Source organism: Ictidomys tridecemlineatus, unplaced genomic scaffold (assembly GCF_052094955.1).
Source record: "Ictidomys tridecemlineatus isolate mIctTri1 unplaced genomic scaffold, mIctTri1.hap1 Scaffold_329, whole genome shotgun sequence".
In the NCBI taxonomy this organism is placed as follows: Eukaryota; Metazoa; Chordata; class Mammalia; order Rodentia; family Sciuridae; genus Ictidomys; species Ictidomys tridecemlineatus.
The window spans coordinates 14804-86892 of record NW_027522393.1 but is presented as its reverse complement, the minus strand read 5'-3'; the positions used below and the strand labels follow the sequence as shown (position 1 = coordinate 86892).

Below are 72089 nucleotides of genomic sequence, written 5' to 3'. Positions count from 1 at the left end.
GTTTTTAAGTTGGTTTATTGCTTCCTGCATTTCTAGGATTTCTGTTTGTTTGTTTTTTATTACCTCTATCTCCCTGTATAGTTGATCTTTTGCTTCTTGGATTTGTTTATGTAATTCATTGTCAAAGTGATCTTTCATTGTCTGATTTTGCTGTCTAATGTCTTCCTTGGGACTCCAGATCATCCGAAGCATGTATATCCTGAATTCTTTATCTGACATTCCATCTGCTGCAGCTATTATCTCTTCTCAAGTTGAGTTGACCTGCATTGTTTGTGGTTCTTTCTTTCCTTGTCTTTTCATACTGCTCGCGTTTCTTTCTGCTTGGTGAAACTGTTGTGTTTTTGAAAATTTCCCCCTATATATTTATATTGCTCTTGTATAGTTGAAAAGTCTCCCTTGAAGGGGTGGGCGGCGGCTGTGTTCTTCCTCCAATTGGGGTGATCTGTCTACCACGCTGGCAAGCCGATGGGTCTGTTCTGCCAGTCGGTCACAGGTCTGCCTACCTTGCAGGCGCAGTCGGTGGCTCTGCTGTGCCCCTCCTCCAATTGGTATGATGTGTCTACCATGCCCACGGACCCTTGGTCCTGTTCTGCCGGTCGGTCGCAGGTCTGCCTACCTTGTAGGCATGGGCAGTGGCTCTGCTCTGCCCTTACTCCAATTGGGGTGACGTATCTACCACGCCAGTGGGTCGCTAGGCCTGTTCCGGGTGTGGGTGGTGGCTCTGCTCTACCCCTACTCCAATTGGGGTGATGTGACTACCACACCGGCGGGCCGCTGGGCCTGTTCAGGGTGTGGGCGGCGGCTCTGCTCTGCCCCTACTCCAAATGGGATGGCGTGTCTGCCACGCCAGCAGGCCGCTGGGCCTGTTCCACCGGTCGGTCACAGGCCTTCCTACCTTGCGGGCACAGGTGGCGGTTCTGCTCTGTACCTACTCCAATTGGGGTGTCGTCACTACCACGCCGGCAGGTCTCTGGGCCTGTTCCCGGTGCGGGTGGCGGCTCTGCTCTGCCCCTACTCCAATTGGGGTGATGTGACTACCATGCTGTCGGGCTGCTGGGTCTGTTCCCGGCACAGGCAAAGGCTCTGCTCTGCCCCTACTACAATTGGGATGACGTGTCTACCACGCTGGCAGGACACTAGGCCTGATCCACCGGTTGGTCGCAGGTCTGCCTACCTTGCGGGCGTGGGCAGCGGCTCTGCTCTGCCCCTACTCCAATTGGGGTGATGTGACTACCATGCCAGCAGGCCGCTGGGCCTGTTCTGGGCGCGGGAGGTGGCTCTGCTCTGCCCCTCCTCCAATTGGTGTGATGTGACTACCATGCCAGTGGGTCGTTGGGCCTGTTCCAGATGCGGGTGGTGGCTCTGCTTGGCCCCTACTCCAAATGGGGTGACGTGACTGCCATGCCGGCGGGTCGCTGGGCCTGTTCTGGGCGCGGGCGACGGCTCTGCTCTGCCCCTCTAGCCTCCACAGTATTCAGCAGGACCCGGACCGAGAAGCAGTTTCCGCGGGTTCTTTAGCCCTGGGCCAGAGCAGTTCCGGGAGCCAGAATTCGGCCGCTCTGGATTCAAAAACATATCAAAAAAATTGTGCACCATGATCAAGTAGGATTCATCCCTGGGATGCAAGGCTGGTTCAATATACAGAAATCAATAAATGTTATTCACCACATCAATAGACTTAAAAATAAGAACCATATGATCATCTCGATAGATGCAGAAAAAGTATTTGACAAAGTACAGCATCCCTTTATGTTCAAAACTCTAAAAAAACTAGGGATAACAGAAACATACCTCAACATTGTAAAGCAATCTATGCTAAGCCTCAGGCTAGCATCATTCTGAATGGAGAAAAATTGAAGGCATTCCCTCTAAAATCTGGAACAAGACAGGAATGCCCTCTCTCACCACTTTTGTTCAACATAGTTCTCGAAACACTGGCCAGAGCAATTAGACAGATGAACGAAAGGCATAAAAATAGGAAAAGAAGAACTTAAATTATCACTATTTGCAGATGACATGATTCTATACCTAGCAGACCAAAAAGGGTCTACAAAGAAACTATTAGAGCTAATAAATGAATTCAGCAAACTGGAAGGATATAAAATCAATACGCATAAATCAAAGGCATTTCTGTATATCAGTGACAAATCCTCTGAAATGGAAATGAGGAAAAACACTCCATTCACAATATCCTCAAAAAAAATAAAATAAAATAAAATACTTGGGAATCAAACCTAACAAAAGAGGTGAAAGATTTATACAATGAAAAGTACAGAACCCTAAAGAGAGAGATAGAAGAAGATCTTAGAAGATGGAAAAATATACCCTGTTCATGGATAGACAGAACTAACATCATCAAAATGGTGATATTACCAAAAGTTCTCTATAGGTTTAATGCAATGCCAATCAAAATCCCAATGGCATTTCTTGTAGAAATAGAGAAAGCAATCATGAAATTCATATGAAAAAATAAAAGACCCAGAATAGCAAAAACAATGCTAAGCAGGAAGTGTGAATCAGGCGGTATAGCGATACCAGACTTCAAACTGTACTACAGAGCAATAGTAACAAAAACAGCATGGTACTGGTACCAAAACAGGCGGGTGTACCAATGGTACAGAATAGAGGACACAGAAATCAATCCACAAAACTACAACTATCTTATATTTGATAAAGGGGCTAAAAGCATGCAATGGAGGAAGGATAGCATCTTCAACAAATGGTGCTGGGAAAACTGAAAATCCATATGCAACAAAATGAAACTGAATCCCTTTCTCTCACCATGCACAAAAGTTAACTTAAAATGGACCAAGGAGCTTGATATCAAATCAGAGACACGGCGTCTGATAGAAGAAAAAGTTGGCTACGATCTACATTCTGTGGGGTCAGGCTCCAAATTCCTCAATAGGACACCCATAGCACAAGAGTTAATAACTAGAATCAACAAATGGGACTTACTCAAACCAAAAAGTTTTTTCTCAGCAAAAGAAACAATAAGAGAGGTAAATAGGGAGCCTACATCCTGGGAACAAATCTTTACTCCTCACACTTCAGATAGAGCCCTAATATCCAGAGTATACAAAGAACTCAAAAAAAATTAGACAATAAGATAACAAATAACCCAATTAGCAAATGGGCCAAGGACCTGAACAGACACTTCTCAGAGGAGGACATACAATCAATCAACAAGTACATGAAAAAATGCTCACTATCGCTAGCAGTCAGAGAAATGCAAATCAAAACCACCCTAAGATACCATCTCACTCCAGTAAGATTGGCAGCCATTCTGAAGTCAAACAACAACAAGTGCTGGTGAGAATGTGGGGAAAGGGGTACACTTGTTCATTGTTGGTGGGACTGCAAATTGGTGCAGCCAATTTTGAAAGCAGTATGGAGATTTCTTGGAAAGCTGGGTATGGAACCACCATTTGACCCAGCTATTCCCCTTTTTGGTCTATTTCCTAAAGACCTAAAAAGAGCATGCTACAGGGACACTGCTACAACGATGTTCATAGCAGCACAATTCACAATAGCAAGACTGTGGAACCAACCTAGATGCCCTTCAATAGATGAATGGATAAAAAAAAATGTGGCATTTATACACAATGGAGTATTACTCTGCATTTAAAAATGACAAAATCATAGAATTTGGAGGGAAATGGATGGCATTAGAGCAGATTATGCTAAGTGAAGCCAGCCAATCCCTAAAACACAAATGACAAATATCTTCTTTGATATAAGGAGAGTAACTAAGAACAAAGTAGGGACGAAGAGCATGAGAAGAAGATTAACAGTAAACAGGGATGAGAGGTGGGAGGGAAAGGGAGAGTGAAGGGAAATTGCATGGAAATGGAAGGAGACCCTCATGGTTATACAAAATTACATACAAGAGGAAGTGAGGGGAAAGGGAAAAATAATACAAGGGGGAGAAATTAATTACAGTAGAGGGGGTAGAGAGAGAAGAGGGGAGGGGAGGGGAGGGGGGATAGTAGAGGATAGGAAAGGCAGCAGAATACAACAGACACTAGTATGGCAATATGTAAATCAATGGAAGTGTAACTGATGTGATTCAGCAATCTGTATGCGGGGTAAAAATGGGAGTTCATAACCCACTTGAATCAAAGTGTGAAATATGATATATAAAGAACTATGTAATGTTTTGAACAACCAACAATAAATAAATAAATAATAAAGAGGAAAAAAAATATTTTTTTCCATTTCCTTCTGGTAGTGTTATACAGCTTTTATAAAAAAAAAAATTCAGATCCTGAATGCATTTGGAATTCACTTTTTGTATAGTGTAAATTATCTAACTTTATTTTTTTCTCCCCCAAAGGACAGTAAATGGTGTCAGCACAGATTATTGATTCATCCACTTTTCCCTCCAGGGTTCTCAGATGCTACTATTACCAAGCCCTGCAGTTTCACTCCTGAGAGTTTGTTCTGGTCTTTTCTCTGTTGCTTTCATTTACTTGAAGATTTCCATGCCAGTTTCAGGCTGTTAGTATTTGAATATTTGGTAGACCAGAGAGTTAAAGACTTTAAATTAATTTTCTCTAGTTTTCAATCTTGATCATTTTTAGAATTCATTGAGAATCAAGTTAAAAACAAAACTGAAATTTAAAAAAATCCTGTTGGGTTTTGGTTGGTTTGCATGAATTTATAAATTATTTTTGGATAAATTGTAATTTTGACAGCATCAAGTTATTCTGTTTAGGAAAATGGCATGACTATTGATTTAGCTTTTTATGTACTTTGCTAAAATGTTATAGCCTTTCCTCAAATAGATCTACAGCATTTCTTGTAAGATTTACTCACAGATATTTTTATTATTGTTATTTTCCTAATACTGGCATAGGAACTATTCACCAGTATCCATTTCCATTTATTATTCTTAGAATATGGATAGTTACTCATTTTTAAATGTTAACCTTATATCTGGCCATTTTACCAAATCATTTTTATTAATTATCATAATTATCCAGCTCATTCTTCTGAGTATTTTTTTAGGAAGACAGTTACATTTACTACAGATTTTCCTCACTGCAGTCAGTAGGATTTTCCAGTAAATTTTCAATTTCTGTTCATGTTCCTGGTTATTGAAAATAATGTATATGGAATCCTTGCATTGTTCCTTACCCATTTCTTACAAAATTTTTTAGCAAGCTTGTAAGAAAGATGACAGACAACCTGTCAATTTTCTTTATGAACATGCACATGTGAACACTTTTTTTTTTCTTCTGGAAACTATATTTTGTCTTTTTCCTTAGGATTCTGTTGAGTTTTAGGTTCATGAGTGTTGAATTGTCAGTATACAATAGATTGCAAATAAACAGAAGGCAAAACAATGTATTTTACTACTTAGACTCACATGGTTATATGCACTCATCTGAGTACCTTTTACCATTACTCATCCTGGGAGAAGAATAGTCTCTCTAAGCCAACCTCTGTGCTGGGCACCAGGCCATCTGTCATCATTAATGAACAGTCATTGGCAGGAGTTCACTTTTCTTGCTCTGAGTGGCATGTTTGGAGGAAAAAATGCTGAGAATGTTCAAAGCCAGCTGGCTGGCTGGCTGGCTGTAGAATGGCTGTGTGGCTTTGCCAGGTCTCACCCTCTGCTTCTTGATTACAGATGGTGGGAGATGAGACTAAAGGGCATTCTGGTTCCAATCATGCCTCTGCTCACCCTCTTGTCTTACTGTGCTCTCAGTAAGTTCAAATGGCAATGTGTAGGTATGCTGCCCATGAGAGTTTCAATGACTAGCTTACAGTGTCCTTTTGTAAGCAAAGGAAAAAAAGAAGGAAAATAAAAATAAAAACCTTCATTTCAAAAAAAAAAAAAAAAGATTCATCTCACTCCAGTCAGAATGGCAGCAATTAAGAATACTAACAACAATAAGCGTCATCGAGGATGTAGGAAAAAGGCACATTCATACATTATTCATGGGACTCCGATTAGGTGTAGACAATATGAAAAGCAATATGGAAAATCCTTGGAAAACTAGGAATGGAATCACTATTTGACCCAGCTCTCCCACTCCTTGTCTATGCCCAAAGGACTTAAAAGCATCATACTACAGGGATAGAGCCACATTAATGTTTCTAGCAGCACAATTCACAGTAGCTAAACTGTGGAACCAAACTCATTGCCCTTCCGTAGATAAATGGATACAGAAAATGTGGAATATGTACACAATGGAATACTACTCAGCAATAAAAGAGAACATAATAATGGCATTTGCAGGTGAATGGGTGGAGTTGTAGAATATAATGATAAGTGAAGTAAGCCAATCCACAAAATACCAAATGTGAAATATATTCTCTGATATGAGGAGACTGATTCATAGTTGGGTTTGGAGGGGGAGCATGGGAGTATTAGATGAACTCAAGACTGGGTAGAGGGGTGGGAGGGGAAGAGAGGGAGCCTAGAAAATGATGGTGGAATGAGATGGATATCATTACCCTAAGTACATGTGTGAAGACACGAATGTTGTGGATATACTTTGTATACAACCAGAGTTATGAAAAAATGTGTTCTCTATATATGTGCAAAATGAACTGTAATGGACACTACTATCATGTATAAAAAAATAGAATAAAAATAAAACCTGAAAAGTAATCAAACAAAAATTATCTTCAATTGATCCTAAGTTTATTCAGAACAAGGTCAATGGCATTATGGCAGGCATTTACATAGTGACCTCTTTCTACTCCTTGTTTATGTTTCTATCCTTAGTTTTGCTTTTTCCTCCTCTTTTAACATATGTTATCAAATTGTATTTTATATTATTTTTTAAGCAACCTGAAATATTAGGGTGATGAGATGAGAGATAAATACCATTCATATGTTCATAAAACTAGGTTATCATTTAGGATTTTATTTTTACTAAGAGCACTGACTTTCCAATTAGCTTTCCACCTGAAGAAATATGAGCATTTTTAATTTAGAATGTTGGCTGCTGAGAGGGCAGAGAGGATGCTTTATAGTACCTGGCAAATAGCAAACCACACAATCATCACTAGTCAGGAACTTTTAATGACCAATTTGGTGCACAATGCATAGAACAATGTACCAGTGTGACCATTCTTCCTGGTTTCGTCTGTCAGAAATTATTCACATCTCTCAGTTTCAACTGCTTCATTGATAACCATTTTTTTCTTGTAATATTTTACTTAATCCTACTTAAATTTTCCAATTTTTTGTGGATATTTTTTTCTAAGACTCATATGAGGTCTAGGCTCGGTGTGTAAACTAATAGTAATTGTCCCTACTCCTGAGAAAAACATGATCAGGTCAGTTAAATTCACTGAAGTAAGTCCATGTGAATTATTTAACTATTTTTTTAGTGGATAATGAAGGCTTGACCTGTATGAAAGTCCCCAGAACTCTAAGTACAGTTAAACAATACCTTCTTGGAGAAGCATCATGTCAGAGGAAGGAAATGGAGTAGCAATAAAAAGTAGTGAGTGTTGGGTGGTGGTGATATCTGCACAGTGGGAATGTACCTGAGGAACTTTGATACCAGACAGTTGAGCTAAATAGAGTCCTAAACCTATAACCAATAAAAAGCAGGTAGGGTACAACTTTTTCTGAACATCATCCCTAACACATTTAGAAGATATATAAAAGTGAAAAATGTGAAAGTGTAGGTGAATTGGGAGTGGTTCAGAAGTAACACAAAATAAAACCATTCTATGAGCATCTTCAACTCTTGTCATAGTCCAAAGATCCCTGTGATTGTCTCGTCTGTTAGTTTCTCACATATGACATATTAAGAGTGAAAGACCACTCTTTCACTCTTTCACAGAGGTCGGCTACCTCTGTGCCAAAATCCTGAGGCACATGGATTGTGCTGCTCAGCCTGATGATCCGTGCTGCTCTGCCTGTAACATACAATAGCACCCAACTCTAGTTGTCTTGTACAGAGTTTGCCCAGCATCGTAGGTGCTGGAAACCTTCACTCCTCCATTGCAGAGTTGGCAGGGTGCGTAGCATGAATCTGCAGTGCATGACAGCTCTTAATCTCAAATGAGCAGTGACTGTCAGTTGACCTCTGAGGACATTTGGGTTCAGTACCTGCAGTTCTCATCATTGTCCTCAGTCTAGTGTACATCTGCAACTTGAAGGTGTAGCCCATTTACCTACAGGGTGATCTGGTTTAAAAACGATGATGGCACTGTCACTGAGCTGACAGAAGCACTTGTTGTAGTAATTTAAAATAATTATGAGGAAAAGAGTTCATCCTTCTCTTTTCATCTTCCCCCATAATTAACCAACAACAAAAAACTACAAATTTACTTAAGAAGTGATTTTTACCGCTTGTTTGATGGGTGCTTGCAGAGGTGGATGGTATAGCTGGACAGTCAGGAGGGACTCTGGGGAGGTCCCTTTGTGTGTAGAATCTGCTCTCACCAGGTCCACCTCAACACTCCTTTGCCCTCTGCAGGCCATTTAATCCACCTCTCCTCTAAGTGGTGCTAACATTGTGAAAATGGTGCCTGGATCCCTCCAAATTGAGCACACACTTCACTGATGGTAGCTATTCTTTTATTCATTTCTATTAACACCTTCCCACATCATCAATAAAAACTGGTCTAATTTTTTAAATGCTCCACAGAGTTCTCACTCTTCCCTGTTCCTACTTCAGTGAGGACCCGAGATCCCTGTTTGTAATCTCTGGGAACTTGGATTATTTCCATTGTATAGATATGGAAACTGACATTCAGAGAAGTTAAGTAACTTACCCAAGGGCAAAAAGGTAGAAAGAAAGGATTTAAACCAAGACATTCTGTATTCTCAGTGTGTGGCTGACCATTGTCCCCTGATCTATGTGTGTTGCTGACTAGTTTTTATGTGCTCCCTCCTCCTCCTCCTCTTCATCTCCCCAACAAGAAGCAAAGTGATGCTGGCCCCAGAACTGCAAAAAAGTTTAGAGATTGGAAGCACCAAGTACCACTGAAGGTAGAGGCTAAAGAATAAAACTAAAAATAAGAGAATTGGTTGCAAGTTAATTTCAGAAGCAGTTAGAACCTCAGATATTTCTTTTATAGCCACGAACTGCAAGGCAGGCATTGCAAGCGATTGAATGGAGATTTACCATTTGAGGAAACTGAACCAGAGTATGCGAGAACTCAAAGCAAGCTGAAGGCTGAAGTCAAGTTCAGTGCTGGAGACAGGGGTACACAGTCAAATAGTGTTAGTGTCCCAACCCCCTTTTCCTTCCCACTCCCCAACACAAGCAGCCAGGAAAGAATACTCCAGCTTTCTTACCACTAGGTAAAAATGAAGGAAAACCAAACTACTCAAAAGAATAGTAATCAAGACTCACATGTATGTGCACAGAGGTTCCAATCAGTTTCAAATCAACCTCATATTTAAATATACATGTATATATACATATGTGTATATGCATATACAATAAATTAAAAATGTGTGTATATATGTGTGTGTTTATATACATATTCATTTTTTGCTTTTCTCTGTAAAGTATATCATATTTCTGTTATGAAGTGCAGAAAGTTTAATGATTCTGTCCCACTGATAGATTAATAGTACTTAGATCAGTGCCAAGTATATAACACATATTTGATAAATACTTGCTGAAGGAATTACCATGTGTTTAAACTGTTACACTCTCACAGAGACCCAAGCACCTCAAAAATGTTCTTTTTATATTTGAAAAGTATTACTTAATGATTTATTGACAAAGTAAGTCTCCCTAGCATCACCACACTTAACAACTAAATTCCACTTCACTGCACCTCAATTTTAAACATAAAATTTCCAACAGCCAACTTCTAAAAACTGGCTGAATTAATTTTTCTTTTATTAAAAAAACAGATGTATCATATCACATTCATATCATTGTCTATTCTTAAATGAAAGCACAAAAGATTTCAGAAGGAGACTGATTACAGACTTCTGGAGGAATAAGCTACACTGTCCCTCCCATAGTCCCGAAGAGTTAACATTTCCCTTCAAAGACCATACCAGTCCTGGAGAATCAGCATCTGGTAAATACAGTCCATCAAAAGCTGTGGAGCAAAGGAGGAAAACCCCTTCTAACTGTATATGTACCACTGAAATGAATATTCCATGTGGCTATGTAGAAAAGTCAGAACAAAGAACAAAGCAATATAACAGAATGTGATGTGACACATTATTTTGTGACAATAAATGAATAACCAGAGAAATAAAATCCTGTACTTCCCCTCTTCCCCTCACCTTTTCCCACAAACACACATGCCCCCTGGGTACCCTGGCATTGCACAGACACATGCACACACCACGCTGACTGCAACACCTCTCACTTACTGAGTCTGGAGCAGGGGTATTAAGGAATCTCATGTCATCTGTCTAAATACTTAAGTTATAATCAAGCTGCAAAATTGTTAAATGCAACCATGAGAACAAATTTTTTAAATTGTGTAAAGCTATCATTTTTATATGACTAATCAAAGACAAAATACCAAAGACCACTAAATGTAACATTCTTGCACAAAGACTCTTCTGTGATGGGCCAAATTGTTTGGCTGCATAATAAAATAATGACATCCCTAAAAAAATTAAAAAATATAAAATAAACAATTATGAGGGAGATACCAGAAGAATTCCTATGATTAGTTAACAATTGAAATATTTTTGTCTGCTTAAAAAAAAATAAGTAAAGGAGAAATATTTTCACATGAGCTACTAAATTTTAGGAACTGGGATAGAGATTCTACGTGGCATATTCCATCAAGTAAGAGAAGTCTGGCCTGCCAATGGCATTGTAGGAAAGCCTTTGCCCAACTGACATATTTTGTCTTTCAAAATTAAAGCTTAATGGTAGATGTCATCCAACTTTGTGACATGGAACTAACTCGTGCATCAATGCTTGATTGAACAAAAGTCAGAACAAGGTTGTGTGGAAATCCAGTCTGGCTCTTGAAAGTTCAGTCACCTTCTAGGTCATGGTAATGGAAGCTGTCCTAAGGGTTAGAAACTCCAAACCCACACTCCATTTCCTGAGCAGGGATGGTCTTTATTTATTGGACAAGAAGGAAACAGCTGAGATGCAGAGATTGCCTAGCCTTACTAACAGCAGACTAGTAGGTGACTAGCACCACCATGAGAGGAAATGCAGCCATGTTGCGTTCTCCTCTTCCCATTCACAGAAACCACACAGGGAAGCACATGTATCTGGCTTGTTTAGTTCTTGATCTCAGATGGAGAGAGATTCTCTTTCACAGTGGTCAGCCACTGCAGGACCTGAATGGTCTCCATATGGAACACATCTCCACCTTGAATCCTTTGTTACTTTGGGGAAGTTTGAGTTCCCTGATGGGCCAGTCCAGGTGGTGAGTTCATTGCTGTGGCAAAGGATGTGGGGCCTGCAAATGGGAAGGAGTAGAAAAATCAGAGTAAGAAAGACACTTCCAGGGAAAAGAACATTGGTTCATAGTATTCTCTATTGGATGCTTCCATCTTGCCCTCTGTCAGAGGTAGCTGCTCAAGTATATTTATTCTTAGTTCAAAGCTAGTTGAGGGCAAGTATCAACAAAATTCAACAAGCCTTAGCCTAATTCACCAATGGTTAGCTGACTTGGTGCTGCAGAGCTCTGCTTTCAACCTGTGATGGGCTGAGTTCTCTGCTCCTTGGTACTGACCCTGAATACTGATTCTCCCCAAGGACAAACACCCCACCTGAGGATCACAAGGCCAGAACCAATGTGACTCCTCATGTCCCACATGTTAGAAAGGTCTTCCTTCTATTGAGATTAAATTTAATGTTTTTGAGAAATAGAAAGCTGCTCTACTCCAGCTCAATATAGAGAATGTAAAGCAAAGCAAAGCATAGAGTACAGAGTCATGGAAATGGGCACCTCAGGGTTCTCATTAGGGCACGCATCATGGAACAGTTTCATGGTCAAAGTCATGGTTCTATAAAACTGTTGATAACTTACATAACTTCATTGTTGCCCTGTTTCTGGCCTGATCACATTTCCTCCTGTAAAGCCCAATCCTGCTTTCAATGTAAATCACAAAATGCATTCATTCTTACATCAGTTCCAATCCACTGTTATACACTCTTTATATTCATTTTAGATGTTTTCTTTTCATTCTTCAGGATTTTCAAACTTTAGAAATATCATAAGACTGTTAATAAAATTTTTATAAGGCCTTTTCTAATTGATATAACAAATATTGTTGAATCAATCTTGATGAGCAACAGCTTTTAAAGATTTTAACATATCATTAATGGGGGAGACAGGTCTATATAATAATAGTTGAAATATTCATATATACATGTGAATTATTGAAGTCAGTGTATTTGAAAATGAATGCAAAAGTTTTCTTCCTAGTGGGGGAGGGAAGAACACTGAAACTGCCTGTACATGAGAGTTATTTGGAATTTCTAGGAGGAGTCACAGACTTTTCTCATTTTGCCATATGTACTTTATCTTGCCTCTTTCCCTAATTCAACATTTCTAAACAGTTTGAGAAGAGTATTTGTGTCTCATACCCCTGGACACTTAATGCCTTTACTCTGCTGTGAATTGTCCAGGACAGCACATTCTCTCCCATAACCCTGGAAAATTTCTGAATTCAGGAAACTAACATTGACACAATACTTTCCTCTAGTCTACAGCCCAATTTGGTAGTTGCCTGTTGTCATTTTCCATGCTTGATTTGAGTCCAGGCTCCCACAGTTCACACACTTGTCATATCTCTTTAGTCTCCTTTATAGTTGTAGAAAATTTTCAATTTGCTTACTTCTGAAATTTAGAGACAAAGACTGTGGCATTTCTGTGTGTGTGTGTGTGTGTGTGTGTGTGTGTGTGTGTGTGTGTACACATATGTGCTGCTTCAATGGTGATTACATCTTCAGCTATTATGTCTAAAGCCAACATTTGTAAAGTGCATTTTACCTCAACAGTAACATTGGGAAGACATAGCAAGCAGAAATCAAACCCCAAATATGTGGCACCAGACCTACAATATAGAAATAGCTGTCAACGTGTCTGCCATGCTTACCAAATTGAGTCAGTCTAAGAACTTGGCAGGCAGGAGGTGACTAGAACATGACAGCCTTCAAAGGAGGGGTTGTATCCATGGGCTCTTCACTGGCAGCCTGGGAGGTTGGTGGTACAGAGGTCCTCTGTGCCAGGATGGAGGCTGGTGAGTGGTCCTTCACTGGCAGCATGGTAACCATGGGGGCATTGGGAAGAGAGGCTCTTTGCTGTCCAGCAGGGTTCCCAGATGCAGGCTGAGGGGTGGGTGGTGGGACAATGGATGGGACAGATTGGGGTTGGGTTGGGAGAACTGAAGATTTGGGGGGCCTGGGAGGACTGGCCCCATTGCTGGCTGCCTGTGCTGCCTATAACCATGGACTTTGCTGTGTGGGCCAGAGCTGCCACTAGATGCAGAAGATGAGAAAATGATAGCCATGGAAGAGGAAGTAGTGTCCATGCCATATCCTCAGGCAGCACAGCGGGATTCTGGAAAAGGTGAGCCGATGACATGGGCTATGAGGGTTGGAGGGACACTCCTAGTGGAGAGCTGGCCCTAGGTATTGGGGTTGTGGATAAAAGGGACAGGAGTGGGTCTTGGGAAGGAATGAGGAGGAGGAGGAAGAGGAACAGCAGGAGGAGGATCCAAAGGAGAGGGAACATTAGGAAGAGGAGGAGGAGCAGGAAAAGGAGTTGTTGGAGAAGGAATAGGAGGAGGATGAGGAAGAAGAGGGGGAGGAGGGGAGGATAAGAAGAAGAAAGAGGAGGAAAAGGAGGAGGAGGGGGAGGAGGAGGAGAAGGATGAGAAAATTGAGAAGGCAAGGAGGAAAAGGAGGAAGAGGCAGAGGAAGTGGAGAAAAAGGGAAGGGGAGGAGGAGGAATACAGGAAAGAGGAAGAGGAGAAAAAGTAAGAGTAGGAGGAAAAGGAGGAGGAGAGGGAGGGGAGGAAGAGGAGGAGGGGGAAGAGGGAGAGGAGGAAGAAGAATAGGGTGGGGAATGGGAGGGGGAGGGAGAGGAGGGGTAGAAGGGGAAGAAGGAGGAAGAGGAGGAAGAGAGGCAGGAGGAGGAGGAGGGGGAAGAGGGGGAGGTGGATGAGGAGGAAATGGAGAAAGAGGAGGATAAAAAGGAGGAGGAGGAGGATCAATACACATGGGGGTTGGGGATTCCGTTCTGGAAGAGGTAGGATTGGAGGGGAAAGGAACCTGGGTATTAGGTGTGAGGAGGTGTGAACTTGGAGGTATCACAGGTCTTGATAGTTGTGTGGTTGGGTGACACACATTAGGGGTAACTCCAACATGGGGATTGGGGCTGAAGGGAGAAGGAGGTGTAGTGGGAAGAGGCAGAGGAATGGAAGTTGGGATTTCCCCCTCATCTTTATTAGCTGAAGGGGAAGGTGGAGGGATGGATAGGTTCAGGGGCCCAGCAGGCTGGAATTCCAACTGCCTGTTGGCAAGGATGGTTGGGATGGGGGGGGTTCTGTGTGTGGTGTCATTGTGTTAGTAGTCTCACTATGGGCCCCAGGTCAGGCACAAGAATAAACAGGCAGTCTGGTGGTAGAGTCCTCCATAGCTTCTTTTCTACCCTCCAAGTTCTTCATTTTACCTCAGACTTCTTTTTTGCACCTGGAACCTCTGTCAGCAGGGTGCCTGTGTCTTTCCTCTAGGCACTAGAGAGGCCTCTTTGCAGGTGGCAGCAGACCATCTTGATAGCAGGGCAGCCACATTGGCAGGGCCATAGACATTGGCTTCTTCTTTTTGGACCTCCAGGCAGAAGCTCTGGCTGGAGGACAGCTCTCTGATGGACCACAGAAATGCTTCTGTCCATGTATTACCTTGCTTTGAGCCCTGGGAGCCTGGAGAGCTGGGCAGATGGTGTTTCTCCAGCCTTACTTTGGGCCCCTTGTCTGGAAGTGAGGAGCAGCTGGGGTCTGGCTCTGGCAGCACTGCTGCCTCTGCATTAGCCTGAGCCATGGGCAGCCCTCCTGCAGCAGGTCTGTGGGAGCTGCAGATGACAGGTCCCCCACATGGAAGATCTTGGAAATGTCCTGGGTCTTCTCTTGAAAGGTGTTTCCTTCCCCAGGCACAGGTTGGGTTCCAGAGAACTGAGTTCTCCCTGGGTCTCCTGAGGCCTTACTAATATTTCTTCCTCTATTCTCAGGGCACCCAGTTCCAGATCCTCCTGCCTTTCTCTTCTTTCAGGAAATCTCCTCCTCCTCCTGGTGGACCACTAATTCTTCAGGCTGCTCTTTGATTGTCAGCTCTGTTTCCTCTGAATGAGGGATAGGGGGTTGGGTGGATATCATGGTCTGCACAGCCTGATGGACTTGCTCAACTGGTAAAGGTGGGTGTACTGGTCTGCAGCAAGCAGGAAGGGACCCTTACTGTTCTGGGTGGTCCAAACATCTGCGAGTTGGTGTAGGACAGCACTGGCTTTATGAGGGAGGTACCCCAGGACACCAGCGGCAGGATCCCAAGAGGAGGGCAGCACCTGCAGGAGAAGGCCTGTGAGGCAGCTGAACCAGGCCTGGGAGGATGGTGATCGTGGTGGAACAGCCTGGGGACAGCTATGATGGCAGCTCCTGGAGCAGCTTGGTGATCCTGCCATGGAGCCAAAGCATTGTGTGTCAGGAATGCTTGATGGTCCAAAAGGGCCAGATGGCCTGGCCCTAATCATGCTTGCTAAGAAGACTGACCATTCAGGTCAGCTGGTGAGATCTGACTGGACACTAGTGACAAGACCAAAGGAGCTCAGCTGGGACAACTACTCCTCTGGAGACCAAAGGTGCACTATTGAGTTCACCTATTGTGACTTCTGGCTGGAAAGTATGATGAAGAAAGGGCTTGGGGACAAGTCTGGTTGGTCAGAGGAAGGCCCCCAGGAAAGGGAGCAAGACCCAATGTCCACTGCTAGTCTGAGTGTAGAGCTCCTCGGGACTCTGCAATGCTTCTTTTTCCACCAAATGATTCTCATCTCTTCAGAGTGTTATTCTGGGGCTGCTTTCTTATTGGTTATTTAGATGTTTATACCACATGACTCCAAATAATATCTGTATGGCTTCTGTTTGACATGAGATAGTCATCTGGATTTATCAATTACCCAATCAAAACAGACACCGATTACTCCTGAACTGCTCAACTCAGGTTTTCTCAATAATTTCCAGCATATTATAATTTTAGAAAACCAATAGAATGGTGTGTGGAAGGAACAGTCCAACAGAAATCAGGACCAGTCATGGTGCCTAACTTTTTGATATTAGCTTCAGGCAAAATAAGGACATTTTGATTGGGATGAAGTCCCTTTTATTCTAAAAAATAATACATATATCTTTATTTCTGAATCATATTTAGGGGACCCAATATTCTTGCTGTTGCCTAGGACCACATTTCTCAGAGATCTCAGTCTGTGTTGGGCTGGATGCTGTGCTGTGACCCAAGGTGATGCAGTACACCTCATGTTTCAGAGGTCTCAACTATGGGAAGCCAGCTCCATTGCTCCGGTCATGAGGTGAGTCTGAACATCATGGAAAAAGGGAATTTTTTAGGAAGCCTCTAAACTCATGGCTGCTATGAAGCAGAAAGAAAGGAGGACCAAGTGACAAAACATAATCTCTAAGGACATGCCCCCAGTGACCTACTTCTTCCAGACATGCCCAAATTTCTCCATTTACTACCCAGTACTTTCAAATTATTAATCCACCCAATGGATTTGTTCATAGATTGTTACCCATCTCATAATGTAATAATTTCACCTCTGAACATTCCTGCATTACCTCACTTCAGCTTTTGAGATACTCCAAATGCTAAAATTTCACATGCCCAGCATGATCCCCAAAAGTCTATGAACATCTCACCATGGAAAATACATTCAGTGTATCTCCAGGACACACTGGAGATACAAATCTGAACAGTTCCAACGTTTCCCCAAACTTCAAGTCCAAAGTCTCTTCTGGGACTCAAACTCTTTTTTGTCAGCCTTTGTGGAAATCAAAATCAACTTATGTATATCCATTATTCAGTGGCAGAGAGTAAGTATTTTTATTCCAAAGGGAGAAATAGACACACAGAAAGAAAAGGTTGCTATAAACCAAGACACCTCTCAGAAAATTATACACAATCAACAAATATATGAAAAATGCTCAACATCTCTACCAATTAGAGAAATGCAAATCAAAACTACTCTATGATTTCACCTGACTCCAGTCAGAATGGCAACTATTAAGAACAAAATCAATAACTGTTGGCAAGGATGTGGGGGGAAAAGGCACACTTATACACTGCTGATGGGTCTCTCAAATGTACAGTCTCTACAGTGCATAAAACAATCTAGCATTCTGACCTTTCTACCTGGTTTAGTGCCTGGCAAAAATAATTCATGTCTCTCGGTTTCAGAGGCTTCATTGATAACCAGTCATTTTTTTTCTTGTAGAGAAATTATTTTAATTCTATTTAAATTTTCCAATTTGTGTGTGGATATTTCTTTCTAAGACTCATACGAGGTCTAGGCTCAGTATGTAAATTCATAGTATTTGTCCCTACTCCTGAGTAGAACATGATGAAGTCAGTTAAATTCACTGAAGAAAGTCCATGTGAATTATTAAATTATTTCTTTAGTGGATAATGAAGGCTTGACCTGTGTGCAAGTCCCCAGAACTCTAAGTACAGTTGAACACCACCTCCTGGGAGAAGCATCATGTCACAGGAAGGAAATAGAGTAGTAATAAAAAGTAGTGCGTGGTAGGTGGTGGTGATGTTTGCACAGTGGGAATTGCCTGAGGAACTTTGATACAAGAGAGTTGAGCTAAATAAGAGTCTTAAACCTAAAACCAAGGTTCATGCCAATAAAAAGAGGTAGGGTACAACTTTATCTGAACATCATCCCTAACACATTGAGAAGCTGTCCTAAAGTGAAAAATGTAATTGCAGAAGAATTGGGAGTGGTTCAGATGTGGAGTAGTAGTAATGCAAAATGAAACCATTCCATGAGCACCTTCAACTCTTTGTCATTGTCCAAAGATCCCTGTGATTGTTGCATCTGTCAGTTCTTCACATATGACACACACATTTAAAAAAATAGTAAAACAATGATGGACCAACTCTGTGCATAAATAGTGAAGCACATAAATTGTGCTGCTCATCCTGATGATCCGTGCTGTTCAGCCTGTATCATAAAATAATCACCCAACTCTGGCTAAGTCTTGTACAGAGGTTGCCCAGCATTGTAGGAACTAGAAACCTTGACTCCTCCATTGCAGAGTTGGCAGGATGTATAGCATGGATCTGCAGTGCATGAAAGCTCTTATTCACAAATGAGCAATGAGTGTCAGTTGATGACTCAGAGGATATTTGGGTTCAGTACCTGCAGTTTTCATCATTGTCCTCAGTCTACTTTGTGCATCTGCAACTTGAAGGCATAGCCCACTCACCTACAGGGTGATCTGGTTTAAAAGCTATGATCGTACTGTCACTGAGTTGACAGAAGCACCTATTGTAGAAATTTAAAGTAATTACAGGGAGAAATCAGAAGAATTCCTATAAATAGTTAACAATTGAAATATTTTGTATGCTTAAAAAATTAAGTAAAGGAGAAATATTTTCCTATGAGTACTAAATTTCAGGAATTGGGATAGAGATGCTAAGCGGTATATTCCATCAAGTAAGAAAAAATCTGGCCTGCCAATGGTATTGTAGGAAAGCCGTTGCCCAACTGACACATTTTATCTTTCAAAAATAATTCTTAATGGTAGATGTCATCCAACTTTGTGACATGGAACTAACTTGTGCATCAGTACTTGATACAACAAAAGAACAAGGTTGTGTGGAAATCCAGTCTGGCTCTTGAATGTTCAGTCACCTTCTTGGTCGAGGTAATGGAGGCTGTAACAAGAGTTGGATCAGAGTGAAAACTCCAAACCCACCCTCCATTCCCTGAGCAGGCATGGTCTTTGTTTACTGAACAAGAAGGAAGCAGCTGAGGTGGAGAGATTGTCTGGCCTTACAAACAGCAGTCTAGAAGGTGACTAACATCACCATGAGAGGAAAATGCAACCATGTTGCATCCTCGTGTTCCCATTCATAGAAGCAACACAGGGCGGCACATATATCTGGCTTGTTTAGTTCTTGATCTCAGAGGAGAGAGATTCTCTTTCACAGCAGTCAGTCACTGCAGGACCTGAATGGTCTCCATATGGAACACATCTCCACCTTGAATTCGTTATTACTTTGGGGAAGAGTTTGAGTTCTCTGATGGGCCAGTCCAGGTGGTGATTTCATTGCTGTGGCAAAAAAGGTGGGGCCTGCAAATGAGAAGGAGAAGAAAAATCAGAGTAAGAAAGACACTTACAGTGAAAAGAACATTTTGTTCCTAATATTTTCTATTTAGTGATTCCATCTTGTCCTCTGTCAGAGCTAGCTGCTCAGGTGTATTTATTCATAGTTCAAAGCTAGTTGACGGCAAGTATCAACAAATACTCACAAGCCTTAGCCTACTTAAAAATGGTTAGCTGAGTCAAGATCCTTGAAGAAGATGATGAGAGGAACAGAAACCAAGGTCAGCATCTTATTAAACCCTTGTTTCTTTCAAACATTTTCAAAAATTGAATTTGATATTTTTCAGTAATTTAGGGGGAATTGAACTTCACTGAACTTCCTTTAAATGAAGGGACAGGGTTAGTGCTGAAGATGAAATCAGAAATGGAAGGCACAGGGTTAGTGTTTAAGAGGAAATCAGATATTTTGAAATATCTAATGCCTAATGGAGCTATAGTTTGAATAACATTCACAATAATAAATTTAAATTTATCCTCAGAAAAGTCATAGAATTTGGAAAGAACGTATTCATATAGTTTTTTCAGCATTGCTAAGCACAAACAGGACTCAAATCCTGCATTTTGAATTGTATTATAATTTGTTAGTTCCTTTTAAAATGTACTTTTCATACTAATTTTAAATACTCAGTGAAAATATCTCTTTTTGCCTTTTTTGCTCTGTATTAATTCCATGATTAATTTCAACAAGTTATTTCATTGTCATGGTCCTACAAGATAGTTGGCACACATGGTTACTGAATGGATGGTAGCATATTTTGAATGCCTAATTACAAACTCTGCATAAAGCAGTTTATAAGCCTCTTTTCAGCAAGTCCATATTGTAAAGTTTGTTGATTATACAGGTTAATCATTATTGATTTGGAATCAGATTTGAAATCACCTCTGCTCTTTCTTACCACTGAGTGTTGGAAGAAAAGTAACGAAGCTTCCCTCCCTAAAGCTCATTTTATGAACCTGTAAAATGGGACTTATAATATCTAGTTCAGAGAATTGTGAAATTTATATGAAATGATGTGATGTTTTGCACAGAGTGTGTGACACTATAAAGGCTCAATGTAATAGAAAAACTCTAAGCAAAATATTTTATGCTACAATTGGTACACATTGCTCTTGAGAGAACAAAGAACTGGACATTACCATTGGAAGAACAATCAATCCTTCTTAAGTACTCTGATTGAAAATGAAAACTGTTGGAGAGTGGATGTAAAAGAGCAGCGTCCTTATTCCCTTGGTGCTGCAGTGCTCTACTTTCAACCTGTGATGGGCTGAGTTCTCTGCTGCTTGGTACTGACCCTGAATACTGATCCTCTCCAAGGACAACTGCTATATTTGATAACAAACACCCCAATAAGGATCAGAAGGCCAAACCCAATGTGACTACTCATGCCCCACATGTTAGAAAGGTCTTCCTTCCAATTGAAATTAAATGAAATGTTTTTGAGAAATAGAAAGCTGCTCTTCTCCAGATTCTTCAATATAGAGAATGTGAAGCAAAGCAAAGCATAGTGTACAGAGTCATGGAAACGGGCACCTCAGGGTTCTCATTAGGACACGCATCATGGTACAGTTTCATGGTCAAAGTCATGGTGCTATCAAACTCTTGACAACTTACATAACTTCATTGCTGCTCTGTTTCTGGACTGGTCACATTTCCTCCTGTAAAGCCCAATTCTACTTTCATTCATTCTTACATTAGTTTGAATCCACAGTTATTTACTCTTTATAATAAATTTAGATGTTTTTTTATTCTGCAGGATTTTTAAACTTTAGAAATGTCATAAGACTGTTAAGAGAATCCCAATATGGCCTTTCTAATTGATCTAACAAATCTTGTTGACCAATTTTGTTGAGCAAACAGCTTTTAAAGATTTTAACACGCCATTAATGAGGGAGAGAGATCTATATTACAATAGTTGAACTATTCATAGACACATGTGAAATATTGAAGTCAGTGTATTTGCAAATGAATGCAAAACTTTTCTTCCTAGTGGGGGAGGGAAGACCACTGAAACTGCCTGGACAAACTTTATTTCCTGTCTCTCCATGAGAGTTATTTGGAATGTCTAGGAGAAGTCACAGACTTTTCACATTTTGCCACATGTACTTTATCTTGCCTCTTTCCCTAATTCAACCTTTCTGAACAGTTTGAGAAGAGTATTTGTGTCTCACACCCCTGGACACTTAATGCCTTTTCTCTGCTGTGAATTGTTCAGGATAGCACATTCTCTCCCATAACCCTGAAAAATTCCTACATTCAGGACACTAACATTGACACAATACATTCCTCTAGTCTATAGCCCAATTTGTTAGTTGTCCTGTTGTCATCCTCCATGCTTGATTTAAGTCCAGGCTCCCACAGTTCACACACTTATCACATCTCTTTAGTCTCCTTTATAGTTTTAGAAACTTTTCAAATTTGCCTACTTCTGAAATTTAGAGACAAAGACTGTGGCATTTCTGGTGTGTGTGTGTGTGTGTGTGTGTGTGTGTGTGTGTGTGTGTGCATATACACACATATGCTGCTTCATTGGTGATTATGTCTTCAGTTATTATGTCAAAAGCCAACATTTGCAAAGCACATTTTACCTCAAAAGTAAAATTGGGAAGAAATAGCAAGCAGAAATCAAACCCCAAATATGTGGCACCAGGCCTACAATATAGAAATAGCTGTCGACGTGTCTGCCCTGCTTACCAAATTGAGTCAGTCTAAGAACTTGGCAGGCAGGAGGTGACTAGAACATGACAGCCTTCGAAGGAGGGGTCGTATCCATGGGCTCTTCACTGGCAGCCTGGGAGGTTGGTGGTGCTGATGCCCTCTGTGCCAGGGTGGAGGCCGGTGAGTGGACCTTCACTGGCAGCATGGTAACCATGGGGGCATTGGGAAGAGAGGCTCTTTGCTGTCCAGCAGGGTTCCCAAATGCAGGCTGAGGGGTGGGTGGTGGGACAATGGGATGGGACAGATTGGGGTTGGATTGGGAGAACTGAAGGGTTGGGGGGCCGGGGAAGACTGGTCCCTTTGCTGGCTGCCTGTGCTGCCTATGGCCATGGACACTGCGGTGTGGACCAGAGCTGTCACTGGACGCAGAAGATGGGAAAATGACCACCATAGAAGGGGGGGGGGTAGTGTCCATGGCCATGTCCTCAGGCAGCACAGCAGGATGCTGGGAAAGGTGAGCCGATGACATGGCTATGAGAGTTGGAGGAACGGAGTGCTGGCCCTGGGTATTGGGGTTGCGGGGGGAAGGGACAGGAGTGGGTCTTGGGAAAGAATGAGGAGGAGGAGGAAGAGGAGCAGCAGGAGGAGCAGCCAAAGGATAGGGAACATTAGGAGGAGAAAAAGGAGAAGGAGCAGAAAAAGGAGTTGGAGGAGGAGGAATGGAAGGAGGAGGAAGAGGAAATGGAGAAGGGGAGGAGGAAAAGGAGGAGGAAGAGGAAGAGGAGGAAGAGGAAAAGGAGGAGGAGGAAGAAGAGGAGGAGGAAGAGAAAATGAAGAAGGATTAGAAGAAAAAGGAGGCAGAGGAAAAGCAGGAGGTAGATGGGGAGGAGGAGGAGGGGGAGGAGAAGGAGGGGGAGGAGGAGGAGGAGGAAAAGAAGAAGGAAGGGGAGTAGGAGGGGAGGAGGATCAGGAGGAGGAGGTAAAGAAGGATGGGGATGAGGAGGAGAAAAAGGAGGGGGAGGAGGAGGAGGAGGAGGAAAAGAAGAAGAAAGGGGAGGAGGTGGTTGCAATGGAGGAGGAGGAGGAGGAGAAGGAGGAGGGGAGGGGGAGGGAGAGGAATTGGAGAAGGAGGAAGATAAAAAGGAGGAGGAGGATCAATACACATGGGGGTTGGGGATTCCGTCCTGGAAGAGGTAGGATTGGAGGGGAAAGGGACCTGGATAGGAGGTGTGGAAAGGTGAAACACATTAGGGATAACTCCAACATGGGGACTGTGGCTGAAGGGAGAAGGAGGTTTCCTGGAAAGAGGCAGAGGAATATTAGATGAGGGGGAAGGTGGAGGAATGGATAGGTTCAGGGGCCCAGCAGTCTGGAATTCCATCTGCCTGCTGGCAAGGTTGGTTGGGATGGGGGAGGGGTCAGTGGGTGGGGGAAGGGGGCCTGCATTCCATTTAGGGCCTGCAGGTGAGGAGGATGAATGGACAGTGGTGGTGCAGTCCTCCAGAGCCTCTCTTCCGCCCTGGGCGACCTCTGCCTCAGGCTCCATGTTGTTACTTCTGGCACTCTGAACCCTCCTCAGGGTGCCTTTTGTACGTAAAAGTGGCTGCTTTGCAGGTGGGGGCAGCCCGTTCTGATGCCAGGAAATCAGTGATGGCAGGGCCACTGGCATGAGCTGTTTTCTTTTATTTGGCCTCCTGGAAGCAGCAGTTAGTGGGGGCCAACTCTGGGATAGAACACAGGTGGGCTTTAGGCCCTGCTCTCCCTGGATGGCATCTTGGGAGGCTGGAGAGATGGGCAGATCCAGTTCACCTACATGCTCCTGGGCCCACTTGTGGAGCATTGAGTGGCCCTCGGCTTGAAGCAGGAGGAGCACTCCCTGAGCAGGGCCATGGGAGCTGCAAGTGGCGGGACTCCCATATGACAGCTTCTTCAGAGACACCTGGGCCCTCTCTGGAAGGATGTTTCCCTCTGGGGGCCAAGAACTGGGCTCCAGGGCTCTGAGATCTCCCTGAGTGTCCTCCTCCTCCTTTTCCTCCTCCTCCTTTTCCTCCTCCTCCTCCTCTTCCTCATCCTTCTCCTCTTCCTTCTCTTCCTTCTCCTCCTCCAGCTTTTCTTCTTTCTCCTCCTTCAGCTTCTCCTCCTCCCCCTCCTCCTCCTTCTCCTCCTCCTGGGCCCTGAGCTCAGCTTCCTTAGAGGCACCAAGAGGGCAGCGAGCAGGTGTCATGGGCCCCTCAGCTTGGTGGATGAGCTGAGGAACTGAAGACAGGAGGAGTGGCCTGCGCCCAGGAGGGGGGATCCTTACTGCTGTCAAGGGTCCCAACATGTGCGAGTTGTTTCGGGATAGCACTGGCTTTTTGCGGAAGTACCCCCATGACAGGGCAGCAGGATCCCCTGACAGAGGAGCTGGCCTCTGTCCCTGCCAGCAGCAGGAGGCCCCCCAGGTCGGGGATCCTGGAGGAAGTGCCTGCTGGCAGGGCTGGGGGGAGCGGCAGGTGCAGCGGGGTGGTCCCTGTGAGGAGAGGGAGCCTCCTGGGTGAGGCAGAGGGGAGTTTGATGGGTCACCAGGGCCCTGCGTTGCGGCCTGCGACTGCACTTGGTCAAAAGACTGCCCATGGAGGGCACCTGGGGCTCGTCACTAGGCAGAAGTCCACACTAGTCCAACGCTGGTCAGCACAGAGCAGCTTGACTGAGAAGCCAGCTCCTCCTTGGACCAAAGGCTGAACTGGATTTAGCCCTTGTGACATGTGGATGGAACCTGTGACACAGAAAGGACTTGAGCGAGGATGGTTGGTCAAAGGAAGGCTCCAGGGTAAAGAGACCCCCACCCCCACTTAGTCTGAGCTCAGGCTCCTCCTGACTCTGTGCTGATTCTTCTCCCACACCCACCACACAGTTATCCTCACCCTCCAGAGGGTCATTCTGAGGCTGCTTTCCTCTGGGTTACTTAGGCAGTCATTCCACTTGGCTCCAAATATATCTCCACGGTTCTGCTGGACATGACTGTAGCCATCCAGAGTCTAACCACCATCCGTTGCCCTCAGATAACTACAGCTATAGTTCCCACCATACTATCAATTTAGAAAACCATTACAGTGGTCCCTGAAACTGTCCCACAGCTTCCTTGAGCCAGTAATGGTGCCTGACTCTGATATTACTTCACATAAAATATTTACAGTTTGTTTGGGAAGAGTTCCCTTTTATCCTGACCAAAGCACATACACATCCTTCTCTCTACACCACATTGAAGGTGTGCAATGTTCTTCCTATTGCCTAGCATTGCATTTTCCAGAGATCTCAGTCCATGTTTGGCTGATTGCATTGCTTTGGGGCTAAGGTAATGCAGAACATTTCATGTCTCAGAGGTGTCAGTCCACCGGCAGCCAGCTCCATTGCTGTGGGTTAGAGATGAAGCAGAACATTAGGGCACAAAAACATTTTGAAGGGCAGCTGCTCACCTCATGCAAGCACAAAGCAGAGAGTAAGAAGGAACAAATGGCAAAATATTATCTCCAAGGGCATGCTAATAGTGGCCTCCATCTTTCAGCCATGCCCCACCTTTCCACAGCTACAATCCAGTATAGTGGTCCTTTGGTTCATTGGGATTGGCTTACTTAGCTTAGCATGATATTCTCCAGCTCCATCCATTTTGGACAAATGTCATAGTTTCCATCTCTTTTATGACTGAGTAATATTCCATTGTGGTCTATACACCACATTTTCTTTATCCATTTCATCTGATGAAGGGCAACTAGGTTGGTTCCATAGTTTAACTATTTTTGAGTTGAGCTGCTGTAAACATTGAAGTGGCTGTGTCACTGTAGTATGCTGATTTTAAGTCCTTTGGACATAACTCGAGGAGTCGGATAGGTATGTTTCATTTTGCAACTGATGGTTTTGTGTTTGCTTTTCTCTCCTGGTCACTCCATATCCAAACATAAAGTGAATCCCACATCCTTGTGTTTTCTAATTAAGAAACACTGGAAAAGGCACAATTCTGACTTTAACACTCACATTGGCTGCTTCCACTATGGACCAGTGTAGGGACATGCTCTTCTAGGTGCCTGATAGTGCATGGTAGTCTGGTGTCCCTGCTGCCTACTGCATCACTGTGACCACCACCCAGCTGTGACCTCTGCTTGACCTTGCACTGCAAAGACCAATGTTGCTTTCACCTTGGGATCAGGAAATGGAGAAGGCAGGCTAAGGATCAGAGGTGGGGCCACAGCACCTGCTCCAGGAGGCACAAACCCATTCCCTCTGGACAGGTGGGAAACAAAGGGAAAGGTGTCTGTTTGTCACTGCCACAACATGCTCCCCATCTTCTCCTATCCAGTACAGTGGTCAACATGATGGACTTACAATTGCCAACACCCTGTCACTCAGCCAGGTAGCCAGCTGCTATCATACTGTGGAACCTTGACACGGCTTAGATGTGGCAGCTGCCACCATCCCTGCATCCTTGCTGGGACACTGTCCACACCTTTGGGACTATTGGAAGTAAGATTATCTGTGGAAACCATGTCTCACCCCACCACCCAATGCTGCTTCTATCACCCCCTGATTCGGTCTCTCCAGGTGTCTTGGTTGCCCAGAAGACTCTGCTTGACCACTGCAACAGTCCCTGGCACCAAGGAGGTTTTTTAGGACACTGTTACTCCATATGTCCCCACCCACAGTGGAAGTACTTCTGATGCCCCCACTCTTTATTGAGGAACAACTCTCCCATTCGTTACAGCTAGGAGAGATGAGCCCAATAAGCTTGTGCAGACTGGCATGGCAGTGCAAAATGGAGTCCAGCAGGCAAGCAACTGACTATGTGCACAGACCCCCCTCCTGTCATGGACAACACAATTCCTCCTATGCTCATTGAGCCATTCTGACACCGCTCTTCCATGTACTGCCCACCTTATGATCCAGAATAGGCCCCAGTAAAGCCTCTAGCAGATGAATTTTAAAATGTTTTTTTTTAGTTATATGTGACAGTAGAATGCGTTTTGACACATTATACATACATGGAGTATAACTTCCCATATTTTGGGTTGTGCATGATGTGGATTAACATTGGTCATGTATTCATATGTGAACATAGGAAAGGTATGCCTGATACATTCTACTCTTTCCTTTTCCCAATTTTTCTCCCTTACCTTCATTACCCTTTGTCTAATCCAATGATCTTCTATTTTTTTCCTAACCCCCTTATTGTGTATCAGCACTTGCATATCAGAGAACATTCAACCTTTGTTTTTTGGGAATTGGCTTATCTCATTTTGTTTGATAGTCTCCAGTTGCATCCATTTACCAGTAAAGGTCATAATTTCACTCTTTATGGATGAGTAATATTCGTGTGTGTATAAAAATTTTTCTTTATTTATCTGTTGAATAGCACCTAGGTTGATTCCATGGCCTAGCTATTGTGAATTGAGCTGCTATAAATATGGATGTGACTGCATCAGTATGATATGCCAATTTTAAGTACTTTGGGTATATGTCAAAGAGTGGGATAACTAGGTGAAATGTTGCTTCCATTCCAAGTCTTCTGAAGAATTTCTATACTGCTTTCCAGAGCTTTGCAGTTTGAAGTAGGAGGATTGTAAGTTCAACGCCAGTATCATCAATTTAGCAAGTCCCTAAACAACTTAGGAAGACCCTGTCTCAAAATAAAAATAAATAAATAAACAAACAAAAAGGGCTGGGATAGGGCTCAGTAGTAACCAACGCTGAGTTTAATCTTTGTACTAAAATAAATAAATGTAATGTTGTTTTGTAAATCACTTCTGAAAAAAAATCTCATTAATTTTCTTAACTGGTGTTTGAGGATTATGTCCACGTACAAAACATGCCAACCATTTGACACTCAGAGCATTATTCAGCCTTCAAAATGCAGGCAATCTTGTCATTTGAAACCCTAATGAGATTAGGAGACAATGTTCTAAGTGCAGTATGCAAATGTAGAAGGTAGTGCTATATGACATTAATTGTGGGATCAAAGCCAGTTGCTCTCTAGAAGGAGAGAGCAGGATGGTGTTTGCCAGGTGCTTGGGGTTTAGGAAAACAGGAGTTGTTACCCAAAGAGTACAAATTTCAGTGATGCAGGATGAGTTAATTCTGGACATCTAACCTACAGCCAAGCTCTACAGTGAGTAACACTCTGTTGTAACACTCTGTTGTATGCTTAGAATGTGGTGCTCCTAAGTGTTCTCACCACACACAGAGACACATACACACACACACACACACACACACACACACACACACACACATGAGTGTATATGTTAATTAGCTTGATTACAATAATCATCATTATACAAGATATGTGTACATCAAAACATCACTTGGTACTTTATTACATGGTACTTTGATTTTATATTTCACCAGTTTTTATTATATACAATGAATTAAGACAAGGCAATATAACCTTGTAATCAGGATACTGTATCAGTCGATACAAAAGGAGAAACCACTATAGTATAAAGAGATATACAAATGACTAAAGTATATATCTCTGATAGTTAACAGACACTTGAAAGGAGGAAGCTAGTTTCTTTTACAAATGACATAGAATATACAGTGCTCTAAGTATGCATAATCATGCAAACAAAGAAAAGCAGTCTTAACACTTATACTATTAGCATAAGAGACTCCAATGCTTGTACTTAACAGCCTTAGCAAAAACATGCCTACTCTTTTTCCTAGATTTAAGGACAATTTCCTCTAAGGAATACTGGTGCAGCATAACCTTAAATAATTTATTTTTAAAATTACAACCTACAGAGTAATTAACACCTTGCCAATCTAGATATAACAGTGGCCACCATCTTCACATGCACTTCTCAGAATAAATCCCCTGGGTTAGAAGGATAAGGTAGTGCTTAGAACCTTCTCCCCATAGCCACAGATGTCCTTCAATGACCTGTCTGTCCCTGCTGCCCTCATCCCCTCTTCCCCACACTAATATTCACCGACCCCCCAAAACAGTGCAGTTCACGAAGCTTTCCTAGAAAATGGTTTTGATGAATGTCCCAGCATACATGGTTTTTAAAAGCTACCTCTGAACACCAAAGGCAATGGAAATGAATTGTATCTTTACATTTCACTTTAAGCCTTCACTAGGTCACTAGGTAATATAAAAGTTATATTCTGAGTATTTGAGGTTTTGTGGTATGTGCAGGTTAAAAAAAATAGATGTTCTGGAAAACAAGAGAGAACATCTATTTCCCCAAACAAACTGAGATTTAGAAGGGAAAGAGTCAAAAGCTCAGGACTTCAGTTCTGCTGGCTTGCGGTCTTCTTCTTGACTGTTTTTTTTTTTTCAGAGGAACTAATTATTGCTTCCTCAGTGTGGTTACAGGGACTGCTCTGCAAAGGCTGTGACCCTGGTCAAAATCCAAGGCTAGTACTCTAGGACCAGCCAACCATACAGAGATGAAAGAACAGGGCAAGCATGTGATCATTTTCAGGATGAGTTACTCTATGCACACTTGGGCCTTAAAATATGGCCAAAGGTGTACTTTTTTGTTGTGGTCATATTTCTACAATAAATTCAGATAAACAGCAAGTAAATGAAGTGCAAGTTCAATTAGATTCCAACTACAAATATATTATCCATGTGTGTAGTGATACTAGAAAAACAAAGGAAATTGGAAAAAATACTCTGTAAGTATTGAAAGGAAAGAGCAATGGATCCAGGATACCAGCTGCAGCACAGACACCCTGAAGGAATGAGAGAAATACCAATTCGGGGCTAGAAGATGGCGGGCCAGAGGGAGGCAGCATTCTGTGTTTCTCCATATCCAGATCTTACCTAGTCAGAATACTGCATCTCTGAGAGGGTTAGAGGACCCTTGTAGAGCTGCTTTCCACAGAAGTCCCCAGCCCCCTGTGCAGGGCTCCTGGGCTCAGCGTTCAAGTAGGACTCTGGACTCCTGGCTCCCTACACCCAAAGCCCAAAGTTCTAACCCATGCAGGGCTCACAAGCACCTTAACAGAATCACTCATCAAACCTCTGCAAAACTCCCACACTTCACTCTGCTCCTATGCAGGTTACTCAGCTGCTACCTACCCACAGCACAACACAATCCCCTGGCTCCCCCAATTTCACCAGACTCCCCAGTGCTGGAAACCAGACTGTATCCATCTTAGCTCACCTTTCCCGCCATCTTCATCTGGCCAGGTACCAGGTTTCCAACTCCCTCTCTCCCCAGAGGTGGTAACAGTACTTTTCCAACATAAAACAGCTGTCAGTTGGACAGGTGTGCAAGTGACCATAGCACTGCCCATGGGAGCCCTGGTGTGAGAGGTCCCACAACTGGGAACTGCTAAAGGAGAGGGAGATGGGGCTAAAGTTTGGAACCTAACAGAGAGAAGAGGAACTGGGAAAGCTCCAGGCAAGATAGGGTGCTCAAGTCACATGAGTAGACTCAAAAAGAGACCCATGAGGGAGCCTACATCCTGAAAGCAAATTTTTACCCATCACACATCAGATAGAGCACTAATCTCCAGGGTATATAAGGAACTCAAAAAGTCAAAGACATGAACAGACACTTCTCAGAAAAGAATATTCATTCAGTCAACAAATATATGAAAAAGTGTTCATCATCTCTACCAATTGGAGAAACGCAAATCAAGACTACTCCAAGATATCATCTCACTCCATTCAGAATGGCAGCTATTATGAAGACAAACAACAATAAATGTTGGCGAGCATGTAAGAAAAAAGGCACACTCATACATTGCTGATGGATGCAAAATGGTGCAGCCAATGTGGAAGGCAGTATGGAGATTCCTTGGAAATCTGCGAATGGAACCATCATTTGACCCAGCTATCTCTCTCCTTGTTCTATACTCACAGGACTTAAAAAGAGCATACTACAGGGACACAGCCACATCAATGTTTATGACAGCACAATTCACAATAGCTAAACTGTTGGAACGAACCTAGATGCTCTTCAGCAGATGAATGGATAAAAAATGTGGCATATGGCATATATACACAATGGAATTTTACTCAGCAATAAAAGAGAATAAAATCATGGCATTTGCAACTAAATGGATGGAGTTAGAGAAGATAATGTTAAATGAAGTTAGCCAATTAAAAAAAAAAGTACCAAATGTTTTCTCTGATATAAGGAGACTGATTCATAGTGGGGTAGGGAGGGAAACCATGGGAGGAATAGATGAACTCTAGATAGGGTAGAGGGGTGGGAGGAGAAGGGAGGGGGCAGGGAGTTAGCAAAGATGTTGGAATGTGATGGACTTCATTATCCAAAGAATATGTATGAAGACACGAATTGGTGTGAATATTCATTGTATACAACCACAGATATGAAAATTGTGCACTATAGGTGTATTAAAAATTATAATGCATTCCGCTGTCATGTATTCTTTTAAAAAATCAAGTAAAATTTTTTTAAAGCAATAAATGAAGGATTTTAAAAGAAAAAAAAACATACCAATTCATAGGCTGGTGAAGAGAGAAGGAAACTAGGAGAAGTGGGAACCAGATCCCACAAAGAGACACCACAAAAAACGGTGAATGGAAATTATCAGGCTGTTTTGGAATGGGAAGACGGTCTTCAGAAGTAAAAGAAGAGCAACTAAAATGGTAATTATCTGGGGAAAGGTGATAACTGTATTTTCTCCTCTTTGATTGTCTGATATGCATTTGACATCAAATTCAAAAATTATATCTTGGTTTAAGAATGTGGTTTCAAATTACACTTATGTAACACCATAGTGAAACTATAATATAAAAACTATAGGGGGAAAGGTTCTGTATGGTTTGTAAGGCTTCTGATTTTTCCCTTTGTTGATGCAAAGTCAAACTTGGAGTGGACAAGTGAAAAAGACAAGGAATAGAAGTGAATAAAGACTATTGCCATAGGGGACTAGGCTAGAGTCCAGTCTGTGCTCCTCTGCACTGAAACCAAGCAGGAGTGTTCACACGCACAAATGGGAGCCAGTGCAGAAGCAACAGAGGATGTGTGGACAGAAGTGAGTCCATGCTGTGTGTGTCTAGCACATTGATCTCTTCCTGAATTGGCAAGTGTTTCTCTCTGTGATCAGGCCATGGCCATCTGTTCACTAACTGGTGCCACTGAAGTTAGTCTCTCATGGACCATAGTCACTGGGAGACAGGACTACTGATTTCCTCCATGAGTGTACTTCCAAGGGACGTCCCCCGGAGCTTTTAGAAAGATATTTCTGGCTTTCAGACTTGAAAGTTTACATTGTTTAGGAGCAGAAAAAGGATTTATATTTTTGAGTTTTTTAACTTAATACTCTAAGAAAGTGAATGACAGGACCCTAGGGTAAAGTTAAGGGGAAATTTCAGGTTTCCTTGAGCATTTGTGCTGTGGAAAATACTAACTCTATTTAGGCTGTGAAATGGTTTGGGGCCTTTATTATTATTCCCAGAACAACCAAAACTAATGACAAGGTTCATTCAAGAAATACTCAAAGACTATGGGATTGTCACTGAGCAAACTTCGTGATTCACCTTGGCCCCAGCTCTAAAGGCCACAGAAGTGTCAGAAGAGCTAAACTGCCATAAGCCCAATCACTGTGCCTGCCTAATTCCCTTGGCTTCCTGGGAACACACAGCTTTCAACTGGTCTGGGATCCACATGCAGGTCATCCTACAGGTATACGGAAAGTTTACATGAACTTTGACACTAGTCAAAGTGTCTCCAGTGGCTGATTTCCAGAACCTGCCGACACTGTCCTCCATTCTGGGGGTTCTTGCCTCCATCTGCTAATCTCATCAGATGAAGCTGGTATTGTCTGCTCAGAACTCTAAGATGTCGTGCAGATCAGCCAGTTTTAGGAGAAAATTGACTGACCCAAGAGCAGGCAGTTAACTTTTGCATACTGTATCATCCAGCTGTACCAAAGATACCTGCATGGGGAACATTATGTTCCGAGCCACCAGAAACAGGAGGAAAGGAATGTCTGAGTACAAGCAGCCCGGTAGTCATGGAGAAGCAGGACTATCAGAGCAAGGACTCCAGTGCATCTAAGGGAGCACAGTCCCTTTTTAAACCCCAGTGGCCCATGGAGAATTATTTTCCTCCATGCCCAAGCCTGGGAGTCTGCAGAGAAACCTTACCCCTAAACCTCTAAAAACAGATCTGACCAGAAGACGTAGACCAACTGAATGAGCTCCTGCCCCAACCAAAATGCCATAATGAGCTCACACTCAGCACTGGAGGTCTAGCCTCTGGCAGAAAATGGGTCCAATCTCAGCCCAGTGGAGATCAACCATCAGATCTACAAACAGTGTCAGGAGGGTCCAAGGTCTTCCTGTTTGGCTTCAAAACTTTTGCAGAAAGTGACCACATATGACCAGGTAAAAGAAAAATAAGGCAGAAAGTAACCTTGAGATATTGTGCCTGCACACCCAAGAATTGTAGACTACCAAAATGCATGACTTCACTACTGTCGCTTAGGTGAGGAAGTCCCTGACATTGAAATTGCCCCTGGAGCAGGAGTTTCACTAGCTGCACAGGACCTGGGCCTGGAGGACCAGAGCTGTGTTGTGGCGCATGAGCAGTTCATTGAGAAGTGAGGCCAAGGCCTTCTGGGGCTGAGGCACATGTAGCCATCCTGCTCACTCCCAAAGCTTGACACAGGGATGGTTCTCAGACTGGTGCCCTCCAATGCCCAGCAAGCATACCCAGCAGAGGAGTTGAGGGAGGAAACAGGACTCCCCGGGCCCAGAGCCTCTCCTCTCCTGGAATATGTTACAGTGACAGCCTCTGTGCCTCCTGAGTGTGAGAAAAAGCATGGGGCTCCTCAGGCCCCTCTTCCCCCCTTAACCTGTGTACTAAACAAGCTCTACAACATGGTCATGATGAAAACAAGCTTAGAGACTGCTTTATTAAGAGGTTTCTGAAGGAAAAATCACTAATTGACTGGTCTCAATATGTACCATCCATGTGCTGTCCACACATGCCAACTGGTTGTGAGCACCGTGCCAATGAAATAACTAGCAGAAATAAATCATGTCAACTATTTAGCGCAAAAAAGGCAAAGCAGGGATTTTTCTCACAGAAAATCTAAAGTTACTAAGAAAAGAAAAGGAACTACATGTTAATAATTTCTTTTGAGGATTTTGAAACTCTTGGCAAGGCCCATGAAGCTCCAATGGTGCAGTGGGTTAGCACATGGTACTTATTTGGCCCATACTTCTTAAAGCCTATAGAAGAAACTTCACTGACAACTTGTGACAAATTTGAAAATGCAAGCTTTAAGTTCTGTTTGTGTTCAGCAATAGCAAAATAGTACACCAACATTTTCTTACTAAATAATTTTTTCTGAGTAAAATTTTTAATTCATAATTGTTGTTATTCAAATTAAAACTGCATTTTGGTTCTGCTATTTCAAAGAAGTTGATTGCATGTTGAATACTCACACTGTCCCTTCTTTTCTGATCCCATCATAAGCACTGACCTTGTCTATCATTTTAGAGAACTTCAATTTTCCTAAGTTACTGAAAAATATCAAGGTTCATTAGTGAACCTGTGAAAGGGTCTAAAAGAATTTAAGTTTAATAATGCTGGCCTTGGTTGCTGTTTCACTCATCATCTCCTGAAGGTTCTTCAATCAGCTCACCATTGTTGAATTCAGACAAGGTTTGTTGAACATTTGTTAATATTTGCTCTCAACAAGCTTAGAATTAAAGCACAGAATATCCATGAATAGTTAGCTCCAACGGGGCAAGAACCCAATAGAGAATACAATGAACAAAAATTACTTTACTCCTTTGACATAAGAATGAGCTTACCACCTAAACTGGCCAATCAGAGAACTCAAACTTCCCCAAAATAACTAGGGGCTCAAGGTGGAGACATATTCCAAACCCAAACATTGCAAGTCCTGCTATGGCTGAAGGCTATGAAAGAGAATTTCTTTCTTTCTGAGATCAAGAACTAAACACACTGTGAAAATCTGGGGCTCCTGAGAATTAGTTTTCCACCATGCATTAGTGGAGGGGTTGCTTGAAAGTAAAATTAATATGGAGGAAATCAGAACCAAGAAATAACTGAGAGGTAGATCCCTAAGGACATCAGCTTCATACTGTATACAGGCAGCTCAGGTACTGAGTTTTCAATTGCATAAGCCAATAGACATTTCTTTACCCTATATAGTTGTTTGAAGACTAAATTACATCTCTGAATGGACTTTGACTGGAGGGTAATCCTTTGTCCATCTCGTGGAGTAAGTGTGCACTTACACGTGGAAGATAGAGAAAAGGACAATTACCTTTAGCTGGGAACACACCCAAAATGTCATAGAGGGGAATTTGTAGTGAGGTAGTGTTTCCAGTAAATCTTATTCCAAATGCATAATGCTTAACCTGTCTACTAAACAACAGTTGTGACATGTTCTTAATGAAAACAAACTTAGAAACTTAGTAGGGACTTTTCATAGGAGGAAGGAACAAGAACAATGGTAAAGAAATGTGACAGCCCTGGTGCATCCTGTAGAACACAATGGTACAGAAATATAATGCACAGTGGGTGTGCAGGAGAAGTCGAGGCTTGGAAGGTGTTGGAGAGGGACTGATAAAAGAGCTTGGATGTTTTCCAGGTGGTATAAAGTGCATTATGAAAAGAAATTATACCATGAAATGTTATGGAAGAAAAAAAGTCATGATTTATCACCATTTTCACATAGTCCTCATAACAGCTAAAGAAATAATTAGGAGAGATGGGGACAGAAAGTAATTCAGGATCTAGCAGCAGGCCTGGTGAGATGTGTTAAGGATGGTAATATAGTAAGTGCCTAGGAGAAGGGATAAAAAGAGGCACTTTAGAAACAGATAACAGGACGAGGTGACTCATGTTGAATCTATTGAGTAGGAAAAATTCGAATAGAGAACTTTTTCAAATACAATCGTGATCTAATCAAGTTTTGATTAAGCAGATTTTGATGGTTGAAAACAAGATCTTTCAAAGTAGAAATAACCTTTGAGAATTGCTTATAAATGATTCAAAAGTGGCACATGTACTACACTCACTTTCCTACCAGAAAGTGAAACAAATTCATCTCTACATTTTTCTTTGTAACATGTTTTAAATGACAAAAGAGTTGGCATATGAGAAAAGTCACCAAATGAATGGAGGGTTGATGATTAGATGCTGCTGCCCACTTTGAGTTTTCATATGGCCAGGCTCAATCTCAGAACAGCAAGCTAATGTTGATGCAAATTATTTTCATTCCCTTCCTTCCTCCATCTTCTGTGGTTTTGTTGGAATTTTTTTTGTGTGTGTGTGAGTATGTTGGTATTGAAACTCAGTGTGATTTATTACTGAGCTACATCCCCATTCCCAGCGCTTTTCATCGTTTGACACTAGGATGCTCAGATCCTCTCTAAATTGCTGAGGTAGGCCTAGAACATGTGATCCTCCTGCCTCAGTCTCAAAGATTGCTGGGATTACAGGTACCCACTGCTATACCAGCCTTCTCCCTCCATTTCCTTCCACTCTTTCCTCTTCCCACCTGTCCTATCCATAGTACAGCTGTGCCAGAGCTATGGGAAATCTTATGAGAAAGCCAAATAAAGTGCACAGAGACAGTGTTGCAGACGTATGATTTATTGGGGGAAGCTTACAAGAGACCAGGGACTGCACCAAGAAGAATTCAGTGGTGATAGGCTGACAGGTAGCACCTCCTTTCCTCCCAGTGCTTTGCCAAGCAGCACCTCCATCCCTCATGGGGCTGTCTGTGTCTAGTGGCAGCTGGCTAGACAAGTGGCAAGTACCTTTTCCTCAGTGCCCTCAGTTCCCTTCCCATCACCACTCAGGGGGAGGCTTACATCTTAGGCCATAGAAGCAATGACATCATTGGCATTAGCTTACTTAGTTTGCTTGTATGGCCAACACCCCAAGGAGCAACTGTCCCAGCATCTGTAAAAGAAAGTAGCTTTCAACAGTAACTGAAACTTGCCCTCGTCCTAGTGTGCATAAGAGAAAGCCAGTGTCCTTCAAGACATGTATCTGGATTTTCTGTCCCAGGCCTGATCTCACTGTGTCCTTAACATGGTTATGTCATTGGGAATGAAAAGGGGAAATTTGGGGACAAGGTATTTTATTGTCCCACTAGTTTTTAGGGAAGATGGCATATACTCCACACCCCATGTGCTTGTATGCCCTTACAATCTTATCCCGCCTATCTTACGCAATGTCCCTCAGGCAGCACATTAGGATGCACCATGTAACCAAATGCCACAAGAGCAATTCATAGAGCAGCAGAATGTGATAAGAGCAGGAAGACTGAATACAATACAACATATATCCAGATGCAGGGAAACATTGTAAGCAAGTAGAAACAGGACCAATACCAAGTTTACCAATGGCATTAACATGGGTTCACAGCTTTGTGGAGCCAAAGACACTTAATGCTACTCATCAGAGAAACATGCCAACATTCTGCATTGATGAGGCACAGGTGCCTGCCATGCTGCAGTGAGCATTATTCTACTCTGAAGTCCTGCCTTCCACATTTGCATAGTTTCTTTATTAAGCAATCTTGGTTTGGATTATGGAAGACGGCAACCAGATGCTTGAACACTGACCTGGAACTCATTGTCAATCCTTGCTCGATGAGTAGAAGGCATACCATTTAGGTAAAGCCAGCAGGCCAGCTTAGGTCACTTTGTGCCAAGCATTTGTCACATTGCAACTAGTGGGTGTTGGAGACATGGTGGGAGTGTTCATATGAATTTAAGTTGTTTTCAAGGGCATCACACAATCCCACAGATACTGTTGACTTTGCCATGCTAAGTAGTCAGTGTCTGTGAGGACAGTGGTTAAATTACATTGTTGAACAAGGCTAGAGTCCACTCTTACAGAGGATAGAGAGGTGTGACTGCATTATTTCTTTCTATACATGGAGGAACTTTCCTTCTCATTTGGAACTTTCCTTCTCATTTGTACCAGAGTTGCACCCAGTCACCCCAAGATGTCAAACATGGTATATCCCAGCAAAGGTGTTGTAGTTATAGTTATTAATTTCCACATTAAATGGAAGCCATGTTGTTTGGGTTTCTTTAAAGGAAGGTAAGTTTACATTCTAGTCCATAAGGTAGCTGTCCAGCTAGGTGTCCATGGGCTGCAGCTCTTGCTCTCCCTTCAACATTTGCTTCCATTGTGCCAAGGTGGCTGAGAGAAGGTGCCAAAGCATTTGAGTGGAGGAATAGAGAGGGGCAGCTCCCTGCATAACCAGGAATCATTTTATTCTGCACCTCTGTGATATTCCTTGTCTATTATGCAAGCAGATGAGTTCTAAAGATAAAATATAACAGGTGTTAAGACATACAAATTGGATTATTCAGCAATACATAAGTAACCTGTTCATCTGGACTTGATAGTATCAGCCTGTGTCCCATCACCAGGTTTACAATCCCATATTTGTGGTACTAGTGGTCCCTGTGGATTTGGCAAAGAAATGTATGACAACAGTGAGATTCTTACAGAACATAATGAAATGAGACATTCTCACTCAGAGATGAAATTTCCTGTGTGGTACTTTTTTCTATTTCTATATCGTGGTCTACTCCTTTTGACCTTGAACCTAGGAACCCACACCATCAAGGCCCTTTTGCCATTCCCATGACCAACAGAGTCTACGGGGCCCTGTGGCAGGTCCTGTGTCAGCATCAACAGCAATTGGCCCTGTGTTCCCTTGTGTGCAATGCAGGTGTTCTTTTCAAGCATGCACCTTTGAATCCACATCTCCTCAGGTTCTTGTGTGAATATCAGACAGGCACTGGGGCTTGTGCTACAGTCATATTCATTCATGGATATCCTCAGAGCCATCCTTAGGCACTTGGTTCACCCTGCCAAACATCTTCCATGTTTAGCTGATATTTTGGTGGGCATTCACTCATGAAATTAATGTACTGAAGATGAGTTATAAGGTCAGTGAAGATGCCAATGTAGGTCTGAATTCTCAGCTCCTTACTGAACCATGAAGCCTGTAGAGTCCCTTGTCCATTTCTGTTAGACTAACTCACACAATGTCTATGTCCACAGGAGCAACATAAACAATGCCAAGCAAGTAAATGCTTGTATGTTAGCCTACTGTTAGGCCCTTCAGCAAGTACTTGACTATGGCAGCTCAGTGTGTGTATCCACAAAACTTAGAGCAAACTTTGTTTTTCTTCATAGCAAGGATTGAACTCAGGGGCACTGGACCACTGAGCCACATCCCCACCCATTTTTGAATTTCATTTAGAGACAGAGTCTCACTGAGTTGCTTAGGGCCTCACTAAGTTGCTGAGGCTGGCTTTGAACTCGTGATCCTCCTGTCTCAGCTTCCTGAGCCACAGGGATTACAGAAGTGCTCCACCACACCTGGCTAAACTTAAAAGTTTTGATAAGGGAAAGGTCTGGGTAAAGTCCACCTGCCACTGTTGGACAGGTTGCCTCCCTTGACTTGCCCTCCCATCATGTGAGGCCAGGTCATGGCTGCCTTTAGCAACAGGCAGAGGAAGCCTCAAACACGTATATATTGTTTGGCTATCAAGTGAGCTCTTTATTCTTTGTTTTCTGGGTGGAGACTTTTTCTTATGACCTGTCTTTCTATAGAGTTCAACAGCCACATCTCTAGCTAGCACATTTCCAGCCATCTAACTTCACTTAGGTTGTCTGCTTCCTGATTACCTGATGGAAGAGCTTGGTTGTGGGCCGCCACATGATACATAGTCAGTTGCAAATGTGGCAGTTAATTCTGCAACTCACTTATATAGCTCTGACCAAGGCACTAAAGAGCTCATTTATTGCCCTGTTTTTTTGCCATAGGGCCCACTCAAACCCATCAGGCCACCTGAAAACACTCAATTCATAGGGCTATTCTTGGGCTAATATGTCCAAAGTTTGTAGTTACTCTCCAATGCTTTCTACTTTGGAAAAATGGCTTGAGATATTCAAGTTCCCAGTTCCGCCAACCAAGCACTTACCAAATTATACAATGGTTTTAATATTAGTCCTAAGTGTTGAATGGAGTGATGCCAACATCTCAACATTTTGCGACTGGGAGTTGGGAAACCTTGGAATCTATGTACAACATAGGGCCCACCCAGAACACCCACATACACTTGCCAGACAGTCCAGGTATTTGCAACTTGTAGGAGTTGATATCCATCCTCTATCTTGGAACTGTGCCAAAACTGCTTGAGCTGCTATATCTAGGTAAAAAACATACTCACAAGTTAATGCCACATCATTGATATAATCAAACATTTGCACTGGTTTGGATTTGTTCTCAGGTCAGAATTGCCCCCACCATGCCATAACATAGGATCAGGCTACATAAATTCACTTGTGGAAGAACAAAATCCATTGTTCCCTTCACATATGAAAGAAAATTGTCCTTGCTTTTCCTCACTAGACCTGTTGAATTTCCTTAGCCCTCTACTTCTTCCACCTTCTAAGATATATTCTGTATAACCTCACTTCCTCATCTTTTCAGTGGATCCCATACAGCCACAGCATGTGTGGCTTGAGAAACAAGGAGTCCCACTCAAGTGTTCAGAATTGGCCCTAGACCTCCATAACCCTGCCTCGGTGCTGCTTAGAGAAAGGTCCTTCATTTCAGCTGGGAACTGTTCATTATCAGGACCAGTGTAGATTGCTGCGTGAAGGGACTGATTCATCCCTAACTTCCTTAGGAATTTTTAAAGTTCTTCCATGAATTGTCATCACATGGGTGCTATGCATTGTTATAGTCATCTCACAGCCAGGACAATAAAGAGGGCAGTGTCCTCTTTCACAGCTGAATATAAACATTGCTGTAGAGTAGGGTGTGTGATGACTGATGTGATATTATACATTTCATTCCTTTAAAAGAGTACATCTTCAGCACCAGTGTCTCAAATCCATAATACCCATTCTATTACACTTCCCATAGCTTTCTGACTAATTCCCCAAAGCAGAGTGTGATCTCTCATGGAGATACGCATGTGTTGGTGGGGAGGAGGCAGATCCTCAACCACCACTCCCAGTCCTTGGCTAATCTGTCTTTCCCTTTTCAGTCATGATCAATATGCCCTTTGGGACTGACACCTTATTTGACTCATTCAGTCCATGTCCACTTCTTCAGAGGTATGGGGTTCACAAGTATCCCATTTATGGAGGTCCAGTCCTGAACAGGTTGACCAGGCTGTGGAGTCCATGACACTTGGTCAACTTCCATTTTCCTCATCTTAAGGAGACAGAGGTGAGGTTCTAAGAGCAGCAGGAGCAACTGATGCTGTGTGAGGTTCAGAGGAGTGTCACAAAAAGACAGGCAGGTGGATCAGTAAAGAGCTGCCCCCAAGCAATTGATAACTAGTACCTCCAAAGCTCTGGAGACCCAGGGAGACTCAATTACCACGGAGCCATCACCTGAGTCTCAGAAACAAAATACCTTGCAAGATTGGACCTAGGTGTCTCCCATGAACTTCTCCTCTGTGGGCCCTACCATCCACAGCTAGCACAGCCCTGCTGCAGGTGGGCTGACTCTGGCTCAGCCTGATAAATAGGAACCTATGCTCCCTGAGCCAGGCCCAGTTTGCTCCAAGCTGCCAGAAATGTGAACCAAGGAAGGACTGGACAAACACCATCATCCCAGTTCTACACTCTCCTAGGAGTCAAGAGAGGGGGGACAGAGTGAAAGTCTATCATCTGCCCATCATGGAATTGTCCTCCACCTATAGCTACTAGAAGGAGGCACCCAAAAAGAAAGAGGCCCTTGCCAATGACACTCCTGCTGCTGTGGCACAGAGGAGAGCTGCCTCCACCATTTAAGCATCCTCTTGTTTCTAAGAATGAAGACTTAGGCACTCTGCCAAAAACGGTTCTAACTCTGAAGAAGAGCAGGGCCTTGGAGAATGATACAAAGGCCTTGGAGGGTAAAACAGAGAATGCAGTGGCCTTCTCCATCACTCAGCTTGACCTATCTTTCCCCCCGCAACCCTAAGTGTCTGTAGAGTCACTGACCCCACCCATTGACACCTCCAAGATCCCAGCTATTCCTGCAACCACAAAATTTGTGAACCAGATGGCTGGGTCCCTCTACCTTTCCCACACCAAATAGTGATGAAGTGGGAATCCCTAGATGTCATCCTCCACCTCCGGCCACTAGCCTAGTCATGATACAGGGGCTCTTGTTAGTGCATATCAACACTCTACTTACTTGGCAAGAACCACAGCACCTCCCACTTCCTACCTCCCCACTCCTCCTATCCTACAGCCTTTTCCTTTCATGTCTGACTCCACAGAATTAAATCCCAAAAACATAAGTGAAGAGATTCTCCTCTTCCTCTCCTCTTTCTTGTACCAGCCCTCTCATTGTCACTTCTACCAGCAACCCCAGTAGTATATCATCCAGCCAATAATCTGGCAAGTTTCTCTCCCACCATTAGAGACAATGTATCTGGGCACTTGGCCCAGCAGCCAACTGTCCAGCTGAGGTTACTACCATGGACACTATTTCCCTTTCTAGAGTTGTGATTTTCAGATCTTCCTTGGGCTATAATGGCAGCTCCTGCTCATTGCCCCAGGTCCAGAGCCCCAGGCAGGACAGGCAGCTGGTAAAGGGAAGAGTCTCTACTGGCCCAACTACATCAAGCTCTCCCTACCCAACCACATCTTTTTGTCTCAGAAAACACTCTTCGGCCCACATCTGAGAACCCTTGTGAGGAACTAAGGAGAGCCTGTCTGCAACACCTTTCTGCTCATTACATTTCCTGTCATGGATTCCCTGTCACATTCACTGGCCTCCTTCCTAGGAGGCAGAACCTCTGTACCATCATCTCCAAGCCTGCCATCACTGTACCACTGAGCTACATTCTCATCCCTTTCTTTTTCTTTTCTTCTCTTTCTTTTTTCTTTTACTTTCTTTCTTTTTTTGGAGACAGAGTCTTACTATGTTGCACAGAATAGCCTGGAATTTACAATCCTCCTGAGAAGATAGGATGACAGGCATGTACCACCATACATGAATAAGAAATAAATTTTTGAATCTTAAAGTTAACATGTTAAAAAAATTCTGCTTTTCTTGTTTTGGATATTTGTTGGAAAAAAATGTTAGACCATAATATTTTAAATTTCAGATTATATATTTATTGTCATTTCTTCTTTTTATCTGGAGGCTGTGATTTTTAATACATATTTTTAGTTGTAGATGAACATAATGCCTTTATTTTATTTATTTATTTTAGGTGAGGATGGAACCCAGTGCCTCACATGTATGAGGCAAGCACTCTACCACTGAGCCACAACCCTCCCCAAATTTATTGTAATTTCTAATATTTTTAATTCCCATTGTTCCTTTAAATTTATGAATTCTGTGATTTTTCAGTTTTTAACATTTCTTGACTCTTCTCAATCTTCTCATTTCTAATTTATATACTTATTACTTTTATTCTTTCCTTTTGTGTGTGTGTTGGATGTTTGCTTTCCAAAACTTTGAAATTGATACTTCTGGTTAATAAAGCAGAATTATGATAAAGCCTCTCAACACAAAAAGTCACTGTATGTATCTTAATCTTAGTATCACCATTTGTAAAATCCTCTCTATTCAACTATTGTGAGGATTAACTGAGATATATAAAAAACAGAGTAAGCTTTCAGTCAACAGTAGCTATCATCATCTTTATTATTTTAAATATTTAAGTAAGCCAGGTGCAGTGGCACACACCTGTAATTCCAGGGATTTGGAAGGTTTAGGACAGAGGATTCCAAGTTTGAGGACAGCCTCAGCACCTTAGCAAGGTCCTTAATGATTTAGCAAGATCCTCAAAATAAAAAATGAAAAGGCCTGAAGATGTAGCCCAGTGGTAAAGCAAACCTGAGTTCAATCCCCAGTAAGCCCCTGAAAAAAAATCAGAATAATGTTTTTTAAGAATTGCTTTGGGCTGGCCTAAAGATTTTTCAATGAAATACTTGTATTATATCCCTTATTTCCTTAGTTTGTCTTTTATTGTGCAAAGGAATGTGGCATATATAATCCCTCCTTTTGCTATCTATTTCATCTCATTTGACCGCACACATAATCAATGTTACTGTGAAATAAATACAGATATTGTTGGAGTTATCTATTTTCTTCTATTTAATTCCTGTGGTAAGTGTCACTTGTTTATTGCCAATAAGTCACTTAGATAAAAAGGCCTTATTCGACTTCAATTTACATACACTAAGTCATGAAATGTTCACAAGGAAAAATAAGTAAGTTTCAATTTACCCTCAGGTTCGCAAGTAAAGAAAGTGAGGCACAGAGAAGGTATCTGCCATACTCAAATTCACACACATATAAAGTGACAGAGGCCAGGCATGGTGGTGCACACCTGTAAACCAGCAACTTGGGAGGCTGAGGCAGGAGGATCACATATTCAAGGCTAGCCATAGCAATTCAGCAAGGCCCTAAGCAATTTAGTCAGATGAGACCCTGTCTCAAAATATAAAATAAGGGCTAGGGATGTATCCCAGTGGCAAAGCATCCTTGGGTTCAAAGCACAGTACCTAATAATAATAATAAGGACTACAATGACAATGACAATGATAATAATAAATGAATAAATAAAATAAATATCCATTGACAACTAAAAAATACTTTTTAAAGAAACCCAATCAGCTTGCTCTATCACAGTCTGATAAATGTATCTTGTCATTTGTCTCTATAACTTTGTTTCATAGTTTCTACCATTATTTTCTATTTGCTTTTGCATAAATTGGGAGACATTTTATCTAGGCTATCCATATTTTAGTATTAATATTTCTTTATCACTTATGTAAATGCTAAAGCTTTGACTTCCTTCCTTCCTTCCCTCCTTCCCTCCTTCATTCCTTTCCTCCTTCCTTCCTTCCATCCTTCCTTCCTTCCTTTCTTTCTAACTGGGGATTGCACCCAGGGCTTTGTGCTCCTAAGGAAGGCTCTTTACCATTGAGCTATATCCCAGCCCTCTTTTCAAGAAAAAAAAAGTTTGCTGACTGTTGCAGCCCATGAAAAACACATGGCACAGCCACAGAGAGGTGACCTCACATGAGACTTCGATGTTGTTGGGATGCACAGCAAGTGGGAAATGGGGTGAGGTGAAGGTGTAGGAAAGGCAGGACCTGTTTATGGAAAGCCCAGTAGGTGTTTTCAGAAGTGGAGGGGCATGGAGAAGGAGAGTCAGAAAATGATTCACAAACAGTTCTGGTGGGAGAGTGCATTAGTCAGCTTTCCATTGCTGTGTCCAAAATACTTGACAAGAATAACTTAGAGAAGAAGTGTGTTTCGGGCTCATGGTTTCAGAAGTGTCGGTCCATGGTCAGCTGACTCCATAGCTGTGGACCCGAGGTGAGGTAGAACATGGTGGACGTGGGTGGCAGAGGGAAGGTACAGTTGGGAAGCCAAGGAGCAGGGAGATGCCAGGAACAAGATGTAGGGCATGCCTCCAGGGACCTACTTCCTCTGCCTACAGTTACTTTCCATTTTACTCCAATATCTACCTCATCAAAAAGTATGATTTCCTTTCTGTTTTCAATGTATTCTTTATAAGTACAATATCATGTTTTGGTTTTTAACACTTTATTTATCAATATTTGTTTATGTAGGGTTAACATATTATGTATGTTTCACTGTCTCTTTCCAAAAGTGACTTTAAATCATCCACACGATTTTCAATACAATCTGAGAGTCTTTTTTTTTTTTCCAGTCAATGCTGTGGATTGAACCCCGTGCCTTGTGCATGTTAGGCTCTACCACTGAGCTACACCCCCAACCCTTGAAAGTCTTATTTTTATAGAAGTTAGTACATTTGCATTTGTTATAATTATTCTAGTTTTAATTCTCCCAAATTTCCTCCTCTGCTTTTATTCTTTTTCCATTTATATGTTTTCTATTTTGTATATTTTTCTTTCTTTAGAAATATTTTAAATATACAGCAACCTTATGTATATTTATCACACTTATAGCATGTCTACTTACAAAATGTTATTTATTCTAGTTTATGCTTGAAAATAATAATCAGTCAAAAATAATAGATAACCACTTTGAATTCCCTCAATGCAATAAAAGCACAGAATTTCTATATTCCTCTTCTACTCCCTCTTTTCCATTCTTCTACCTCCAGATCCCTTAAGAAGAAATATTGTTTAGTATCCTTAAAAGCAATTTTCAATGTCTTTTTGTCAGTTACATCTTAATTCAGTCCATTATAATAGTTGTTCATTGCTAACAATACAATATCAAACTTTCTTTAGATCTTGTTCTCTAGTCAAAAGAACTTGGCAATATAATTGTTTCTTGATGTCTTAAATCTGTCCATCACCAGGCATGTTGGCACATGTCTGTAATCTCAGTGACTCAGGAGGCCAAGGCAGGAGTATCACAAATTCAAAGCCAGTCTCAGCAACTTAGTGAGGCCCTAAACAACTTAGCAAGATTTTGTCTCAAAATAGAAAATTAAAAAAAAAATTACTGAGGATGTGTCTCAGTGGCTAAGCACCCCTGTATCAAAAGATAAATAAAAAAATAAAAAATAAAAAGACCTGTTAAGCTGTAAAAATTGATCTACATATTTTTTCTATGTTTATAGATCTATAAAAGTCTTTCTACTTTAAAGAAAGAGAGATAAAGAAAAGGGTATAGGAAATTCTCAACTAGGTAATTGGTCTCTAAGGCAAGCCTTCACCTTTAAATATCTTAAAAATATCTGTCTATCATTCCCAGGTTTTTATTATCTGTGCTACTAAATATGAAGTTATAATAATTTGAATTCTTTTGAATACACATCTTTCCTTTGATCTATATTTTTTTAAAGATAACCAAATTATTAGCTGGGCATGGTAGCACACACCTGTAATCTCAGCAGTTTTGTAGGTGAGGCAGGAAGATCTTGAGTTCACAGCCAGCCTCAGTTAAAGCAAGGTAATAAGCAACTCAGTGAGACCCTGTCTCTAAATAAATTACAAAATAGGGCTGGGGTTTCGGCTCAATGGTCAAGCACCCCTGAGTTCAATCCCGAGTACCCCCTCCCCCCAAAAAAAAGATTTCCAAATTTAAAACAGTTTAAGTATAGATATCATTCTCTGGTTGCTTAATCTTTAAAGGGTCATAAGTTTCTTTTTCAATTGCAGGACATTCTCTTACTATAATAATTAACTCTGTCCCACTCCTTTACACATTTTCCTTAGACACAATGATCTCTAAGCCCTTTTAATAAATTACTAATTTGTGTGTGTGTGTGCAGTACTGGGGATCAAATCCAGGGCCTCACACATACCAGGCATGTTGCTCTACCACTGAGCTATATCCCAGCCCTTCTGTTTTTTAGGTTCTTTAATCTGTCACCTGACTTAATGTTTTGTATCAGTAAGACTGATGTTTTTGTTTTGTTTTGTTTTCTTTACAGGAATTGCATCCAGGGGCACTTAGCCACTTTGCAACATCCTCAGCCCTTTTTATTTTTCATTTATAGACAAAGTCTCATTAAATTGCTTATGGCCTTGCTAAATTGCTGAAGCTGGCTTCGTACTTGCAATCCTCCTGCCTGAGCCTCTCCTGTCACTTCGAATACAGGCATGCACCAACATGCCTGGCTACTTTTTATTCTAATAATGCTCTTACTTGTCCTACATCTCATATGTTGACAGTACAGTCCCACCAACCCACAACCAACAACTTGTTTTCTCTGATTTTTTTTAGTTGTCAATGAACCTCTATTATATTTATTTATATATGGTGCTGAGGATCCAACCCAGTGCTTCACACATACTAGGCAAGTGCTCTACCACTTAGCTACAACCCAGCCCAACTTTATACTTTTAAAATCTTTTAGAAGAAATTTTGCCCATTCTCTGAATTATGTTTCTTGTCACTATAATTTCAGCTTTTTTAGGTTCCTTTTAGGCTCTTTATAGGCTGATAAACTTTTTTCTCCCAGTGCTAGGGATAGGACCCCGGGCCCTACCCATGCTAGACAAGTACTCTACCACTGCATCACAATACAGCTCTTGGCTAATAAATTTTGTCTTGAGCTACTTTTGTTTTTAACTATTCCAGGTTTTTTTTTCATATATTTTTCAAATACAGGGGTATTGTGTACTGTGTTCCATCATCTTTTCAGTTGATGCCTGTACTGACGATTTTGGTTCTGGAAAGCTGTTTACAGTCGGGCATGGTGGTGTATACCTGAATCCTAGTTACCAGGGAAGCTGAGGAGGATCACAAGTTCAAGGCCAGCCTAGAAAACTTAGGAAAACCCTCTCTCAAAATAAAATTTAAAAAGAACTAGGGATGTGGCTTAGTCGTAGACTAGGACCTACTATATATGAGGTTCTGGGTTCAATCCCAGTATCACACACACAAAAATAAATAAATAAGTACACACCTACATACATAAATCTTTATTTTCAGAGTGGCAGATACCTGCAATAATGCTCTTTCCCTCAACTTGCACCTTCCTACTGTTCTCACTATGCTTGTCCTCAGAGATGACTCTCCCTTGATTACATTTCTTCTAACTTCTTATTATAACCTGTCTGTTTCCTTACCTATAAAAACTGAAAGTAACTTGTAAAGGGCCTTAGATGTGAGGGCATTAAGGATCATACTAAATAAGCACCAAGGAAAACAAAACTATGAGATTGAACACAATACATACACCGTAACAGCGTTTTGATTTCCAGTAAACAGTCAAGTTTGTTCCCAACAGTAGCAAAGCCTGATCCATCTTCAGCTCCACATGCCTTTTTTAATCTAAATATAAATCTGGTAACAATAGAAAGAAAAGTTAAAATAAATCTGGAAGATGTGCTAGAGACCAATTAAGTACAGCAGTAAGTGCTTCTGCACTCTAGAGTTTGGGGAGTCTATAAAACTTTGCTTTCAGTATACATGAAAGTATTTGTGCATGGAAGCTTGACTTGATCCATTCCTCACACAGCATATTAGGGCCAGCTATTACTTCCCCCTATCAGCCTTTTCTGCAATGGAGATGATTCTGATCTGAAAGTTTTATTGTAAGGAATGGAAAATGTGTAAGGCATTGATGATAAGGGTTGGCAGGTCCCAGGCTCACCATAAATGGTAGTTCCTATCACTGTTTCTGCAATCTCCTTGGGAAAAACTGTCCTCTTTAACACATGAAAGAACAAATAACCCTAATTATTGTTGACAGGAATAAAAGTAGAGGCAGTAAAAAGGACAAGCTCTAGAATTTGGAGTAAAATTTAAAAAGTAGCAAGTCAGAACACTATAACTCTTGGGGATGTATGAAAGTGACTTTCCCCTTTTAGTGATCTGTCTTCAATGAGACCTCTTTCTTCAAACATGAGTGTTAGAATTAAGTAAATACAGGGGTCATGTTGACTATTTATGAATCTAAAAACTATGTTCTTTGAATTTTGTGCAAAGTAAGTAGATTTTCAATGATAGTATAAAAATACAGAGAATACAGCCATATATTGCACCCAAATTCAGCTTATGTAAAAATGTGACCAACTATTGTGGGTTAACATTAATTTATACTTCTTGCCTTTTAGTAGTCCCTGAAATAGCCATGTCATTCTGCCAGTATTTTTCTGAATCACTAGTGAATAGCAAAAACAAATATACCAATTGTGACTTATCAGAGATCTCCCTGCTGAAACAGCTAGAACAAGTAGATACACTTAGAATAGGACATGGATAACAAAAACCACTTACAGGCTCATTAATAAGAAGGCAATTAGGTCTTCTGGGAAAATTCATTTTCTAAAAGAATGGTAAAGAAAGCTATTAAATGCAAGCAAAATTGTGTTTTGATATGAATAGTGTCTATTACATCATAATTTTTCTCTTGAGAAAACTGACAAGAATTCCTATACTTAAATACGAGCATAAAAGATAATAAAAATAATGCTATGATATTTAATGCATTCTACCTACTAGCTCTCTTTCATTAAATTTGACTCTCCTATAAATCAACTCCTTATTAAAAAGGCCTTAGATTATACTTGGAAGAAAAAAAGTATTATAAATCAAAAGACTTAACAATGTCAAAAGGCAATGCTTTTTCCTGTACCAACATAACATTATGCTAAGTAAAAATGATTTGCATATAGCTCATTTGGTTCCTTAGATAGTATGTTACTCTAAACATTCTTATACAAAAAACTCATAACCCAAACTACTTAGACTTATTATTCTTTTCTTATGAAAATATTTACTTCATATTGTCTGAGGTTTCTTTAAAAAAGCCTATCTGATATTGTTCTGATGTGTCTGAAATGTGAAATTATAATAAAGTAAACATTGATGAGACCTATAAATACAGGGAAATTTGTTTCATGTCATAATTTATCTTTCACAACAGTCTTACAATTCTACAACAAAGTACATGTGGCCATCTTTTTAAGCTCACATTGTCCTAGAGCAGTGATTCTCAAAATTAAATGTTCAACCCAGGGCCTTGTGCATGCAAGGCAAGTACTCTACCAACTGAGCTATATCCCCAGCCCAAAACATAATTTCTTTTAAAAAAATTCTTTAACTTGTTGATAAAAAAATTAAATTAAATATTCAAAAACATCACCCGAGGATTTTTACTAAAACAAAAATTCTGACCAGTAGGTCTGGCATTGGTTCTGATCACAAATCATCACAAGTTCCCTGGTGCTGCTACTGCAGTTGGTCCATGACCAAATTCCAAGTAGCAAAACCCTAGGGCACTTTGCAGCGCAGGAACCCAATGGCCATAATGCAGTCAGCCATCATTCCCTGGATGATAGTAGGGACCATAGAAAGGCTTCTTCTCTTCTTTTGAATTTGCTGAATGACCCCAGGCAAATCACTACAGGAAGCTGTGAGAAGAACACCACCTAAGAAGCTGCTGGGTCACTCACTGTCCAGCTAGGATTAGGAGGATTTCTGTGGCTGATCAGCTGCTGCCTTGAACAGGGTTTGGGGAATCAGCCTGAACTACTGCTTAAGGAATAGAATTAATTTGGAAGGTTTTATATAAATAGATCCCAATCTGAAAGAAGATTGATTGTTCTCTCATTAAAACGCAGAGGATAGGCCTGGGGTTGTGGCTCAGTGGTAGAGCACTCGCCTAGCATGAATAAGGCACTGGATTCAATCTTCAGGACCATATAAAAATACATAAATGAAAAATAAAGATATTGTGTCCATTTACAACTAAAATTTTTTTTAAAAAAGCAGAATATAGACTGTGGTAGGGAAGGATGACTATATAGATTCTATACAGTTTATTTTCCATTTCAGTTTCTCCAACTATAGAAAAATAATGAGCTATTTTCCATAGTATTCCCAATAATATAAGTACAAAGTTTGAATCCTATCCCTCAATGCCTGTAACTTCTTTCAAACCTAGAACTTGCGACTATGAAATACTATCACTGTTAAAAATACAATCAATTTTCAGTTTTCTCAACAAAATAAATGTAAGCAATAACTATATACTGTATCATTGGGTTTATTTCCAAATTTATCTTATTAAAATTGCTAGAATGACACCTGAATAATTGACTCAGCACTGCCCACATCATTTTTATTAACAGAACTCAACAATTCAAGCAGAAACACAAAAAATTTCTTTAGGATGACATAATTTGCTCCTAAAACAACTGTATGTGGCAAAATAAGCCACTTGGAATTTTTATGGATTATCAACACACAAAGAAGAGCACCAAAAAGTTCAACCAGAGTGAAGTGGAGAAGTGCCAATGTTCAACCACAGAATCAATGCAAGCCTCACATTCCAGGCCTGGTCTCAACAATCTGGAAAACTTCAAAGAACCAAGTTTTTAATTATGTAAATTCAGTTTTTATTACCAAAATATTAACTGCAAATCAAAAGAATTGCTGCAAGAATCTAAGAGGAAAATAAACACACATCTGAAAGCAAAGTCTTCACAGAACTTATAAGACTTTTTAGTGCACCTACACTGCTTAAGAATGTTTTCATAAAACACGTTGGCACTAAAATGAAGTATCATTTTAACATATACCTCAGAATTCACTGTAAATATTAAAAAAAGTTTAAAGAAGTTTTCCAAAATGTAGTTTTATGTAACTTATTTCATTTAATGTAATTTATTTCACTTATTTCAAAAATAATCAGCCAATGTAGTACTCTAGTTTTCCACTCCCATTTAAAAAAATGAAACATAAAGTCTCTCTTTCATTTACAAACAGGTAAGCATAACAAATAAACATTCTATGACTTTAAAATATTATTTCATAGATGTGGAATTTGCTTTTAACTTCAGCTGAAATAAAAAGTAGCCTGTCTAATGTATTATTCACTTTGTTATCAAATACCATTTAAAGATATATCATAAATTGATATGTCTTGTACTATTTTTCAGTAACTATGGCAAACAGCATGAATTCTGATGAAAAAACAAGTCCGTTTCAAAAGCAATTACAACCTTGTTAGGTAGAGAAACATCATTTGATAAGAGAACACAGACCAAATACATATGATCAAAGGGGAGAGTCTGAAAGGAATACACAGAGGAAATTTTTACATTGACAGAATAAGAAATAAATCTGTTTCGACAAAGGCAAAAGCTGATCCCAATACACAAGTCAAAAATAGGACTTTTTTCCCTCTTAACAAAAATTAAGAGATCAAAAATACACATATAGGGCTGGGGATGTGGCTCAAGCGGTAGCGCGCTCGCCTGACATGCGTGCGGCCCGGGTTCGATCCTCAGCACCACATACCAACAAAGATGTTGTGTCTGCCGAGAACTAAACAATAAAACATTAAAAATTCAAAAAAAAAAAATACACATATACACACACATTCCCTGTGCTCTTTCTTTTGTCTGTAAGGATAATCTGTAAACTCCCTTGATGTTTCCTGTTTTCGACCTTCCAACATTCCTCTTCCTGACCTTCATGAAGAGCGAAGAAGAGAAATGGGAACAGCACAGATCCAAATTTAGTGTGATTCACTCTCTTTAATAACACCTGGAGTAAACTAGTACAATGCATTTCAAAAATATTAGTAGGAACCAACACACTTCCTCTATATTAAATTATGCTGCATGACTACATATTTAAGACTATAAAATATGTAATTGACCATCACTGCTGAACATATGAATTGGGTGGGAGAATTGGTATTCGCTTTGGGTAGTTTACAGTCCTATTGCCAATTTTTAAGATATATCTGGCTCCAAAAGAAAACACAAAAGTTGTAAGTTTGTATAGATGTATGTGGAACTTTTTGTTGCTAGAGGAGTAGGAGGAAGTGTGGGAGAGGGGTGGAGTAGCAGAGGGGTTGACTTATTTTTCAAATTCACAAAGAGAAGAGCTGTCAACTGCACACATGCCAATGCCCAAAGAGCAGCCCAACCTGCCTCTTTCCATCTGGGGAGGCCAGACACAAATGACATCTCACAATCTAGGAAAATCAGCAGTCAGATATAAGGGAACTAAGGAGAGGAAAACCAGTCCCAGAAATGTGCAGTTACATATCATTACAAGTGATTAGAACTTGGAGTTTGAAGGCATGGAGGCACCAAGGATGCTGGCCAATCAAAACCAGAAAAGTAAAAGGCAAACCTTAAAACAAACAAGCTACAGTGACTCTCCCTAATAGGAAATAATCATAAGAGCAATTAATTTTGTGTCAGAGATAACAAGGAGTCAGGAACAAGGGAAGTGGCACTGCTTAAATGAGTTGCAAGGTCCTCAGGGATCAGCATTGGGACGAGCCAGGAACTGGCATCTAAGGCTGATCTTGAGCTGCATTTCCAGACTTGCATCACACTAAAGAGACAATAGTCCCTCTCTAGGTCATTGAGAAGACTGCATCTAAAAGCTGCTTTTTATTCTCCACACAAAGATGAAAAAGCTGGATAAACAGTTGAACTAAAGGCCAAAGAAGTGATTTAATTTTTTTCCATAGTTATAATATGAGGAAAATTTGCCATGACCCTTCTACAGGCTTAACTTATATACAGATCTATATGTATATAGTATTGGCAAATCCTGTGAGAATTGCATTTGTTAGGACTGTACATTCTGTGCATAAAATTTAACTTAAAGTCAAATGTTATGTTTTGCCACTAAAGAAAATCCAGTCATATTAGCTAAATCACTTAGAACTGAAGGTCTAAGAATCTGGTTGTTCATTTGAGAAATCTAACCTGCAGGTATTAGAAAAGCACATCTGCATTTTGTGCTGGAGGAAGTTTAATATTTACTTGTTCATGAAAGGATTAATAACACTTTTAAAAAGTTTCTTTACAAAACAGTGTCCATCAGCTGTTGGGGCATTAAGTTACAACTCTTGAATACATGTGAGTTTAATCATATAACTGGTAGAATTCAAACTTTCAATTAACAAACTACATGCCCATTCAAGTTAGGCTCTCCGTGGAGGGACAAACAGTGTGCACAAATCAATGTTCTCTCCAACTTGCCTGCATATAATGAGTCACATATAATGAGTCACATCAAGCATGGTTCCAAACATGGCATTGAATAATGATGCATGCAGTAACCCTTAGTCCAAAGAGAATTTAATTAAACCACCGGATCACTTATTGCATAGAGATGTTGCCCTCTATGCCCATCGAATATATACATGGCTTTCCTTCTGCATGCTATCATTTCATAACCGCTGCCTGGGTGGACAGTACATGCTGCCACTTGATCAGACTCAGGTTGTGGTCTTACTCCTTTTCTAATGGGGGGAAGGACGGAAAGTAAATAAATGATGGCTCTGGAAAACAATGTGAATTTATTTCCAGGAAACCGGGTAGCCACAACAATGAGAGAAATTGTCAAGGACAAAATAAGTTCTTTCTCTGTATCCTTTAGGCTCAGCCAGGAGCATGGCTGTCACTTTTCCCTTCTTCACCATCAGCTCTTGGCCACTGCTGCATTTCCATCTGCACCTGGAACCAAGGCAGCAGATGCACCCACCAGCCAAACTGAGCTGAGTGGGTTAGCCAGAAAACTTGTCATAATCAGTGGGAGGCAGAGAAGTGCCCTGGAGCCCACTCCCCAGCGTCCACCTGGTGAAATTCCAGGGCCGCCACCCCCCCTGAGGAGAGAAGGATAGAAGCAACCAACCTATAGAAAGAATAACAAAACTGGCAGAGAACAGAGGACAGGTCCAGGAAAACAGAGGTCAAGGACTCATTTGAATGACTTTCCTTAGAACCCAAAGGGCTAATATGAAAGACCACTCTCATCCCTCTTTTAGGTTCCCAAGTGAAGAGTAGTTGTTTAGAGCCACCATCAAGCAGGCTGGCTCTGAGAGGTGCAGAGCCAGCTTCTCCTTGGCTTTGCAGAAGAGCAGGCTCCCACTGATGGCTCAGGATCCTGGGACTAGGTGCCCAGGCCTGGCTGCACAGGACAATTCTGCAGAGATCCTTAGAATCAAAACATCTTAAAAAGACTCTGCCAACAAGCACATATTCCAAGCAGTGCCCGAACCCACAGGACCAACCCAGGAGCAATGCAGCACTGGGAGAGGAGAATGGGGACTAGGGGAGAGATGGGGAAGTAGTTGGACAAGAGTCAGGACAAAAAGCACCTGACAAAGGGCGCCAAGCATTTCTGACAATGGCTTCCCTGAGAATTTTGGGAACACTCTGGTGGCAGACAGCAACAAGCCAGCACCGCGAGCAACAGAGCAGTTGTCCCCAGAAACCTAACTATTCTTTCTTTCTCTCTTCCCCACTAACCTAGTGCAGCCTGCACTGGACACCAAGGCCACTAGTTCCCCCAGAAAAGCAACGTCTCCATACACTACAGCACAGTCGTGCCAACCTGCTCCCTGAGAGAGCCTCAGGGAAGAACACTGGGTCGCAAAGACCAAAGTCATCTCTGTCAAGTGCAGCCCAGCTCAGTGTCCCGCGTCCCATGTGGCACAAAATCCAGGTCATCTCTTCTACTCTGTGACCACCTCACCTCAGAGGGCCACGAAAATTTCCCCCAAATCCTTGCTCCCCGCCCAGACAAGGAACCAGCTCCACATTGCACAATCCCGGGGCTGGGGTCATTCGTCGGGGCGCCAGACGCCCAACCCACCCGCAAGCCACCAGCGACACTCAGCTGCAGAGAACTGGCCTTGGTCTGGCCCCAGAAGTGGCCAAAAGGAGAAGAGCAAGAGTGCCACAAAAGCAGGCAGTGCCACCGCCGCCAAATCCCTGTGGAGTTTAGGAGACTTTTCTAGCAGCTTTGCAAAGAGCTGCAGGGGGGTGGCTGTGGAATCCACCAGGGAGTAGCAAGCTGGGCCTCCCAGGCTTAGGGCGGAGCCTCCACAGCTGCCCGCCAACCCTCTTTCCTCTTCACAGAAACCAAACTACCTCGGGGCCCAAAGGGTCTTCTGTGCCGCTGGCTGGCCACAGCCACAGCACTGCTCACTTAGCAGAGGCTGCTTCTTAGTTGTGAGTTACTTTGCTTGGGGAGGAGCGGAGGCGGAGCCTCGGGCGACGTCACCCTGTGGACTCAGAAGGCTTCCAAGAAAGGCGGGCCCGGGCTCGGGCTTGGTCTCCCGCTCTGGCTCCGGCTCCGGGTCTTGTTGGGGCTAAGGCTCGGGATCAAACTCCGGTTGGGGCTTCGGCTCGGCTCCTGTTGGGGCTCGGGCTCGGCTCGGGCTTGGGCTCAGGCTCCTGCTCTGGCTCCCGTTCGGGCTTGGCTCGGGCTCAAATGCCGGTTGAGGCTTGGTCTCTGGCTCAGGCTGGGGTTTGGACTCCAGCTTGATCTGGAGCTCCTGCTCCTGCTCGGCTGGGGCTCGGGCTCGGGCTTGGGCTCTGCACCGCCGCCTTCTGAAGGAAAGAGGCACAACAGCATTGGCTGGGTGCTCAGTGCCCAGCGCCACTTGCTGCCTGTGTTGGCCGCCTAAGCCTCACCATCCGCAGCTGCTCAGAGGTAGCAAGCAAGAAAGAAGATGCGGCACAGCTCACTACCCTGCTCCAGAAGATGGAGTTTGAGAGGAGAGTTTGCCAACAGTGTGGCCGGACTACAAAGGCTGAGCACAGGAGACAGACCACAGCCGCTGGAGGAGAGGTGTCTGGGGGTTATGTCCCCAAGGCGGCGGTCCCACCAGAGCATTTGCACATGGGCATTACATTATTATTCCTAGGAAGAAAGGGGGCTGTAGACGCAACCCCTAAGGCAATATCGATCTACAGGGAAATTTAGTTCCTTATTTATCCAATAAGGAGTAAGACATTCCACCCCCATAGAAAACTTTTTCCTTTTTCGAATAATAAATAAAACTTGGATCAGAATAAATGTTCGGTAACTTTCCAGGGTGAACGGCTGGCGTGTCTCCTTTCTAGTTTACTTGTCATTGGCCAAATATTTGAATTTACTTTCTGCTTCACTGACTTCCCTGCTTGTTCTGAGACCTTCTGGCCTTTTCCCACTTCTCTATCACCTAAGAATTGCATCAGGACTCGGTGTATTCTTTCCTTTCGTACGGGTCTAATGGAGTAGAAAAGATTTTTTTGATTTTTAAAAATATATTGTAGCTATTTAAGATGTAAGTATTTAAGAAAGCGATTTTAGCCCAACAATGAAAACAGCGTTGTATGGACCGATCTGTAGGAAAGTAAAGCTACAACGGTGAAGTATTTTACTCCTTTGGCAGCTTGGAATAATTTTGCCATATACCACCCTGACTTGCTTCTGTGGTAAGAACGTATGGTACATACTTTTATATGTAGCAGATGGAAAAAATAGGTGTGATCACAATGGAATCATTAAAACTTACTCAGAATTTTTGTGTCATATGTAATTTCTAACAATAGTTGGTTGATTGACATATATCAGACATCTTAAGGTATGCATCCTTGTTGAGTTAGCCTTTTTAAATCAAGACAATGTGAATTTCAATATATACCATTCATAGGACTTACCTAGCCACATATTTCTTTAATCAAATATATGCTGTTAATGACAAGGCTTAGAACAAAGCCTAGAAATATAAATGAAAATAAATACCAGGTGTATATACAGACATGTTGCTTACATGTATATTATAGATACATGTAAGGAAGAATGGACTTCTTTAAAAATCTGATTAGATCACAAGTTTGATTAAACAGCATGTTGAGTTGTGTGGCTTGATCTTTCAGCACACCTATCAGACCACTATCAGTTCAATTCAGCATAGTTAAGTTTATCTTAGGGTACAATGTAGATGTTTTAACACATATAACTTTGAGCACACTGTCACCATTCCCATATCTTGAATTTAGAAACTTTCCTAGGTTACAGGTAACCAAAAACTGAAAGGCATATATTTTCTTTTTAGAGACTTAGCAGACCTTTGTACCATTTAGCAACAATTTGCCACTGTAACAACAAACAAAACCCTTCTATCTGTGTACTAATTCATTTGTACCTCTATACTTGCAAGAAAGATGAAATTTACTGCTATGTCATTTGTTTGTTTAAAAACACAAACAGCTTCTTTAAAGATGAACATGATGCAAACTTATACCACATTCATTTTGTGTCCTCTTCCTTATAGCACTTAATAAGGTGCTGAGAGTTGGTCTGAAAAATGACCCCAAACTTCATGACCATACAGTTAGGAAAACCTAGGGGTTGGTGGCAATGATAGTCCGGAGAGAAACCAATTCCTCCTAAGGAAACACATGCACAATCAAACTTCATTTTAGTAAAACGACATCCTGCACACCAAAACCAAGTAATTCTGGATGGATTTCAGAGAGTTAAAAAAATGAAGGGAAAATAGAAGTATAACATAAAATTGAATAGTTTTTCAATTTCTGCTTGGGATCCGGTTCTCACTGGCAGATCACACTGTGCTCTAGCTGGGGATCATGAATATATCACATGAAGTGAGAGATGTAGAAACACATCTCCAGTTACTTGTCTTGTTGTGACACATTTCCTTAGTCTTTTATGGGGAAAAATTACACATTTCCTTTAAATATTGCTCCTAATGAATGCTGTGCTAGGGCTGTTCTGCCACAGCCAATAAAGACCTGGGCTTTGTTCAGAGGGATCCAGATTTTTAGAAAAAGGCTAAGCAGCAGAGAGAGAGATACATATCAAATTAGTTGTCAGAATAGGATTAAATGTTGAGCAATCACTTTGGGTTCTGTGATTTGGTATCTGTGCTGCCTCTCCACCTGGTGGTCTTTAACTGATAAGCTGGCTTTTGACATTGGCCTGCATGAGAACACCACAGGTGAAGACTTGGGGATAGTAGAGAGCCTGGCTGGGGTTGGGTTAGATGATTGTGTGAAACACCATGGAAGATGCATTAGACCAATGGCTGGTGGGTAGAATCAGGAAAAAGTGCTTTCTTCTTGACATATTGATAGAGGAAGGAAGTCTGAATTTTTCCTAATGGCAATCCCCAGGTAATTAGTTGGATATTCAAACTAGGTTTCAAACTCTACTCTTTCATGAGTTTGGAGGGGAAAACTAGTACTTAATATTCAGCTTACTGGGTGTTAACTATCATACTGTGCACTGGTTAGTTTATAAAATATCACCACATATCTAACATTTTAATCAGATTTTAAGTATACACAGTAAGGTCCTCAATGTCAACACTTAAACAAAAAGTAGAGAATGAAAACCTCCTTCATTTCTCTGACCATAGGCCATTGTGCTGAATTGAATATCTGTTAAGGAGATATGCATTTCCATGTTTTTGAAACAAAAATAGGTATATATTAACATACTTATACTTTTGGAAAGTCAAAATAAGGGAACTCTTCTCAGTTCTCTGAGGAATTTAGACTTAATTGATAAACCTCTGTGCAGTACGTGTCTTTTTGTTGTTGTTGTTGTTGTTGTTGTTGTTTTTACAAAGAGTATGCATGACTTCTGTAATTGAAAAGCCATGAGACCAAGTAGAAAAAAATAATTGAAGTAGCCCAATTTTGTTCCTTTCAGGAGAGGATTCAGTCCATCCTCTCACTCCTTCCAGAAATGCTTTCTGCTGGGTTGTGAGTGTAGCTCTATGGTGGAGCCCTTGCCCAGTGTGAAATGCCCTGGGCTTCACTCCCTGGTGCTGGAGAAATAAGTAAAGCAGAACAATAGCAAACATTACAACTCCATAAAAAAAATTTAGTGAGAAATAATACGCCTGCATGCCAAAAGATGAAACAAGATGCTTATCTTTTGCCACATGCAAATCACTTCAAAGTGAGTGGAAGACTTAAATGTGAGATCTATGGCTATAAACTTCCTAGAAAAAAAAAAAGGAGAAAAAATCCCTTCATTGTCTAGTCATTCTCATTAGTCTCAGCAATGATTTCTTTCTTGTTTCTTTTTTTGTTTTGTTTTTTTTTTTTGTTACAACATTTATAGCACAGACAACAAAACAAGAATAGATAGTGGACAACATCTTCCCATACTGCAGAAGGGGACAAACAAAGTCAGGGCAGAAAATAACCTGCAGTAGGGAAGAAATGCTTTCACATTGTGGATTTCCAAAATATATAAGAATGTCGTAGAGTTTAATAGCCAAAAAAGTTACCAATCCAATGAAATCATGGCTAAGGACTGGAAGAGACATTTCTGCAAAGAGACCTGTCTTTATTAACCTAAGCAACCTCCCTGGGAAAGGTATGGGTGTGAGCAGAGAAATGGTGCCCAGTGACTTTCCCCAGGAACCTGAGGTCTGATTCCCAGCTGGTTCAGACCTTGGTTACAATGATCAATTTAAGAATTGCCACAATGACAATAAATAGGTTACTTAAATTGAAATTTTTGGCCAAAAGGTAAGCATGCACTTTAAATTTTGGTATATGTTCTAAAACTTCTCTGACAATTTTGCATTGCAATTATTAGAGCATGACAATTCCATTTTCCAACCCTGTCAATATTAGATTTTTCTCATTATCTTTATTCTTTTATTAGATAGGAACATACACATACTTTATATATTTTTTGGATAGCTATATTAACATGAAATGCCATCTCAAGTTTATAGTATGTCATATTTTATAAATGACCCACATTTGTCTTTTACCATTTTTAATAGGCTGTTTGTTACTTTTTCTTGAATTATAGGAGCTCAGTGTATGATTAACCTCTGGTGAGTGAGCTGTGCAGACACCCACAGGAACATCACGAAAATACTGTTTTCAAGCAACTGTCAACAGTTTTGCCTCATGTATAGAGCTCTTTGCCAGCTTGGAAATTCTGGTTCTTCTTATAAGTTTCCAGAGTGAAATCAAGTATTTCAGATAAGATATTCTGCTGAATATGGTTGATATTGTTGACAAGTCAGAGAAGATAATTTCAATATTTCACAATCATGTTTTATTTTTACATGGACAACATTTGGCCCACCCAATTCAGGATTAGGTACTATAAATCTCTTGAATAATAAATAGAGTCAATCCATGAAGTCCTACTGAAAGGAAATGCAAATAAAATCAGGAATATGCATAAGCTAGATTCATCTATCTATCTATCTATCTATCTATCTATCTATCTATCTAGGCTATTTGTTTCTTGTTGAGCTTCTGGGGACTTTCCTGGTGGAGGCATTGACTTGCACCTTATCTGAGCCCTGGCAGCCATGCAGGTTGGTAAAGAAGATCTGGGCCAGTCCTGAGTTCCTGCAGGGGATCTCCTGGTGGCGGGATAGATCCAGGGCTATCCTGTGCAATGGGCTCCCATGCATGTCAGAAAGTCAGATCTAGGAGGATCAAGAGCTCCTGTGGGGTTCTGCAGGTGGTGGGATAACCCTGGGCCTACACTGAACTCTTGCTCCTGCACAGGTTGTTGAGGAGGACCTGGGCTGTGTATGAGCTCCAGAACATGTCTTCCTGTTGGCAGAGGTGATCCTGGGTGGATGCAAAGCTCCAGCCAGTGTATCCTATTGGCGGGATGAACTTGGGCCTAACCTGTGCTGAGGCTCCCTTGCAAATCTGCATGGTCAATCTGGGCAGAGACTGAGCTCCTGCTGGGGTCTGCAGGTAGTGTGAAAGACCAGGGCTTACCCTGTGCTTCTTATCTGGGCCCCAGCAGGTGTCTGTCTGTGGCCAGAGGAGATCCTGGGTCATGCCTCATGCCTGAGTTCTGGAGAGAGTTCCAGTGGGCGAAGGCATTCCTGAGCTCCAGCATGGTTGGCTGGTGGGTGCAGGTTGTCCAGACCAAATCTGAGCTCTGGTGGAGATCTCACAGAGGTTTTATGGACCTGGGCTACCCTATCCCCTGGCTCTTGGGCATGTTGGCAATGTAGATCTAGGCAGAACATTAGGTCCAGCAGGGGTCAGTTGGTGGAGGAATGGACCCTGTGTTACCCTGGGCACCATCTCCTGTGCAGGTTGGCAAAGTGGACCTGTGTGAGACCTATGGCTACAAATTTCCTGGAAAAAAAAACAGGAGAAAAAAAAACCTTCATTGTCCAGTCATTCTCATTAGTCTTGATTTCTTTCTTTTTTTCCTTTCTTCCCTCCTTCCTTCCTTCCTTCCTTCCATCTTTTCTCTCTTTCTCTTTCTCTCTCTCTCTTTCTTTCTTTCTTGATACAACATCTATAGCACAGACAACAAAAGCAAGAATAGATAATGGACAATATCTGCCCATACTACAGAAGGGGACAAAAATCAGCGCAGGAGACAACCTGTAGATGTGAGAAAACACTTGAATCTGAATTTCCAAAATATATAAGAATGTCCTAGAGTTTAATGGGAAAAATGTTACCAATCCAGTGAAACTATGGCCCAAGAGCTGAGAGAGACATCTCTGGAAGGAGGGCTGTCTGTTTATGATTGTAAGCCACCCCCAGGAAAGGCATGGGTGTGAGCAATACAATGGTGCCTAATGACTTTCCCCAGGGACCTGAGGTCTGATCCCCAGCCAATGGGGACCTTGATTACAATGATCAATTTCATGGTAAAATTTAAAAATTTGCCACAACAACTATACATAGGTTATTTGAGTTGGAATTTTTGGGTTAAAGGAAAGTGTACACTTCAAATTTTGGTATATATTTTAAACTTCTCTGCAGAAGGGTTATGACAATTTTTCATTGCAATTATCAGAGCATGACAATTCCATTTTCCAACACTGTCAACATTAAGTTTTCTCATTCTCTTTATTCTTTTTATGTGATATGCACACACACAAATGTACTTTATATATTCTTTGGATTACCATATTGACATGAAATGCCATCTCAAGTGTATGGTATGTGATATTTTATAAACAGCCTACATTTGTCTTTTCCCATTTTTATTAAGGTGTTTGTTTCTTTTTCTTGAATTTTACGAGCTCCATATATGATTAACCTCTAGTGAACTGTTCAGTAACCCAAAGGAACATCACAAAAATACTGATTTCTACCAACTGGGAACAATTTTGCCTCATGTAGAGAGCCCTTTGCCAGCTTGGGAATTCTGGTTCTATTTCCAAATTTCAGATGTGAAATCAAATTTTTCAGATGGGGTATTCTGGTGAATATGATTGATATTGGTGAAAGTCAGGGAAGAAATCTTCAATATTTTACAATCATTTTTAATTTTTACATGGATAACATTTGGGTCACCCAAATCAGGCTTAGGTAATATACCTAAGTCTCTTGCATTGAAGAATAGAGTCAATCCATGATGTCCTACTGAAAGTAAATGTGAATAAAATCAAGAATATGAATGAACTAGTTTTCTTTCTTTTTCCTTCCTTCCTTTATTTATTTATTGTTTTGGCTATTTATTTATTCATCAGTTCCTGGGGGGTTTCCCCTGGTGGGATTGATTCATATCTAATTAGGGTTCTGGCAGTGATGCAGATTCATGAGGCAGATCTGGCCTTACCTGAGCTCCACTGGGAGTCTGCTGATGGGTGCATACAGTCCTGGGCCCTGCCTGAGTTCTGGAAGTGTCTGCCAGTGGACTGAGATAGTCCTGGGATGAGCCTCAAATCTGGTGAGGGTCTTCTGGACTCAGGCCTACCCTAGGTAAGGACACCCATGCGGTTGCAATAGGCTGATCTGGACAGAGCCTGAGCTCCAGAAGAGGTCATCCAGTGGCGGGATGTTCCTAGGCTTACCCTGAGCATGAGCTCAGGAGAGTTTGGCCAGGCAGATCAGATCTAGGCATAAGCTCCTGCAGTGGTTGGCTGGTGGGGGAATGGACCTGTGGCCATTCTGTGCCCAGGCTTCCACTGCAGGTCATCCTCACAGATCTGGGGTGATCCTGAGCTCCCAAAGATGTCTGGAAATGAGTGGAGGAAGTACCGGGCTGAGCCTAAGAACCACAGATGTCAGGTGGTGGAAGGTAGAACCAGGGCTTTCCCTGGGGCCTGGCTCCTGGGCAGAGCTTGAGGTCCAGGTGAGGTGTGCAGGTGGTGGGATGGAACCAGTCCTACACTTGCCAAGGTTCCCGTGAAGGTTGGCGAGGCAATCCTGAGCCAAGCCTAAGCTCCACCTGCTATCTAGCAGTGGAAAAATGATCTCAGTCCTACTACTGGACTCCCACAGGTGTATTAGGATAATCTGGGCTGAGCCCAAGATCCAACATTAGTCAGCAAGTGAGCAGAGGCAGTCCTGGCTCAGGCCTGAGTCTGGTGTGCATCTGACCATAGATAGAGGTGGTATTGGGCTGAGTCTGAGCTCTAGCGGGGATCACACACTGGGGGGATGGCACTATGTCTATCCATGTGTGGGCTCCCAAGTAGGTGGACTAGGCTGATCAGAGAAGAACCAGAGCTCCAGAAAGTGTCTGCCTGTGGGGTGAGGCTGTAGAGCTTGTGGCCTGAGCTCTACCAGGGGCCTACTTGTGGCAGTTGATCCCAGGCCTAGCTTGGACCAGGCTCCCACACCTGTCAGCACTGCTGATCTGGGTGGGGTTGAACTTGGGTGACTGATTGTCAGTGGGTAGAGTCATTCATGAGCAGAGCCTGAGCTTTGGTGCCAGTCTCATGATGACTGGATCGAATTGGGCTACCCTGGGCTCTGGCTTTGTCTCCTGCCAGGACACTGAGTTGGATCTGGTTAGAGCTGGAGCTCTGGTGGGATTCTGCAGGTGGCAGGGTGGAACTGGGCCTCCCCTTGCACAGGATCCTGTGCAGGTCATCAAGGCCAATCTTGGCCATGTTTGAGCTCTGCCTGTGAGCAGAGACGGTCCTGTGTCTGGCCTTAGGGCTGCTTGGGGCCTGCTTGTGGCATTGGTCCAAGGCCTAACTTGGGGCAGGCTTGCTTGCCTGTCAGAGGGAGATCTGGACTGGGGCTGAACTTTGGTGACTGTCTGACAGTGGACAGTCATTTCTGGGAGGAGCCTGAGCTCAGGTACCAGTCTGAAGGTGACTTGATGGACTTGGGCTACCCTAGGCTCTGCCTCTGTCTCCTACCATGTTGTCGATTTGGATCTGGGCAGAGCTGGAGCTCTGGTGGTGGTCTGCAGCTGTCAGGATGGAGCTCAGCCTCCCCTTGCCTGGGCTCTTGTGCAGGTCAGCAAGGAAAATATGGGCTATTTATGAGCAGCAGGGGACTGCATGAGGGTGGTGGTGGTCCTGGGCCAAGCCTGAGCTCCAGCAGGGCTCAGACAGTAGAGGAATGGAACATTCCTAACCTTTCCCTGGCTCTGTTGCAGATGCTCCAGCTAGACCTGGGCTGGGAATGAGCTCTGGAGAGTGTCTTGCCTGTGAGCAGAGTCGGTCCTGGGCCAAGCCTGAGCAGAGGTGGAGGTCTGGTGGTGGCCATATGTTCCCAGTGTTACCCTGTGCCAGGGCTCCTGTGCACATCTGCAAGGGTTAACTGGTTGGATGCTGAGATACAGCAGGGTGTCAGCCGTTTGGCAGGAGGAACAGGATCTACCCTGTCAGGACTTCTCAATGGATCAGTAAGTTGGATTGGGGCACAGATGAGCTCTGGCAGAGGTGGGCCTTTGGGCAGAGACTGTCTTGTTTCTGGCCTGAGCTCTGCTCACAGCCTGCTTGTGGCATTTGGGTCCAGGCCTACCTTGGCCAGGTTCCTGCACCTGTCAGCAAGGCTGATCTGGGTGGCTGCCAAAATGACTTTTGGTAGGGTAGGCCTTTGGGCAGAAACTGCTAGTCTCATGGTTACTGGATTGCCTTGGGATACCCTGGGCTAGGACTTCATTTCCTGCCATATCATGGAGTTGGATCTGGGTAGAGCTGGAGGTCTGGTGGGGTTTTGCATGTGGCGAGATGACATTGGGCCTATCTTTGCCTCTGCCTTCAAGCAGGTCAGCGGGGCCAATTTTGGCCGAATTTGAGCTCCACTTGTTGATCGGAGGTGGTCCCGTGTCTGGCCTGAGCTCTTCTTGGGGCCTGCTTATTTCAGCTGGTACCAGGTCTACCTTGGACTAGGCTCCCGTGCCTGTCAGTGAGGCTGATCTTGGTTGGGGCTGAAGTTCTGCAGCTGTCTGTCAGTGGGCAGAGTCGGTCCTGGGCAGAGCCTGAATTCCAATGCAAGCCTCTTGATGACTGGAAGGACAGGCCAACCCTGGACTCGGGTTTTGTCCTGCCAGGTCTTTGAGTTGGATCTGGGCAGAGCTGGAGCTCTGGTGGGGTTCTGCAGGTGGCGGGTTGCAACAGGGCCTCCCCTTGCCTGGGCTCCTGTGCAGGGTAGTGAGGCTGATCTGGGACTTGTATATGCTCTGGCAGGGTTCTTCCTGTGGCAGAGTCAGTCCCGAGCCGAGTCTGAGCTCTGGTGGTGGTGTGGCGTTGGACATATGCTCCCAGGGCTACCCTATTCCTGGGCTCCTGTGCCCATCTACAAGGCTAATCTGGTGGGTGCCTGAGATACAGCAGGGGTCTGCTGGTGGTGGGATGGACCAGGGCGTATTCTGGGCTTCAGCTACCACTCAGGTCGTCGAGGCTGAAATGGGCCAGGATTGGCCACCAGCGAGGGTTTGTTGGTGGGCAGTCTGTCCTGGTCCAAACCTGAGCTCTGGAGGTAGCTGCTGGAGGGTGGAGGCAGTCCTGAGCAGAACCTGAACTTTGGTGCCAGTCTCAAGATGAGTGGATGGACTAGGGCTACCCTGGGCCCCGTCTCCTGCACAGGTCCTCATGGTGACTCTGGACTGGATCAGAGCTCCTGCAGTGGTCTGCTGGTGGGCAGAGGCAGTCATGGCCCAAGGCTCAGCTCTGGGGAGGGTCAGCCAGTGTTAGGATGGACCTGGACCTACCCTTTCCTGGGCTCCATGCAGGTTTGTGAGGCTGATCTGGGCAGAGCCTGAATTCCAACAGGTGTCTACCAGTGTGGGGACGTGGTCCTGGGCCAGACTTGAGCTCGGTGCAGGTCTCCCAGTTGAGGGATGGACACTGGCCTACCCTGTGTCTGGCCTCCTGCCCAGGTCAGCGGGGGCAGATCTGGACTGTACATGAGCTCTGGTTGGTGTCTTCAGGTGAGTAGAAGCATTCTGGGCTGGGCCTGAGCATCCCACTGCAGCTCCAGTGCATGTGGGAAGGGCCTGAGCTCCAGTGGGTATCTCTGGACCTTTATTTTATTCATTTGTTCATAGAAGGTACTGAGAGTCAAACCCAGTGCCTTACACGTGGGAGACAAAGGTTCTATCACTGAGTCACAACCTCAGCCCTATTTGCTTCTTGTTGACCTTTAATCATACCATCTTTTTGTTCTATATCACTTTTTTATGCATGAATTTGAATTTTAATAAATAACTATTATTTGATATCACCAGTAATGCTTCCCGAGCTGGCCCCAAATCAGACCTTGATCCTCAGCAGGATTACATCCCACACATCCACGTCGCCTCTGGCATAGGTGCAAAAGAGAGATAACTAAGACATGGTCCATGACTCTCAAGTTTTGGGAAAAATTGCTTTGAAGAGGTAAAGGGTAAGGCGACACTTGACAGAGATCTGCAGAATTCAGAGCAGGTATGTTTTTGAATAAGATTTATGTATTGATAGTTTCTTTATTTCCTTTTTGCTGACGTAGATTTATCTGTAATTTGTTTTTCATTTTTCTTTTTGGAACAGGGATCAAACCCATGGCTTTGGGAATGAGAGGCAAGCACTTTGCGGCTTTGCCATTGATCGCTTCCCAGGCCATTCATTCATTGTCAGCGTGGGAATTTGGGGCTGATTCTATGAATGAATCTACTATGAATATTAAAAAGAGACTGACCAATGGCATTAGTATGTGTCCAACCCAATTAGCATAACTTTGGACCAATAGCATTGGTACTTTTTTCAAGTCCTAATTAGCATAAGTTTGGACCAATAGCATTGGTACTTCCTTCAAGTCCTAATTAGCATAAGTTTGGACCAATAGCATTGGACCAAGTGCTATATAAACCCCTTGGAGGTTGTTCTAGGAAGAGAAGCTGTGAGGCCGTCCAGGTTGCTGTCCTCGAGTCTCGCCGGAGCCTAGCCTCGTCTCGCCGGAGCCGGAGCCTCGCCTCGCCTCGCCTCGCCTCGTCTCGTCTCGCCGGAGCCGGAGCCTCGCCTCGTCTCGCCGGAGCCGGAGCCTCGCCGGGGCCTCGCCGGGGCCTGAGCCTCGCCGGGGCCTGAGCCTCGCCGGGGCCTGAGCCTCGCCGGGGCCTGAGCCTCGCCGGGGCCTCGCCGGAGCCTCGCTTCGCCTCGCCGGAGCCTCGCTTCGCCTCGCCGGAGCCTCGCTTCGCCTCGCCGGAGCCTCGCTTCGCCTCGCCGGAGCCTCGTTTCGCCTCGCCGGAGCCTCGTTACGCCTCGCCGGGGCCTCGCCTCGCCTCGCCGGGGCCTCGCCTCGCCTCGCCGGGGCCTCGCCTTACCGGAGCCTCGCTTTGCCTCGCCTTGCCTCGCCGGAGCCGGAGCTGGAGCCTGATCCTCGCAGGGGCCTGAGCCTCGCCGGGGCCTCGCCTTGCCGGGGCCTCGCCGGAGCCTCGCTTCGCCTCGCCGGAGCCTCGTTTCGCCTCGCCGGGGCCTCGCCTTACCGGAGCCTCGCTTTGCCTCGCCTTGCCTCGCCGGAGCCGGAGCTGGAGCCTGAGCCTCGCCGGAGCCGGAGCTGGAGCCTGAGCCTCGCAGGGGCCTCGCCGGAGCCTGAGCCTCGCCGGAGCCTGAGCCTCGCCGGGGCCTCGCCTCGCCGGGGCCTCGCCTCGCCGGGGCCTCGCCTCGCCGGGGCCTCGCTTCGCCTCGCCGGAGCCTCGCTTCGCCTCGCCGGAGCCTCGCTTCGCCTCGCCGGAGCCTCGCTTCGCCTCGCCGGAGCCTCGCTTCGCCTCGCCGGAGCCTCGCTTCGCCTCGCCGGAGCCTCGTTTCGCCTCGCCGGAGCCTCGCTTTGCCTCGCTTTGCCTCGCCTTGCCTTGCTGGAGCCTTGCCTCGCCGGGGCCTCGCCGGAGCCTCGCTTCGCCGGAGCCTCGCCTCGCCTCACAGGAGCCTCGCCGGAGCCGGAGCCTCGCCTTGCCTAGCCAGAGCCGGAGCCTCGCCGGAGCCTCGCCTCGCCGTGGCCTCGCCTTGCCGGGGCCTCGCCTCGCCGGAGTCCCGAGGAAGTTCCAGCCTGCTTTGTTTCCCGGAGATGGTTCCTCGACTTCGTAGAGGCTGCCGAAAGAAGAAATGGTTGAGGACCTGCTGGGGTCTGCTGCAGCCCTGCGTGGAATGGCCCGCATGAAGAGCTAGGACTCCTCTCTGCTGCAGAGGCCTACCTGCCAGCAGAAGCCGTGGAGCTTCGTCTTCGAACTCCGGTTTCAAAGGTATTGTTATATTTTAGATAATTAGTCTAATATTGAAATTTGTTAATTTTAATTTCTAATAGTGAAAATTATGAGATTTATAAAGAATAGAAAATTATTCCCCACAGTTCTGGAGGTAAGAAGCCAGAAAAAGTCTGTCCCAATAGTTGAGTCATCATTTGGCAGAAAAGTGGGAGAGAGTATACCCACTCTTAAAAGCCCTTTTTCTTTCCATTCATTTGATGTTGATTTGAGTGTTATTAAAATGTTTAAAGGAACCGAGGAAATGTTTCATTTTATTAATTTTCACTTATTGGTTGTTTTAGTTATAAAATCCGTTTTAAAAAAATTTTTTTAGTTGTTAATGGACTGTTTATTTTATTTTGTTTATATGCGGTACTGAGAATTAAACCCGGTTCCTCACACATACTAGGCAAGTGCTCTACCACTGAGCCACAAAAAACTCATTTTGATATAGTCCCTATTTGTATAATTATACTTTACCTTTTTAGAGTTGCATTCTTAGGATGTTCATGGAGGTGGGCATTCACTGTGTTTCCATGTATATACATGGGAAAGCTGTGTCAGAGTCTTAACACTGTCTTTCCTTTGCTTATGTCCTTTCCTTTCCCTCCATTCCCCATCGTCTAATGTACTGTACTTCTGTTCCTATCACTGCTCCTGTTGTGAGTTAGCTTCCACATATCAGAAAAAAAACCTTTGTCCATTGTTTTTTGTAAACTGGTTTATCTTCATTAGCATGATTGTCTCCAGGTGAATCAATTTATGGGCAGATACTATAGTCACGTATTTTTCTGCAAACTGGTATGTTTTCTTTAATCAACTTTTTTAAAAAGGTGTTCCACTTTGACATATCATACATAAATATAGTATGATTTCTCATGTTTCTGGTTGTGCGGGATGTAGCATCATACTAGTCATGTATTTGTATATGTACTTTGGATGATGATTCATTCTACTATCCATTCTACCCAATATATACTCCTTCCCCTCTCTTTACTCCTCTATGCAATCTAAAGCAACTGTATACTTTCCTACTCCCCCACCTTCTCATACACTGATTAGCATAAGCATATCAGGGAAAACTTTCGACCTTTTGTTTTTTGGGATGGGCTTATCATTTAGCATGATAAGCTGCATGCATTTACCAGCAAATGTCATAATTTCATTCTTTAAGGCTGAGTTGTATTCCATCATATATATGTGTGTAAAATTGGTTTTTTTGTGTGTATATATATACACACACACACAGAAACACACACACATGTATATCTATACTCATACACACCACATTTTCTTTATTCATTTATCTGTTGAAAGGCACCTAAGTTAGTTCCATAGTTTAGCTGTTATGAGTTGAGCTGCTGTAAACATAAGGTGGCTGTGTCATTGTAATATGTTGATTTTAAGTCGTTTGTGTATAAAATGAGGAAAGGGATAGCTGTGTCAGATATTGGTTCCATTCCATGTTTTCTGAGGTACCTCCATGCTACTTTCCATAATAGTTGCACCAATTTGCAGTCCCAGAAGCAATGTGTGCATGCACCCTTTTCCCCACATTGTCGCCAACATTTATTGTTACTTGATGATTGCATTCTGGATAATCATGTTTGTGACTGGGGTGAGATGAAATCTTTGAGTAGTTTTGATTTGCTTTCCTCTGATGGCTAAACGTTGAACATTTTTTTTCATGTATTTGTTGCTTCTTCTGTGAAGTGTCTGTTCAGTTCCTTAGCCCATTTATTGATTTGGTTATTTGTTTTTTTGGTGTTAAGTTTTGTGAGTTCTGCATATATCCTAGGGATTAATGCTCTGAGGTGCATGTGGGGAAGATTTTCTCCCATTCTGTAGGCTCTCTTTTCACATTATTGATTGTGTCCTTTGCTGAGAATATACTTTTTAGTTTGAATCTATCCTGTTTATTAATTATTGAATTTACTTCTTGGAATGTAGGAGTCTCCTTAAGGAAGTCAGGTCTTAGGCTGTCATAGTCAAGATGTGGGCCTACTTTTTCTTCTATTAGGCACAGGTTCTCTGTTCTAGTGCCTAAATTTTGATTCATTTTCAATTGAGTTTTGTCAAGAGTGAGAGAGAGGGCTTTACTTTCTTTTTTGTTTTATGTGGCTTTACAATTTTCCCTGCACCACTTGTTGAATAGACTTTTTAAATTTAATGTATGTTTTTGGTGCCTTTGTCTAGTATGATATCACGGTATTTTGTGAGTTTGTCTCTGTGTCTTCTGTTCTGTACTGTTCATTGGTCTCTGTGTTGTTTTGGTGCCAATGCAATGCTGTTTTTTGTTACCGTGGCTCTGTAGTACAGTTTAAGCTATACTATTATGGTGTGTCTTACTTCACTCTTCTTGCTAAGTATTTCTTTGGCTATTCTGAATCTCTTATTTTTCCACATGAATTTCATGGTTGCTTTTTCTAGTTCTGTGAAGAATTGTCTTTGGGATTTTAATATGAATTGCATTAAAATTTATGCCCAAGCACAAATTAGTTAAAACTATGAAAAAGA

General features: G+C 42.6%; 1 protein-coding gene and 2 long non-coding RNA genes across 3 annotated transcripts in view; 1 reads left to right on the top strand and 2 right to left on the bottom strand.

Annotated features, from left to right (window-relative positions):
• Positions 1 to 36555: 36555 nt before the first annotated feature.
• LOC144373259 (uncharacterized) lies at positions 36556 to 48608 on the bottom strand. The gene is made up of 2 exons (XR_013432993.1): positions 40073 to 48608; positions 36556 to 38260 (listed from the first exon to the last, which is right to left on the bottom strand). It is a non-coding gene; the product is annotated as an uncharacterized LOC144373259 (long non-coding RNA).
• A 6-nt stretch (positions 48609 to 48614) lies between these two features.
• Positions 48615 to 56714, bottom strand: LOC144373258 (uncharacterized). The gene is made up of 3 exons (XR_013432992.1): positions 56282 to 56714; positions 49650 to 49697; positions 48615 to 48713 (listed from the first exon to the last, which is right to left on the bottom strand). It is a non-coding gene; the product is annotated as an uncharacterized LOC144373258 (long non-coding RNA).
• A 7412-nt stretch (positions 56715 to 64126) lies between these two features.
• Positions 64127 to 72089, top strand: part of LOC144373257 (uncharacterized) — a 22754-nt gene continuing 14791 nt past the window's right edge. The window contains exons 1-2 of the mRNA XM_078036366.1: positions 64127 to 64193; positions 68437 to 69569. Coding sequence (XP_077892492.1) covers positions 64127 to 64193; positions 68437 to 69287 — 918 coding nt within the window. The 3' untranslated portion in view covers positions 69288 to 69569. The remainder of the gene's footprint in view (positions 64194 to 68436; positions 69570 to 72089) is intronic.